This window comes from Benincasa hispida, chromosome 6, assembly GCF_027475165.1.
Source record: "Benincasa hispida cultivar pf3 chromosome 6, pf3_genome.v1.1, whole genome shotgun sequence".
NCBI classification, from domain to species: Eukaryota; Viridiplantae; Streptophyta; class Magnoliopsida; order Cucurbitales; family Cucurbitaceae; genus Benincasa; species Benincasa hispida.
Genome location: NC_143483.1, coordinates 56,436,346 through 56,508,434, shown reverse-complemented (window position 1 = coordinate 56,508,434; position 72,089 = coordinate 56,436,346). Strand labels below are relative to the sequence as shown.

Sequence of the window (72,089 nt, the reverse complement as noted above, 5' to 3'; positions counted from 1 at the left end):
AATGCTACATGTTCCTATCTCTAGGGTGCATGCGTTGGTTACAAAAAGCAGTGAAGCACAAGTATTTTTATGTCTAAAGCTACTGTGCATTTTGACTTGATATGTTTCTAGCTATCTTAATCACTCGAATGGTTTTAGCTGAGATAACTTCAACCAGATGATCAAAATGATTAAAGCTTTAGAATTTTAGCATGCACAAAGTCACAAACGCATTTAACACAATAGATTGTAAGTAGAGGAAAAAGTATGGATAAAATGCACGATTTTATAAAGAACAAAATTTTCTTTACAATAGCAACACTTAATCACGTGACATAATGAATGGAAATAAAGTAAAAAGAAAAGAGTCAAACCGTAGAGTTCAATCTCTTGTCCTCTTTGGCTTGATCTTAATGTGTGTACAACCAACTTGAACAAGAAATAAAGAAAAGTTCTCTCTCGAGCTTGGTCCTCTTTAATTCTCCTTGATCAATAATGGCAATGGTTCTTTCCTCCTATGTTCTTCTTGCAGCAGCAAAACAATTATAATCTAAGCTCTAAGATGCTCTATCTATGTGTTGTTGCTTTCTTCTATTGCAATTCCTCTATTTATAGGCGTTCTCCCTCAATAACTTGTGATATGACAGCATTAGTTTCCAAGCCCTGGTCAGCCGCCTGCCATTTCAGTTGCTTTTCAGACACTAACATTCAGATATCCATACTTTTAAGTGGTGATTTGACAGGAACAGCACAAACTAATGTATCTTCTATGCATTGGAATCCTTCAGACGCATGCCTTTGCATTAGTTGAGCCTGTGACACTTAGTGAATTTTATTGAAATCCTGTGATGAAATGCATTAGTGACGCAATTTTATAAAAAAGAATGTTTTTATAAAGGCTAGTAATGTTTGAAGAATTCCATGTGTTTTCCTTTAAGATAAATGAGTTTTTATCATTAAGAATCCTGATTGTTCCAACTTTCGAGAGATAATAACTTGTATTTCTACAAGTTATCACACCCTCAAATTTTGAACAATGTTCATCCTCGAGTATTCAAAAAAAAAATTCTTTATCTTCTCCATTATCTTAATACACTGACTTCACCTCTCATCATGCTAACTTGTAAGTATTAGGGTTGGCATTTGAAAAAAATATAGGTTTGTTCCTTCTAAAAAGAAGAATGCATCTTATCTTGAGTGCAACAAGCCTTTTTTCAGTGACTCCTTTTATTTCTCAAAACATTCTCATCTTGTTAAACCAGCAATGTGTTGGATGCTACTTTTATAAAATATCTTTTAAAAAGAATGTGAGCTTTTTTTTTCCCGGACCACCCATGAATTGATTCAGTTGACCTACCTTCGTTTTGGCTTGCCCTCATAGGTGTCATGCAAGCATCCAAAAATTCTTAGATCATTGCCTAAGAGTTGGAAAGCTAAGGTGATGGCAATCCAAGAAGAAAAAGACCTCTCAAAACTTCCACTGGAGGAGCTCGTTGGATCTCTCATGACACATGAAATAATCATAAGGCCAATGTGGAAGAAGATATCAAAAAGAAGAAGAGCCTAACATTAAAGTTCACTCAAGTTCAAGAGGACTCTGAAATTGAAGCTGAACTAAATGATGAGGAGTTTGCTTACTTGACCAAGAAGTTCAAAAAACATTTTAGGAAAAGGAACTTCTCAAAGAAAGTCAACAATCAAGAAGGCAAAGGAGAAAAGAGCAACAGAGATTCTATGAATGCAAAAAGCCCAGACACGTGAAGTGGGACTGTCCTTAAAAAAAAGCCATTTCAAATAAGAGCAGAAAGGCCATGAAAGCTATTTGGGACAAAAGCAATGAAAGCGAATCTGAAAGCGAGGAAGAAGTAGCAAATCTGTGTGTTATGACTTTTGGAGATGATGACGACGACGATGATGAGGTAAGTCTTGAAAACCTTACTTTTGATGAGCTCATTGATGCATATAATGAAGTTAAAATTGAATTTGAAAAACTAGGTTGCAAATATATATATCTTAGGAAGAAAAATGCTAAATTAGCTCTTGAAAATAATAATTTATTAATTGAGCTAGATGATCTAAACGAGAAAAATGAGACATTAGGAAAAGATCTAGATTTATCTAAATCAAATTTGCATGCTTTAAAAGAAGAGTATAAATTATTAGAAAATAAAAATGAAAATACTTCACTTTTAAAGTTTACAAATGGGAAAAAGAATTTAGATATCATGATGGGTAAGCAATAATGCATATTTGATAAAAGTGGCTTAGGTTATAAACCTCACCAAAAACAAAAGAAATTTACAAACTACTTTGTCAAAGAAGATTCTATTATTTGTCATGCATGTGGAAAACATGGTCATAAAGCTTATGCATGCAATTTAAGAAAAATCAATATTATGAATGAAAAGAGATGGATTCCTAAATTTTTGTTTGCTAACCCCCAAAGACCCAAACAAATTTAGGTACCTAAGGTTACATCTTGAGAATTAATTCTCTCAGGTATGTTCGAGATCCATAAAGAATAAGTGGTACTTGGACAGTGGATGTTCAAAACATATGACTGGGGACCACACAAAATTCACATACCTAGAAAAGAAAGATGGAGGATACGTTACCTTCGGTGACAATAAAAAGGGTAAGATTGCTGACAAAGGTAATATTAGTAACGGTTCGAATTTTCTTATTGAAAATTTTTTGTTGGTTGATGGTTTAAAGCATGATTTATTAAGTATTAGTCAATTATGTGATAAAGGATATAGAGTAATTTTTAGTGATAAAAATTGTACAATAGAAAATGCATGTGATGGAAAAGTTCTGTTTGTAGGAGATAGAGATAAAAATGTTTATACTATTGATCTATTAGATTGTCTTATAGTAGAAAATAAATGTTTATCTGCATTGTATGAAGATTCGTGGTTATGGCATAGAAGGTTAGGTCATGCTAGCATGCATTTAATTTCAAATATTTCTAAGAAATCCCTTATTAGAGGTCTTCTAAAATTAAACTTTGAAAAAAATAAAGTTTGTGATGCTTGTCAAACGGGTAAACAAACTAAGTCTTCTTTCAAACCAAAGAAAATGGTTTCTACTTCTCGACCTTTGCAACTGTTACATATGGACCTTTTTGGACCTACTAGAGTTGCAAGTCTAAGTGGAAAACATTATGCGTTTGTTATAGTTGATGATTTTTCGAGATTTACTTGGGTTTTATTTTTATCTCATAAGGATGAAGCTTTAAAATCTTTTATTAGCTTTTCAAAAAGAATTCAAAATGAAAAAGGTTTTATGATTTCGAAAATTAGAAGTGATCATGGAGGAGAATTTGAAAATGCTTCTTTTGAAAATTTTTGTGAAGAAAATGGAATTTCTCATGATTTTTCCTCTCCAAAAACACCTCAACAAAATGGTGTTGTAGAAAGGAAAAATCGATCTTTACAAGAATTAGCTACCTCCATGCTTAATGAATATGATTTATCAAAATCTTTTTGGGCTGAAGTTGTTAATACTGTATCTTATGTAATGAATCGTGTTTTAATAAGACCTGTTTTAGATAAAACTCCTTATGAGCTTTTTAATAATAAAACTCCAAATATTAGCTATTTTAAAATCTTTGATTGCAAATGTTTTATTTTGAAAGACAAAGGGAAACTTGGAAAGTTTGAGTCAAAAACGAACATTGGCATATTCTTAGGATATTCTACATGTAGTAAAGCATATAGAGTTTTTAATAAAAGAACTCATGCTTGAAGAGTCAATGAATATTGTTTTTGATGAAACACATGTTGCCACTAATAAAGTTTCTGTTAGTGATGAATTAGAAATACCTGTTGAAGATCTTAGTATTAAAGATAGGGAAGCAGTATCAAATGAATCTCAGAAAGAGACAGAAAAATCCCTCCCTCAGGATTGAAGATTCTCCACTCACCATCCTTAGAAGTTAATAATAGGTGATGTATCTCAAGGGATAAGAACTCACTCTTCTTTAAATGCTTTCAATAATGTTGCTTTCGTGTCTCAAATTGAACCAAAGTCTTTTAAAGATGCTGAATCTGATGAGTTCTGGTTAATTGCTATGCAAGAAGAATTAAATCAATTTGAAAGAAATAATGTGTGGGAACTAGTCCCGCGTCCTAGTGATCATCCTGTTATAGGTACTAAATGGATATTTAGAAATAAAATAGATGAATCTGGTAATATTGTTAGAAATAAAGCTAGACTAGTTGCTCAAGGCTATAGTCAAGAAGAAGGAATAGATTATGAGGAAACATTTACTCCTGTTGCTAGATTAGAATCTATTCGCATGCTGCTTGCATTTGCATCTCATAAGAATTTTACTTTATTTCAAATGGATGTAAAAAAGTGCTTTCTTAAATGGTTTCATAATGGAGGAAGTGTATGTTGAACAACCTCCTGGTTTTGAAAGCTTTGATAATCCAAATCATGTTTTTAAATTAAATAAAGCACTTTATGGTCTTAAACAAGCTCCTAGAGCTTGGTATGACCGTTTGAGTAAATTTTTGCTAGAAAATAGTTTTAAAATGGGACTTATTGATACTACTCTTTTTATCAAAATTAAAGATAATGATATTTTATTAGTGCAAATCTATATTGATGATATTATATTTGGTGCTACTAACTCTTCTCTTTGTGAAGAATTTTCTAAGTGTATGCATAGTGAGTTTGAAATGAGCATAATGGGAGAACTTAAATTCTTCCTTGGGCTTCAAATTAAACAACTTGAAGATGGAATCTTCATAAATCAAGAAAAGTACACAAAGGATCTGCTGAAAAGGTTTAAGTTCGATAATGCAAAAGTAGCAAAGACCCCGATGACCACTACAAAGCTTGGTAAGGATGAAAAAGGTAAAAACGTAGATATTAAAGCTTATAGAGGTATAATCGGATCCTTGCTTTACTTAACTGTGAGTAGGCCTGATATTATGTTTAGTGTATGCATGTGTGCTAGATTTCAATCATGTCCTAAAGAATCACGCTTGTATGCTGTAAAAAGAATTTTTTAAATATTTGCTTGGTACCGTTGATTTAGGCTTATGGTATCCTAAAAATGCATCTTTAGATTTGATTGCATATTCTGATGCTGACTTTGCTGGTAGTCTAACTGATAGAAAAAGTACTAGTGGAACATGTTATTTTCTAGGTAGTTCTTTAGTATCTTGGTATAGTAAAAAGAAAAATTCCGTTGCATTATCTACCACTGAGGCTGAATATATTGTTGTTGCTAGTTGTTGTTCTCAAGTTTTATGGATGAAACAAACGTTGCGTGATTTTGGTTTAAATTTTGAACAAGTATCAATCTTTTGTGATAATACTAGTTCAATTAATTTAACTAAAAATCTCATTCAACATTCTAGATCAAAGCATATAGATATTAGACATCATTTTTTTCGAGAGCATATACAAAATAAGAATATTGTCATTAATTATGTTAATACTGAGAACCAGGTAGCAGATATTCTTACAAAGGTATTAAATAAAGAAGCCTTTTATAAAAATAGATTTGCACTTGGTATTATTAGAATTTCCTAATTATGTTTGATGGGGGAGCATTATTCATATTTCTATGAATTTATGTGTTATAATTTATTGAGGGGGAGCATTATTTGTATGATTAAGGGGGAGAAAAATCACTTGTATATCTTTTTGTTGATAACAAAAGGGAGAGAAGTATTTTTGGAATTATGGTGGTTTGTCATCATCAAAAAGGGGGAGATTGTTAGCTTTAGGGCTTCAATCAAACCAAGTATTTTGATGATAACAAACTCAGATTTTTTGTACTAACATTTTCAGTATTTCAGAGTCACTATCTTGTAGAGCTCGAAAAGACGATTCCAACGCAATTTGAATCGCTCAAATCGGAGTTCAAACGAGAAAGTTATAAGCAAACGAAGATTGGAGAGGAAATCCAACGTGGCAGTGACACATGGCACCTTTCTGACGTGGTATCCAACGTGGCGGCTGATGTGGCACACAAACGGTCAATATTGACGTCGTGGCAGTTGACGTGGCAGTTAACGTGATGCTCCAACCGGTCACTTTTTGCTGACGTGACACATGATGTGACAGTAACGTAGTGACCGTGGACGAATGAGATAATGATAAGTGACGATCACCCAGCTTCACGTATGGGCACACGCATGCGCCGCACGTGTCTGCGGTTTCTTCATAGAATGCGGTACGTGATGCTCAATCTTCTCCTCTGTGCGTGTGATGCTCATATCATCCGGCTATTTTTTATTTTCATTTTTATTTTCTTATTTTCCTTTAATTTCCTGATCCAATTTTCTCTAAATTCTCACCAAATTTCAGCCTTTTCAAATTTGATTTCCTTCCTAAATTTTCATCCTTGAAATCCATTTTATTCTCCAAATCTCAATAATTCCAATCTTTCAAAATTCCTTTTCAAATCCTTTACTCCAAATCTCAATAATTCCAATCTTTCAAAATTCATTTTCAAATCCTTTCCTTTTCTATTTCTATTCAATCTCCACCCTTCATTTGCAATCATATCCAATGACCAAAATTTATCCTCCTCGCCTATAAATTTTACTTGATTTTACTCTTCATTGACACACCAAAAGCTATCAAGTTTTAAGCTCTCAATTCTTTCTACTCTCAAATTCTTGTCCTCCTTGCTCCTAAATTGGCCTAGAGTTATTTTTGTGAGTTTTTTTTCTGAGTACTCAACTTGTGTATTTAGCCTTCAAGAGGTAATATTGTGAGGTTTTCTTTTAATTTTTGGGAATTTTATTAAGGTGTGGGTACATCTTGGGTTGTGAGAAAAAGAAATTGGTTTGATCCTGAACCAGTAAAAAGGATATTGGGTTTCTCTTTAGCCTAGGAAAAATAGGGTCGTGTGTCGGTTTGGTCCTCACCTGCAAGAGGATCACTTAGTGAAATACCCAAGAAGGAGTCTTGGAGAGTGGAGTAGGCAATTTGCTGAACCACTATAATTCCTGGTGTTTTCTCTTCCTCTCTCTCTTTTATTTCTTGTTTTCAAATTTTTTGCTTCTTGTCTTAGTTATTTTTTAATCTTTCCAAATTGCATGATTTAATTTTTAGTGTGTTATTTAAATTTATCCTTTATTAAATTGTCTTTAAATTTGAAGTTATCATAGCTTACATGATTTAAGTTTTGTCTTGCATAAATTTTCTTTAATTAAATTAGTGAGTTAACTTTATTGAGCATTGTTTGAAGATAAAATTATTTTTTTAAAAAAAAATTGTTAGTCAACCCTATTCACCCCCTCTAGTGTTGCCTTTAGATCCTACAAACTTGAGGTTTTATTTTATGAAATGCTGACGTAGGAGTTTTCTTATTACGTCCAAAAATTATATTTTTTTATATTTTATTATTTTTTTTTTTTATGGAAACGCATCAACTCGGACCACCCTCACCCCCAAATTTTGGATATCAGCAAGATCCTCATTGCTGAAAGAGAATTATAAAAAAATGCTTTGAGATTTTCAAAAGGAGGTTTGAGTTTAGGCTTGCATGCATATGAGATAAAACATATGCTTGATTTTTTGGATAAGTTCAAACTTGATTTTTCTTAACGCCTAACTATACACTTAGAAGTTTTACATTAGTAATATCATCAAGGTATTAAGTTAGAGCACAAGATAAGAAAACAATCAAAGAATCAAGAAATGTATACACAGAACAAACGCAAGAAAAATGAAATATTTTATTTAATACTTAAAGAATGCATTGGGATTACTCATACAAAACTAATTTCTACAAAAGATTAATTAAAATTCACAAAACACAAACAACACCCCCAAATTCCTTATTGTGCTGGCACATCATCCCTTTGTTCAGGTGCAGGGTCTTCATCCATGAAGCGTAAGGGGTTAACTAGGTGGGCAAACAAAGGGTGTAAGGCAAACATCCCCATCAGGACTTGGTTAATGTACTACATTGTAAAATTGAACTGGTTCTACATTCTCTACGTTTGCTGCCGCATATAATCCCTTAGTACCACATTATGGCACTGCAAGGTTGCCATCTGCATGTGAAGTGCTTCCATGGACGTGGCCAATGGTCTGATTTATTCTCGAATGAACTCTTTCAACTCATCCACGTTGGTATGTGCTGGAGGTGGGGCTTGGGTTTCATGCGTCTCCCCAACTAGGTCTTCTAAATGTTGTGTGTTACTTGTTTCTAACCCAGTTGGTTCATAAACGGTGGATGGAGGGATGAAGGAGGGCAAAGTAGGGAATTGTAAAGGAGAAAGGCAAGGGCTAAAGGTCTCGCCAGCTTAGTCTTCATTTGTGTAGCTTGATGCATCAAATCAAGTGGTTCATCGACTGATGAGGGTAAAGTTAGGGCAGGGAGAGGCAAGTTTAAATCGAGGCACACTTCTTCATGCTCCAATGCTAGCTCCGCTTCAGATTCTTCATTTATGGAAGCATTATCGTTGTGTTCCACTTCTCGGACGCATCTTTTCTTTGTCAAGTATTTAGAGGGTCAAGGTTTGCTACCGTGGTTCTAGGAGGTAAGGTAGCTTGGTTAGGTGAACCACAGAGCAAACGCCTGATTAACTTGATATCTATATGACCATCGACCTCTTCATAGTCATCCTCCAGAGGGATATTCGCACGTTCACACAGCGTGCCAATAAGCCAAGGGAAGTATAGTTGGCCGCATGGTTTCCCCTTGACAACCTTGATCTGGTCTACTATAATTTTTTCAATTACAAGGGGGATGCGCTGCATAATATAATAAATGGCCAAGACGCATTTCTTGGAAACCGTTTCATCATGGGTTGTTGGCATGATACAATTCTTGATCAAATAGAGCCACAAGTTCGCGTATGGTGTGAGATTTCTAGAAGCCAAGATCATAACACCCGTTATTGACATTTTCCATTGGCTTCCAGGTTTGGCCACTATTCTTAACACATCCTTTAAATGATATGATGTTGGTTGTTCTAGGATGCGGTTGTCTTCTACGTTCGGGTTATCATTTGTGTTGAGCACTTGATTAATCCTTTTAGAAGAGAAGCGTACCAAAGTTTTGTCTACAAGGTCTGTGTTCTTCTTCTCATCAAACTCACTCCCATAGAAGCGACGAACAAGAATAGGCCAAATACTTGTAGGGCCAACACATAGCTGACACTAGCCCATTGTGTCTACTGTATCCATTATTTATGCAGGCAATGGGCTGTGTTCGGGAAGAACCCTTTCTCTTTCAATATATCATTAAATTGTCATTTTTTTCCATTAACTTGCCTTGGTGACGCAGCTATCACATTGCTTTTCCTAGCTTCAAACTGCCTCGCCTTACGAGCTAGTCCCTTTATCTCTTCTTCTAATTCCCTTTGTAGAGCTGTTTTTCTTTGCCCTTGATGCGCGAGCCTATATTTCTCGAGCCTACATTCTGTGGTACTTGAGTCGGAGTAATGTTGGTGCATTATACCTATAGGGCTAGGTGCAAAATGCTCTTCACCTCATCATCTTCTTCAACTTCATCCATATTAATCGTCTTTTTCTTTTTTGTGGCCTATCATTCGTATCAAATTGTTGTGGATGCAATGCGTCAGGGCTAACTTCTCTCTCTCTTTCCTCATTTTCTTCTTCTTCCAATTCTTCTTCCAACAAAATTGCATAACGATCAGCCTCATTCATCACCTCGGCCGATGGTTGGGTCTGGACGCATCATTTGATTCATTTCGTCGATCTGCCTAGGGTTTAACTGGCTAATATAGATTTGAATACCCTTTACTCATCTCTACGAGCCAGTTCTGTGGGGTCAGTTGTGTTGTGCTCTAGCGTAAGATTGTCAGAGCTAGGAGGGTTTTTGGTGGGTTCAGGTGGGGTGATAGAGGGGGTGTGCGATGAACCGACTGAAGAGATGATGATGGGTGAAGATGGTTGGGTGGCTTGGCTGGCTTGGCCTCCTTCAAAAGGAAAAATTGTGGCCAAGGATTGAATGAAGAGGGGAACCAGTGGATGCATGGCTGGTGATGAAGCGGTGCGGAGATGCTCCAGGACTTGGTCATATGTCGAGAAAAAAAAGGTGATGTTTGGGATGGTTGGTGGTAGGGTAGGTTTTCTATATAGTCGTGCGACAGAAGATGAGGTAGGTCGTTTAGATGCAACCTGTTGTGTCAACTTGGCTGGTGTAGGTTGGGGTTTTGGAAGGGTTGGAGTGGAGGGTTTTGGTCTGGTTGAGGTTTGAGGTTTTTAAAGGGTTTTGGGAGATGTCAAAGCACTAGTAAGGGTTGTGGCTAAAACAGGTTTTGTGTCCGTTTTAGGTTGAGACGGCCTCCAAGAAGCGGAAGATGAACCACCTTGCTGCTTGGCTAAAGTAGGAGGCTTCGACATGGGGGGATAAGAAGAGGCAAGGGATAATGAAATGGACGAAGAAGAAAACGAGCTTATCAATGAGACTTCGACGAAGCTCATCAATTTATGTTGACTATCCAAGGCGTCCGACATTACTAGTGTGAGGGATGAACGGAGCTTTGAATAGAGTGGTTGCTTCGTTGGACATTTAGGGCTAAGTGATTTCTTTTTTCTTTTACCACAGAGGGCTCGAGGAAGATGGAGAAGAAGATAGGCAAAGGGTTAGGAGCCCTTTTATAGACCAACCTAGGAGAGAGAAAAGAAAGGACAGCTTTGATATGTCAACCGGTTAGGACTTTTGGGTTGCCCATTAATTGCAGATGTGAAAAGACGCGTCTTGGGCTTCCAAACACTCAAGTGGTTGATCCCCCCGAAGAGCGTCTTTCAACATCTAACGCATGGCTATGCGTTGGCCTAATTCTAATGCATCTGCTCTACGAATTCTCAAGTTGGTTCAAACAGACATTAAAAAATAAGCATTTTTTCTTTTCTTTCTTTTTTTTTTTTTAATAAAAAGCAATACAAATAAGAATCAAAAGCAAGGATAAATTCAAGCAGGAATCAAAGCAAACATAAATTCAAACAAGAATGAAAACATAGGGAAAATCAAAAGCATAAAATACAGAAAGCAAAAAAAATAAATAAAATGTTGAAGAGAAAACGTCCCTAGAATATATGTCTGATCAAACGCAAGGAAGTTTCAACGCAAGCTTCAGATAGTTTTGCACAGCTTGAAGGGTGATTTTTTACGTTCTAGATTTCATTTAAGGTAAGGCTTCACCCACTGACTATTTACCTTGAATGCGTTTGTACCAACTTTTTATGATGAATGGCCCTGGCCACCTGGATTTCAATTTTCTTGGAAACAATCGCAAACGTGAGTTAAATAGCAAGACCTTTTGACCAATATAAAATTATTTCTTTCTGATGCATTGATCATGCCAATGCTTGGTCTTTTCTTTGTAGATCTTGACGTTTTCATATGCGTTAAGCCGCCACTCATTGAGTTGCAGCTTATGATGTTCACCAGCGATCTCCAAATTCAGATTTAGCTTTTTCACTGCCCAAAATGCTTTGTGTTCCAATTCCAAGGGTATGTGGCATGCTTTTCCAAATACCAAAGAATAAGGAGACATACCTATTGGCGTCTTGTAGGCAGTTCTGTAAGCCCATAATGCCTCATCCAGCTTTTGTGCCAAATATTTCCTAGATACGTTGACCACTTTTTCCAATATAGATTTGATTTCTCTATTGGATACTTTAGCTTGACCTTTGATTTGGGGATGGTATGCGGTAGCGATTTTGTGCTAACATTATATTTAGCAAGTAATTTAGAAATGATATGGTTAATGAAATGTGTACCTTCATCACTTATTGGTGACTAAAATTAGTTGAACGAATTTATGTGATGCATGTCTTAGGGTATGCGTTTGTTCTCATGTGTTGGAATGAAAAATATGTGTTGATCTCTTATGCAATGACCATGCGTTCCTGCCACAAGTTTTCTTGCACTCGCGCTAAGTATAACATGAGCGCAAGTTTCTCAGGTGATTCAAGGTCAAACTCAGGGACTTGTAGCTAAAGGGTATGCAGTGATGTGTTTACGGTGGATAAATAAAAGAATGATGGGGGGTTATAAGCTATAAACTACTCCTACTCCTAACTAATAGACTAAGCGGTGGGAATGTGACTGAGAGGTAGAGACACGGCAACTGTTGACGCGTAGTAAAATGTATGCAAAATAGATGAAAAGGTGAAGATGTCTTCACTGCAACACTGAGCTTGACCGCAAGGGTAACCCTAGCAAGTGCAAAGCTATGCGATTATCCTACACACAGTCTTGCCTAATTCTAGGATGCATACGATGTATATGCGATAGTGTCGAGAACCCTATTTCTAAGCCTCCATAACCCGCTCATGTGCTCTCACACATAAGCGAGATGACCACATACCATTGTATCCTACTTCTGGACGCATGCAATATCCTATATGTAGGGTGCATACGCTGTGTAATAGTAAATGGAGCTTATTCCTAAGTTACCCATTCTTGATTATGTGATCCAATCCGCTCTCCCGAGACTTAGATTTAGTTTTTAGACTACTCTCCCATGTATGCCTAAATGATGAATGATGCGCTCATAAGACAAGTAATCGCATAAACCTGGCTGACGTAAGATTATTCCTATTCCTAGTGAACACTTGCTTACATTGCTTAATGTGACCAACCACTTATCCTCTCGGGCAGTTAGTTATTGCTAACTTTACTCATAGACAAGCGTTGCTACAGCTTCACACTAAGCAAATAAGGTTTTCTCACAACACTCACTCAACGCACACCTCCCGGTGGTTTGCTACATGCTTCATATTCCTATGCCGCATGATTAAGTATGCGATAGTCTAACAACCTTACTAAATGATGCAATGAAAGTTAAGGATACTAAGTAAATGAAGATGGAGATGGAATTGAAGGAAAAATAGAAATGCATTGATCACAAAATATATTAATTCCTTAAGCCAAAATGCAATACAATATAATACAAAGGAAGAAGAGAAACGGAGGGCTAGCTGGAAGCAATGTCTTGCTTCCAGCAGATGTGTTTCAAGGTTGCCGGTGGTGCCATGGATGGGCGATGGAGTAGACTCTCTCTAGCTCTAACTCTAGCGAAGGTAGGGAGCCTCAGGCGAAAAACCTTGGATAAATTGAAATTCTGCTCAACGGCCTCTATTTATAAAGATTAATCGCCGACAGCATTAATGAACCTGCTCTAATTCTGACATTTGCGGCGCGATGGTCCTTTTCTGAATCTCTATTGCTAACGGCGCGGTTGGTGAAATGTCAACATCATCTTTTGATTCTCCCGAGGTATGCGTTCATGTTTGCATTCCACCAACCTTGCGTTCATCCCTCTACTATGGTTATCATTATGTAGCCACAATCTCCTTGCGATGATCGCATTCGCTGGATGACCACAACTTCTCTGCGATGACCGTATTCGCTTGACGACCGCAACTTCTATTCGTTAGACTCATACAGTTGATGGTCGCAACATCCATGCATTGAACGCATGCGTTCACCTTTGCAATGGAGAGATTCTCTGCATGCGGTCGCCTTTGCGATACCTCGACTTCCGCGTATGTTCTTCCTTCCTGCGTTAGCTACAAAGATAGACAATTGAACGCATAATAACGCATAATAGTGGGTTAGCTGAGATTCTTGATGTCGATCGACGTAAACTCGTTTTCTCATGAATTTCTAACATATTCGTCGCATATTTTACTTAACAACCCTTATAATTCTAAATAAAAAGCCTAAGATGATGAGCATTTCTGCTCGTCATCACTTATCAGCACCCTAAGCGTTCCAAAGCACATGAAAATTTTTCTAGTAAGAAATTTTGAAATGCTTGTCGCATCATTTTTGGTACACGCTACAGCCTCGACCCACTTTGATACATAATCGACTGCTAACAAGATGTACTGATGTCTGAAAGACAAAGGGAAAGGTCTCATCAAATCAATGCCCCATATAGTGAACAACTCAACTTCCAATATGTTGTTCAGAGGCATAGCATCCCTTGAAGAGATATTTCCAATGCGTTGGAAGGGATCACATTTCAACACATACTCCCTTGCGTCTTTAAAGAGGGTGGGCCAAAAATACCCACTTTGAAGAAATTTTGCAACAGTTCTTTGTCCTCCGAAATGACCCCAATAAGAAGAGTCATGACATTCAGCCAGGATGCGTGTGTTTCAACTTTCGGAACACATCGATGCATAATTGAGTTAGGACCTTGCTTGTAGAGAAATAGTTCGTCCCAGAAATAGAACTTGCTATCATGAATAAGCCATTTCTTCTGTTGTGCATTGAAGTGCTCAGGAAACTGTTTTATGGTTAAATAATTAACAATGTCAGCATACCATGCTTCCTTGTCTTCAATTTTAAGTAGGCGTTCATCAAGGAACGCATTTCTTATTTCAACTTGTCTTTCCTGTATTTCCCTGTTTTTTAGCCTTGACAGGTGATCAGCCACCTGATTCTCAGTTCCCTTTCTGTCTTTAATCTCTATATCAAACTCTTGTAAAAGCAGTACCCACCCAATTAGTCTTGGTTTTGTGTCCTTTTTGTCCATCAAAAACTTAATAGCGGAGTGGTTCGTGTAGATTGTTGTTGTCGCACCAATCAAATATGCTCGAAACTTCTCAATACTAAACACTACCGCCAACATCTCCTTTTCAGTAGTGGTATAACGTTCTTGGGACTCGTATGTCTTTGACGTATAAGAGATATGATGTATCAAATTTCCTTTTTTTCTGCCCTAACATGGCTCCAACTACTATATCACTCGCATCGCACATCAAAATGAAAGGTTTCGTCCAGTCCGGGGCTATCAATATCGGAGTTGTTGCTAATGCATACTTCAATGTATAGAATGCACTTGTGCAGTCTTCATTAAATATATAGGGCCTGTTTAATTCTAACAATGCGCTCAGAGTCATGCAATTTGAGAAAATCCTTTCACAAACCTTCTGTAGAAGCCCATATGGCCTAAGAAACTTCGTAGTGCTTTGACATTTGCAGGCAGGGGAAGTTTGACTATGACGTCAATTTTTGCTTCATCAACTTCCAATCCGGCTTTGGACACCTTGTGTCTCAAGACAACGCCTTCAGTCACCATGAAGTGATATTTCTCCAAATTAGTACGAGATTTGTTTCCTCACATCGTGCAAGAACAACCTCTAGGTTGTCTAAGCAGGATCGAAAGAAGTCCCTAAAAATAGAAAAATCATCCATAAAAACTTCAACGATTTGTTCTAGAAAGTTAGAGAAAATCACATCATGCATCTCTGGAAAGTCCCTTGTGCGTCGCATAGCCCAAAGGGCATGCGCCTGAATGCGAATGTTCCAAAGGGGCATATGAACGATGTTTTCTCTTAGACTTCAGGTCAATAAGGATTTGGTTATATTCGAAGTATCCGTCTAAGAAACAGTAAAATTCTTTGCCAACTAGCCAGTCAAGCATCTAATCAATGAAGGGAAGGGAAGAGGGAAGTGGTCTTTTTTTGTCGACACATTGAGCTTCCTATAATCCATGCATATTCTCCACCTTGTGACAGTTCTCGAGGGAATAAGTTCATTGTTGCTATTAACTATCACAGTGGTACCTCCTTTTTTGGGGACACATTAGACTAGGCTCACCCAACAACTATCAGAGATGGGGTAAATTACCCCTGCGTCGAGCCACTTGATAATTTCTTTCTTCACCACTTCTTTCATTATAGGATTTAAGGCTCGATCGATCCAATTTTCCCTTCCTCCAACCTAATCTTGAGCAAGTAGTAGGATGGGCTAATTCCACTAATGTCAGCTAGCGTCCACCCAATTGCACGCGTATGCTTTCGTAACATCTGCAAAAGAGAACACTCATTAAGCTCAAAGAGATTGGCTAAAATAATCACAGGCAAAGTATTATTAGATCCAAGAAAAGCATATTTTAAATGATGACGTAGAGGTTTTAGTTCCAATGTTGGTGGTTCTTCCAAAGATGGCCGCGTCGGTTTTGTTTGCCGCTCATTTAGACTTAGCAGTTCAAATTTTCTTATGGTTTCGCCTAATGCATGGACCTCGCAGATTTGGTCCATTTCTTCTTCTTCAAGTAACTCAACTGGATTTTTAGGTTGACATTGTTCATCATCTGGGAACTTCAATGCGTTCAACACATTAAATTTTACTTCCTGGTTGTCCACATACATAGTAAGCTCCTCCTTGTGCACGTCATCAATACCTTCCCAGTGGCAAGGAATGGGCATCCAAGGATGATTGGAATATCCCAATATGCTTCAGAATCTAAGATAATGAAATCTACTGGGAATATAAACTTGTCAACCTTCACCAAAAATAACTTCAATCTTTCCTTCTAGGTATGTGATTGTCCTGTCATCAAGCTGGAGTGTCACAGAAATGGGTTGTGCTTCACCAATTCCTAGTTTCTTGAAAACTGAAAGGGGTATGAGGTTAATACTGGCTTCTAAGTCACACAATGCATAACCTACGTTTATCCCTTTAATTGAACAAGGGACTATGAAGCTTCCTATATCCTTCTGCTTTTCAGGAATTTTGTTATTGATCAATGCATTGCACTCCTGCGTCAATGCCACAACTTCTAACTCACCAAATTTTCTTATTCTTTATTAGAACATCCTTTAGGAATCTTACATACTTTGGCATTTGCTACAAGGCTTCTATAAGAGGAATGTTAATGTGAAATTGCCTTAGAATTTCAAGGAAACGCTTGAATTACTGCTCGTCATTCTTCTTTTGCAGGCATCTGGGGAATGGTGCACTCAATTGCACCGCAGGCGCCCCTGCGTTAAACGTGCTTGGCTCGAAATGAATTGCAGATCCAGGCGTTCTTTCTTCTCGATCTTCAAATGTCTTTATGTGCATTGTGTGCTCATCTGCTGGAGTATTGTTATTTCTTTCGTTCATTTTCTTCTCCACTAGAATTCTACCAATCTGCAATGTCCACCATATGAAATTGCTCCTCCCCATTATTACTTCCCAACGTTTTCGTGTTTCTAGGTAGCACTCCTTGTGCCCGATTCTTCAGTTCACTAGCAATCTATCCCACTTGCATCTCCAAGTTCCTGATAAATGACGTCTGACTCTTTAACAATGTGTCATTTTGGGCTATGTACTCCTTGAAGAGATTTTCAAATGGAGATGTTGAACTCGACACCTGATCACCTCTATTGAAGGATTGATGCTAATGTTACTATGATGATTGGAATCCAGGCAACGATCCCTGCCTCTACTGTTGGTTTGTCCACGGTTGATGTTGTTTCTGCTAGTGACCTCCCCAAGAAAAATTTGGATGGTTTCTCCATCCAGGGCTGTAAGTGTTCGAGAATTGGTTGTTCTTGATAAAACAGACTAACTGTGGGTTTTGCAGGAAAGTCATTATAGGAGTGAGGTTCTCCACAGCCCATATAGCTAATCATGGGCTGCATAAATACATCCACCTGATTCACCTTTTGAGTGCGAGCTGCATTTTTTGGTGATAGAATTTGCAAAAGGTTTGTCATGGTAGCCACTTATGCAGAAAGTGTCGCTATTATGTTTGAATCAACATTGTTCACATTCTAAGAACGCCTTCTATTGTCTGTTCTGGCATTTTAAGTATCATCCATCCATTCCATGTTGTGTTTGGCGATGCGATCTAATATTTCCTTAGTTTCATTGTAAGACTTATCCACTATGTCGCCAGTAGCGGCTGCGTCCGCTGCCATCTGAGAAGCTCGATTCAACCCCCATAAAAAGTTTCCATTTGAACAGTTAAAGTTAATCTGTGGTTAGGAAAGTTCTTGACTAATCCCTTGAAGTGTTCCCATGCGGTACTCAATGTCTCAAATTTTCCTTGTTGGAAGTTCATAATTTCTCTACGCCTCATTGCGTTAGTAGTAGGAAGGAAATAATTTTGCATGAACTTTTCCACTAATTTCTCCCATGTTGTTATCTCACCAGGTACCAAGGAACTTGCACATTTTTTTGCATCAACGCGGAGAGAGTAGGGGAATAAAGAGAGTCTGATGGCTTCCGGGGTGATTTCAGGAATCATAAATGAGTTGCATGTTTCTAGGAAGCGTTTCATGTGAGCATGTGGATCTTCGTCACAAGCACCGCCAAACTGACCTACTATTTGAAGCATCTGGACCATTACGGACTGCATTTCAAATCTTGTTTTGTCTAGCGTCGGGTATATGATCCCCGACGAAAATTCATATAGCACAGGTGACGCATACTCACGCATTGGACGCGTACTGTTGTTCACCATTAGGATTGGATTTGGGGCAGTGTTGGCTAATTGCTGGGCTAAGTTCTGATTTATCTGTTCATCCACCATTTGTTGTTGTCTTTACTGTTGCTATCTTAGTTATTGCTTTCACCTTTGACGATGATTCGATTGGTTTCTTCGTCTAAAGGTACTTTTAACTTCGGGATTGTATTGGAGCTCATGAGTGTTTTCCCTGCTCATAAAACGTTTATAAACATAGGCTTAGCTTGTAATACTCCCTCAACTGCAAGTTTTTCTACAAAAGACACAAGCAAAATTCTGGTTAGCCTTGTTGCTAAATCCCCGGCAATGGCACCAAAAACTTGTTCATGATTTCGTGATGTGCGCTAGGAGTGTATTATAAATGAGGATGGAAGACAAGATTGAAGTGAATTAAGATGAGTGGTGAATGACTTCTTTAGGAGAGAAGATTGTGTGATACGTACACTCTTTCGCTAATGTGTACAAGTTTTTCCTGAGTTATATCCAAGTATAAATCTAATTTAGATTCCTGGTAAGTCCAGGGTCAAGCACAGGGATTTAGGTTAGACTAACGCAGACCTTGCGTTGTAGCAGATGTAGAAATGTTCTAAATAAATGATGGAAAAGTTATCTACACTATTTTTACTGCATGCGTACAAGAAGAAACAAGGGTTCAAGTGAAATATGGTGTTAATGAAAAAATGGTGCTAAGTGATAAGGGAATGCGTTGATCCAAATAAGATGAACACGTAAGAGTGTGGGTAGGGATGAAGATGAGAGATGCTTGTTTACAATCCAAATGTATGTCACTACGTTGGGTTTCTATTTATCTAATTATTCAACATTTCTCAATGTAAATGCTACATGTTCCTATCTCTAGGGTGCATGTGTTGGTTACAAAAAGCAGTGAAGCACAAGTATTTTTATCTCTAAAGCTATTGTGCATTCTGGCTTGATGCGTTTCAAGCTATCATATTCTCTCGAATGGTTTTAGCTGAGATAACTTCAACCAGATGATCAAAATGATTAAAGCTTTAGAATTTTAGCATGCACAAAGTCACAAACGCATTTAACTCAGTAGATTGTAAGTAGAGAAAAAAGTGATGGATCAAATGCACGATTTTATAAAGAACGAAATTGTCTTACCAATAGCAACACTTAATAGCATGATATGATGAATGCAAACAAAGTAAAAAGAAAAGAGTCAAGACGTAAAGTTCAATCTTTTTTCCTCTTCGGCTTGATCTTAATGTATGTACAACCAACTTGTAAACAAAATGAAGAAAAGTTCTCTTTCGAGCTTGGTCCTCTTCAATTCACCTTAATCAACAATGGCAATAATTCTTTTCCTCTAGTGTTCTTCTTACAGCAGCAAAACAACTATAATCTAAGCTCTAAGATGCTCTATTTATGTTATTGTTTTCTCTAGTTGCAAGTCCTCTATTTATAAGCGTTCTCTCTCAACAACTAGTGATATGACAGCACTAATTTCCATGCCTTGGTCAGCCACCTGCCATTTCAGTTGCTTTTCAAACGCTGACATTTAGATACCCATACTCGCAAGTGGTGATTTGACAAGAACAACACGAACCAATGTATCAACCGCCTGCCATTTCAGTTGCTTTAGTTGAGCCTACTGACACTTAGTGAATTTTATTGAAATCCTACGATGAAATGCATTAGTGATGCAATTTTATCAAAAAGAATGTTTTTGTAAAGGCTAGTAATATTTGGAAAATTCCATGTGTTTTCCTTTAAGATAAATGGGTTTTTATCATTAAGAATCCCGATTGTTCCAACTTTCAAGAGACAATAACTTGTATTTCTATAAGTTATCATAGATTCTTCAACAAATTTTGTTGAAGATTCAGTAGTTTTTTTTTTTGGAAATTTCATTCAACACAATTTTATTGCAAGGCTTGTGCTCCCTTATATGGTCTTCTTCCAGAAAAGTGGTATTTGTCGATACAAACACTTTGTGTTTTTAGAATCAAAGAAGAAACCACCTCTCATCCCTTTAGGGTAGCCTACAAATAGGTATAATCTTGAACGTGGTTCCAATTTCTTAGGATGAGTCTAAAGCACGTGTGCTGGCAACCCCAGATTCTGAAATGACGTAAAGTAGCTTTATGTCCATTTCATAATTCCAAAGGTGTTCTAGTAACACTCTTGGATGGAACAGTTCAGAATAAACGCGGCAGTCTCTACTGCATAACCCAAAAAAAATCAAGTAAGGAAGCGTAACTCATCATAGATCGAACCATGTCTAACAAGGTTCGATTTCTTCTTTCTGATACACTCTTCTGCTGAGGTGTACTAGGTGATGAGAGTTGGGATACTATTCCAAGTTCTATCAAATAGTTCTGGAATGTTGGATCCATAAACTCGCCACCTCGATCAGATCGAAATATTATAATCGTTCTGTTTAATGCATTTTTCAACTTCAGCCTTGAATTCTTTGAACTTTTCAAAAGACTCGGACTTATATTGCATTAAATAAACGTACCCATATCTGGAATACTCAACAGTAAACGTGATGAAATATTCAAAACCTCCTCTAGCTCTAACATTCAGGTTCTTTAGCCATGTGACCTTTTCCAGTAAAAGGTTTTTTAGTCATTTTGCCTTCAAGGCATGACTCACATACAGGTAAAGAATTTTCTTCTAACTTTCTTAGAAGTTCGTTTTTTACCAATCTCTCAATCCTATTGAGATCTATGTATCTTAACCTTAGGTGCCAAATATGGCATTTTCTTTAGGAGAAATTTTAAGTCTTTTATGTTGAGTTACTGCAGTCTTAAACATCTCAATGTTATGGAGTGCCTTAGTTTCTAACGATCTTAGCATATAAAGGTTATTTTCCAGTTTAGCTAAACAAATATTGACACCGGTTTTAGAAATAAACACTTTATTAACTAAAAAATTTGTACAATGAGATTGTTCTAAAAGACACTTTACATAAATTAAATTCCTCTTCAAACCAAGAACTACATATACATTTTCTAATAAAAGAAATTTATTCTGTAAAGTCAAATGGAGACCTCCCACTGCCATAGCCGAAATTACGTGCTCAGTTCCAACCCGCATCATCATCTCATCAGCATTTAGTTTCCGCTAGGAACTAATTCCCTGAAATGAAGAACAAACATGATTAGTGGCATCAGAGTCTATAATCTAGGAAAAATCATCGTTCTCCACTAAGCAAGTTTCCAAAACAAGTAAATCGAATTTACTTTGCTTGGCCTTCTTCTTTTCTACCAAGTATTTGGGGCAGTTCCTTTTCCAATGACCATACTGATTGCAATGGAAACAAATTCCCTTTGCAACCTTCGGTAGTCTTCTACCAATTTGTGCAGCAACTGTAAGGTTAGCTTTCTCCTTCCCACTTTTCTTCTCCTTCCCACCTTTCTTCTTCTTCTTCCATTTTTTGTTACTGGAGGAAAAAGGTACAAACTTAGTTCCAGAGGTCGAACCTCTGTGGAACTTCTTAAAAGATGATACAACATTTGTCTCACCTTTCTTATCCTTATTTTTATACAAGGATTGGAAGGTCTGTAGCTCATTGAGCAAGGTGGTCAGATTGTAGTCAATCCTGTTCATAACAACATTGCTACGAAAGTGAAGGAAACTCTTAGGTAAAGATTCTAATATAAAGCTAACCTAATTGGCTTCATCGATGGAAAAACATTCATCTCTGCCACGTTGAAATGGACCATCATGTTGAGAATATTTTCTCGTACGGATTCCCCTTATGGCATACGAGCATTGGAGATGTGTTTTAGAGTGTCATGTCTGAGCTGTGCGGATGGCTGTCCGAACATTCCCCTCAGGGCTTCCATGATCTAACAGGCTATAAGCATGGGCTCATGCTTGTTGGCCAAGATTTCGATAAAAGTAGCCAAGATATACGCTCGGGCCTTTTCGTTCGCCCTTTTCCAATGCTCGTATGCCTCTCGAACGTTTTGAGGAGCATTTAGAGTAAGAATGGGAGGAAAATTCTCCACTAGGATGAATCGAAGATCATCAATGATCAAAATTGTGTGTATTGTGTTTTATCGAGATGTATAGTTTTCGCCCGTTAATTTGTTAGCGGTGAGCAAGTTTAATGTAGCGATAGCTATAATATAAATTGTTGAAAACGTACAAATTTTTAAATAGATAACTTGCATTAATCACCAAAACAACCAATCAATTTTAGCAAAATTTTAATGTACCATAAGTGACATCTAATTTTGCAATGATGTTTTAGTGAGGTAGGACAAAGTCACCGTAGGGTGATTAAGTGTCCCTTCACTGAAATGAGACATTCTAAACTAATAGACAAAACAACTCCTTATTATTGTCACTATTAGTCACCATTGTTTAAACTAACTAAACGATTCTTGTAAGTGTAATTCCCCATTTTAGGCCCAAAAGTTCCGCCCCAATAAGCCAACCATAGGGAAAAATCGATTGGGACATGAAACTAAAGTAACCCTATCCATTTTTGGAGATTGAATAAAGCGTCATGCAAAACTGTCATCCTTTAGGGGGACACCCACGATGCCACAAGGCAATGTATGAAACTTTAGCTCAACCTAATGAGACAGATTGAGAGATGTGTTGTCACACGTCTTGCTCTCACTTACTATAAACACTCTCTCCATTCACCTTGATATTGATCTACATAAATACCACCCATAAAGGGACACTCATGGTGCCTCAAGCCCGAGTGTAGATCTCACAGTGTGAAATTATAGGGAGAAACGTGTAGAGGATAAATGAAGTATCATATACCCCATTTTCCTCCCATTGAGTGTTTTACGTAGGGTTATTTAACTTAGGAAAAACCCGACTACTAATTTTTAACTAAGTGAATGTTTAACTTACTAAAAAAGAACACTTGTCTTTGATGATTAAACAATTTTGATTGAAGTCTTATTAAACTCTTTAATAAACTTTAATCAAACTTGCATACATATAACAAATTTATCTAATTCACCTTTCCAGGTAGGTTCCCAGGTAGAGGTGCGACGTTTCCATCATCTTAAGTACCCTAGCCTAGATAGAAGTCACCTTAGACAAAAGGTCACTTATAAATACTTTTGTTATACTTTTCATCTTTTATTAAGAATCAATTTAATCCTATTAAACCGATTAAAAGATTAAAGCGATTTCTAATGTTATTAGAAATGTGATCTTAGGTCTGTCTCAATCATGTTTTAAAACATTTTTAAAAAAAAATTGATTATAACCTAAGGTTCACATGCAACTCTTTATTATTGATTTTAATTCTAATTTTATTTAGCAATAACGATTATAAATAATTGAAACAATTAAAAAGCAATCATTGTAAGCTTGATATACTTTAGTTAATCATAACATTTATAAATTAACCTAAGGTAGTGCCATGCTTCATGCAATCTCAATTTCATTACTAATATATATAACAATTATATATTATAAAAGAAATGAAAGACATTAATAACATACTATATAAACATACATTCATACTTTATATTATAACCCTTATACTATACATGATGCATGTAAATGTTTTTAATGTGTACATGTGTAAAATATAACAATTATACTATATTATGCATAAGCATGCTATACAATTAAATTATGCATATGCAAATATTATAACACTTATAATATAAAATGATGCATGAAAATAAATGTATAACCTATGGTGGGATTTAATTCTATATGATATACAATATGATATATATAATAATAAAACATACATCACATGTATATTTAAAATAAAAGTTAATGGACTAGGATAGGATACTAATAAACCAATTAAATAGCTAATTATTACGTTAATAAAAAAAACATTCGGTTCGAAACAAGTGAACCAACCTTGAACCGCTCGAATCAAGCCAAAACCAATCTAACTAGCAACCAAACTGCCCTCGAACCGCTTGAACCGGGTGAACCACAAGTGAACGGGAGAAAATTCTACACCATACAGCATCGTGATGCTATGCCTAGCGTTGCGACGCTATGGAGAGTTCTCTCTGTTCGTCACTTGGAGCGTCGCGATGCAACGGCACAACATCGTGATGCTACTATACATAAATGTTCTCCCTTGAATCGACATCCAAAAACAGCTCCGAATCGCTAGAAAACCACCGGGAAGCATCACGAAAGACTCAAAACTAAAAACTTATAGACTCTATACCAATTATGCCCTAAAAAAATAGGGTCTTACAATCAAATTATAAACATAAAAGCCATGAATCTATGCCTGATTCCGAAGACATCCATTAACAAACCACATTCATAAAAAACCATTCATCACATGAATTTTGGGATCAAGACCAGTGCTCTAATACCAATTGAAGGAACTCTAGTGAAGGGAACCTTGAACGAAAGCGGGATCATCCCAAATCCCATTTGTTTTGAAAACGATTTAACATAAAAACAAGAATGAGATCATGCATTTGACAATAATATACAGCATGCTTTTAACTAAATAGAAAAGAAGAAAAGAGTTTTTAGAAAAACTTTACCTGTGAAGACTATCTTCAAAAGTGAATCCTACGATCTCCAATTGACACAACCATGAATGCATCCTTGGTATTCTCTAGGATGAGAGATCCATAAGTGGTGGACTCTGGCTATTTTGGATTGAGGGAATGGAGAGGATGAAGAATTACAGAGAACATTTCTGTAAAAACCACACACACTTTTTCTATCTTGTAGGGAGAAGAAGAAGATCTATATTGGAATTCAACACTCCTCTACACATAAGTGATGGAGAGAAAAAGGGGGAGGGAGTCCTTAATTAATTTTAATAAATAAATTAAATAATAATTTATTTATTTATTTATTTAATATATATTCATATGATAACTACTTTATCATATGATATATATTAAATTATATGTTATATCAAATATAGTATATAAACTATAGTTTCAATATTGTATCATATACAATATAACCTATAATTTCTTTTCTCTCACTTATGGCAATTAATATAAATCATATTTACATTGAATTTCAATTATATGAATCTAATTCACATAATTTAATATTTGAATCATATTCAAATATTTAATTTCTCTCAAACATACTTTATAATGTATCAAATACATTATAATAATTATGTCATATATAATTAAATAAACTTAATTATATTACATATAATTAATTCCTTCAATCAATTTGAACAATTCAAATTAATCTAAAAACTGATCTTCATTAAATCTCATTGAGCTACCGAGACTTCATGGACCTGTAGCTTGAAGCTCCAACAGTATGTGAATAATTAATTAAACTATTTAATTAAATTATTCACCATCCGTTAACTGTCGGACACTTCACTAAAGATCGACAGCTGTATTTTTCACACTAAAGATATATTTCTCTATTTATTGGATATATTCAATCAATAGTACGATGACCTTTCACAAATTGCTCGTAAGTACAGTTGAGCCAAAATTACCTTTTTACCCCTATAGTTATATCTAACTCCTTAAGTATCACTGATCCTTCTAATGAACAATAAATCATAGTTCAACTATGACTAAATCCCTTTCGGGTCAGGAGAGGGTGTGGCACCACATTGTTCAAGCCTTGGAATCAACCCTTTAGGGAGCAATTAATCTACTTGCTCCAACCTCGAGGAAGGAGTAAATTTCTTCTTGTGTAGTTGTGTTCCCAGCTCCCCAATCAGACGAATCCCCAAAATGGTAGGCTTATTGAGTCAGAGATCTTGTCACTCTCACCCATACAAATTAAAGAACCACCCTCATAGAAAGGAGTTCATAACTCACTTAGGATTCAAGTCATGTTACCTCTGGTCGTCCTAGTGAAATGTAAGTCTCTATTATGAATGACATTATATAATGAGACTAAACACCGTGTGCTTCCGTCTTATACAAACTCCTTTGTATAGAATATCACTGCTCACATGTCTCCATATGAATGATCAGGATCAGATCATTTATAGCACTTTACAATAATTGTAACATCTACAAAGCAGGCCATACTCGTAGTGTCACCAAGATAAGGTATCCGGCCTTATCCATCTACTACAGACCATTTAGGTTATCACTTAAAACATGATCCATCCGTATGTCTCTACATACATGTTTAAGCTACGAGATAATCTTGGAACTTAGTTTATTGGTTTATGATTAATGTAACAAAAAAAGGAATAAAATATCATATATTTTATTAATTAAACAACAAATTTGTATAACATTTATCAACTATATGACTCTACGAGATTTAGGGCATCAACCCCAACAAGCAAAAGCTCCTTGAAGAGTGATCATTGAGGGGTTAATTGGTTTAAACACAAATACCATGGCAATAAGGTCTCTTTCTGGAACAAGAATTGGAATAATGTGGACCCTCTTCAAGAACACATCCATAGACTTTTTGCTCTATCCACTAAACCTGGGCTATCTGTTAACGAAGCATGGAATGTGTGAAGGAATCTGTTAAGGCCCTAAGTGGAAATGTGGAGATCGGTTCCAAATTTTATTTTACATAAACAAAATTTCACAGAAGAAAATATGCATACAAAAAGAAACTTACAGCATTCAATAAAAATAAACCGAAGAGGAAAAAAATGGGTTTAGAAACCCTTACCTTTGAAGATCCGATCTTCTTCGAATTTTCTCTTCTCTAAAATTGATCACCACCAGTTGAAACCTTCTATATTCTCTATTGGGATGAGAATCACAGAGAGAGTTGTGGGTTTCTCTAATTTTTAGAAGAAGGGAAGAGAGAATTGAGAGAAGTAGTGAGAATTTTTCTTGGGGATTTTACAAAGAGATCACATATATTCATCCTTCTGTCTAAACTCTTCTGTGAAGAAGAAGAAGCCCCCAATAACCACCCACACACTACGTAGATAGTTGAGATAAATTAGAGGAGGGAAGTTATTTCCCTCACTTTAATACAAAATAAAATTAAAATAATTAATAAATTTAATTTAATTATATATATATATATATATATATATATATAATAACTAACTTATTATATGTATATAATTATATGTTACATCATATATAACATAACTTATGGTTTAATATTGTATCACATACAATATAACCTATAATTTCAATTATCTCATTAGTGGTATTTAATATAAATCTCATTTATATTAAATTTAATTATATGGATCCAATTCATATAATTAATATTTGAATCATATTCAAATATTTATTTTCTCTCAAATAAACTGTATATTATAATGTATTAATTAAGTAAAATTAATTATATCACATATAGTTAGTTCCCTCAATTAATTTGAACAATTCAAATTAATCCAACATTGATTCTTACTTAATCCCTATTAAGCTACAGAGGGAACCTCATAGACCAGTAACTTGAAGCTCTAATGGTACTTGAATAATTAATTAAAGTATTCAACATCCATTAATTGTTGGACACTCCACTAAAGACCGACAGTTGCACTATTCGAACTACAACAATATTTTTGTGTCCATTTGATATAACCAATCAATAGTGCAATGACCCTTCACAAACTTCTCGTAAGTACAGCTATACCAAAATTATTGTTTTGCTCTATAGTTACATCTACCACTGATCGCTTTAATAAATAATAAGTCGTAGTCCAACTATGACCAAACCTCTCTCGGGCAAAGAGAGGACATGGCGCCATATTGTGCCCTAGAATCATCCTTTAAGGGAGTAATTTATCTATTTACCCTGACGTCGAGGAAGAAGTAAATTCCATCTTGTGTAGTCGTGTTCCCAACTCCTCAATCTTACGAATCCCCAAAATGGTAAGCTTCTTGAGTCGGTGATCTGGCCACTTTCACCCATACAAATCAAAGGACTGCTCTTATAGGTAGGAGTTCACAACTCATTCAGGATTCAGAACATGTCACCTATGGTCATCCTGGTGAAATGTAAGTATCTATTATGAACGGTGTTTTATAATGAGACCAGTCATTTCGTGGTGCAGCCTTATACAAACTCCTTTGTATAGAATACCCCTACCACATGTTTTCACATGAATGATCAGGATCAGATCATTTGTAGCACTTTACAACAATTATAACATCTACAAATTGGGTCGTATTCGTAGTATCACCAGAATAAGGTATCTAGCCTTATCCATCTACTATAGATCATTTAGGTTATCACTTAAACATGATTCACCTATATGTCTCTATATACATGTTTAAGCCACAGATGATAACCTTGGATGTTAGTTTATTGGGTTGTGGGTCTAATGCTACTAAATATCAAATAAAATATCTCATATTTTATTAAATAAATAAAATATTTGTACAATACAATTACAAACTACAGGGCCCGACGAGATTTAGGGCATCAATCGCAACAATCTCCCACTTGACCTAAAGTTAATGGGGTGTACAATATAAAAGTCATAATAATATACAAGTACACAAAGCAATAAACTAGGGCATAACACAAGGCTCCCACTTTCCCTAGTCTAAATATGGTATGTCCCATAGACCCATACTCTGTAGGTGACCCTCAGACACCTTAGCCATGAGGGCCTTTTTAAATGGATCATCAACATTGTGCTTCAAAGCTATCTGTGTGACGATTATGTCCCCTCGATGCACAATCTCTCGGATGAAATGATACTTCTACTCTATGTGCTTCCTGCGCTTGTGACTCCGAGGCTCTCAAGAGTTAGCCACGATATCACTATTATCACAATAAAGGGTGGTGGATTTTAACATGTTTAGAACTACTTCTAAATCTGTCAAGTATTTCCTGAGCCATATAGCTTCCTTAGCAGCTTCACAAGTCGCTACGTACTCAGCCTCCATGGTGCAGTTAGCAATGTACCCCTACTTGATGCTTCTCCAGACTACTACTCCTCCGTTAAGAGTGAACACTGATTCTGATGTGAATTTTCTAGAATCCTTATCAGTCTGAAAATCAAAGTTCATGTATCCTGTAAGGAATAAATCCTTAGAACCATACACGAGCATGTAGTCCCTCGTTCTTCGTAGATACTTGAGGATATTCTTAACGGCGGTCCAGTGATCAAATCCTAGATTAGACTGACTATCCTCACCACATAGCAGATGTCAGGTCTGGTATATAACATCACATACATCAGGCTACCAGTAGCCAATGCATAAGGAATCTGTCTCATTTCCTCAACCTCTTGAGATGTTTCAGGACAATGTTACTTAGACAATATAACTCCATATCTGAAAGGGAGTAAACCCCTCTTGGAATTCTGCATCGAAAATTTGACAAGCATTTTGTCAATGTATGACGTCTAAGATAGAGCTAGCGAGTTGTTCTTTGATCTCTAAATATTTGAATGCCCAGAATAAATTATGCCTCTCCCAAATATTTCATTTGGAATTGGGTCGCTAGCCAATTTTTAATTTCAGTCAGTAGACCTACATCATTCCCAATGAGTAGGATATCGTCTACATACAACACTAGAAAAGCTACTGAACTCTTAATGATTTTCTTATAAACACAAGGCTCATCAATATTTTGATCAAAGCCGTAAGATTTGATACTGATTTGATTGCAGTATCAAATCTTATGTTCCAAGATAAAAAAGGTTGCTTCGATTCATAAATGGATCGATTAAGCTTGCAAACCTTTTACTCTTGACCTTGGGTTATAAATCCCTCAGCCTACTCCATATAAATGGTCTCCTTAAGATTGCCATTCAAAAAGGCTGTCTTGATGTCCATTTGTCAAATCTCATAGTCATAATATGAGGCAATGGACAGGAGGATCAATATAGACTTTAGCATGGCAATAGGTGAGAAAGTCTCCTCATTGTTGACTCCCTTTACTTGGGTATTACCCTTTTCCGTAAGTCTAGTCTTGAAGGTTCGTACCTTCCCATCAACACCCTGTTTTCTCTTGTAGATCCACTTGTAACCTATAGGTTTTATCCCATCAGGTTGATCTACAAGATCCCAAATGGAATTGAAGTACATAGACTCCATTTCGAGATCCATTGCTTTGATCCACCCATCTTTGTCAACATCCTCAATTGCCTTCTTGTAAGACAGTGGATCCTCAACACCTCTATCAGCTACCATAACTAGGTTTTCTGTTAAACTCATATAATGAACAGGCAGGTTCACAACCCTCATACTACATCGAGGTTCCCTCAACACTTGAAGTGGATTTAACCTACTAAATGAACCAATTTTAACGACTTTTGTTGGGTTATTTAACAACTCTTGTTGAAGGTTCAATAGTTTCCTTGGAAAGTTCATTCAACACAATCTTATTGCGGGGTTTATGCTCCCTTATGTGGTCTTCTTCTAAAAATGTAGCATTTTTCAACACGAACATTTTATTTTCTTTAGGACCATAAAAGTAACCACATCTCATTCCTTTAGGGTAGCCTACAAATAGGCACAATTTTGAATGAGATTCCAATTTCTTAGGATTTGTCTCAAGCACGTGTATTGGACAACCCCAGATTCTGAAACGGCGTAAACTACCTTTACGACCATTCCATAATTTCAAAGGTGTTCTTTGTAACACTCTTGAATGGAACAGTTCAAAATATAAGTTGTAGTCTGTATTGCATAACTCCAAAATGGGTCAAGTAAGGAAGCATAACTCATCATAGATCGAACCATGTTGCATACTGAGGTGTACCAAGTTGGGAGAGTTGGGATACAATTCCATGTTCTATCAAATATTTCTGGAATGTCAGATCCAAAAACTCTCCACCTCGATCAGATCAAAATGTCGTAGTTGTTTTATTTAATGCATTTTCAACTTCAGCCTTAAACTTTTTGAACTTTTCAAAAGCTTCAGACTTCTGTTGCATTAAATAAACATATCCATATCCTGAATAATCATCAGTAAAAGTGATGAAATATTCAAACCCTCATTTTACTTTAACATTCATCGGACCACAAAGGTTTGAATGTACAAGTTCTAAGAGTTCTTTGGCCCTATGATATTTTCCAGTAAAAGTTCTTTTAATCATTTTTCCTTTAAGGCATGACTCACATACAAGTAAAGAATTTTCTTCTAACTTGCTTAGAAGTTCATTCTTAACCAATCTCTCAATCCTATTGAGATTGATGTGTCCAAACCTTAGGTGCCAAAGACGGGCATTTTTCTTAGGAGAAATTTTAAGTCTTTTATTTTGAGTTACTGTAGTTTTAAACATTTCAGTCTTTAGGGAGACTTTAGTTACTAACAGTCTTAGCACATAAAGATTATCTTCGAGATTTTCAGAACAAATATATACACCATTTTATTTACTTCATATGAAATAGAGTATTTTTGTTCTAATAAGCAGTTTGCCGAAATAAGGTTCCTTTCCAAGTTTGGAACTACATATACATTATCTATTATAATATATGATTTCTGTAAACAAAGTCAAAGTCCTCCCACTGCCACAGTCGAGATGACGTGCCCGGTTCTGACACGCATCATAATCTCTCTAGCTTCCAGTTGCCGCCAGGAACTAATTCTCTAAAATGAAAAACAAACATGGTTAGTGGCTTCTGAATCTATTATCCAGGTTGAATCATCATTCTCCATTAAACAAGTCTCCAATACAAGTATATTATATTTACCTTGCTTAGTCTTCCTCTTTTCTGCCAAGTATTTAAGACAATTCCTCTTATAATATCCCTCATGGTTGCAATGGAAATAGATTCCCTTTGCAACCTTGGCCTTCTTGCCCTTCTGGGCAGTAGTTGGTGGGTTAGCTTTCTCCTTTCCACATTTCTTTTTCTTTCACTTTTTAGTGCCGGAAGAAGAAGGTGTAGACTTAGTCCTAGAGGTCAAACCTTTGTAGAACTTCTTGGAGGATGAAGTAATATTTGTCTCACCCTTTTGTTCTTTGGATTTCATCAAGGATTGAAAATTCTAATGCTCATTGAGCAAGATGGTCAGGTTGTAATCAATCTTATTCATTACAGCATTGCTACGGAACTATAGAAAACTTTCAGGCAAAGATTCCAAGATGAAGCTAATATGATTGGCCTCATCGATAACAGACTCATTCATCTCCACCATATTGAAGTGGACCATCATGTTGAAAATGTGTTCTCTAACAGATGCCCCATCTTGTATACGGGCATTGAAGATGTGTTTTAGTGCGAACGGTTGTCCAAACATCCCCCGCATGGACTCCATAATCTCATGGACAGTGATCATGGGCTCATGCTTCTTGGCCAAGACTTCAGAAAGACTTGCCAAGATATAAGCTCGGTCCTTTTCATTTTCCCGTACCCAACGCTCATATGCCTCTCGAACGTTTCAAGTGGTGTTTTAAGCTAGTACAGGAGAAGAATCTTCCATAAGGACAAATCTAAGGTCATCGATGGTTAAAATTGTGTTGATTGTGTTTTTCCACGTAGTATAATTTTCGTCGGTAAGTTTGTTGACAGTGAATAAGTTTAGTGTCACGGAAGTCTTAATATAATTTGTTGAAACCATACAATTTATTTATATTAGTACTCTATGCATTAACTCATTTGCAAAAATCAATCAAATTTAGCAAAATAATTTAATGCACTCTAAGTGACATCTATTTTGCAATGATGTTTCAATGAGGCAGGACAAAAGCTACCGTAAGGTGATCAAGTTCCCCTTCATTGAAATGAGACTATCTCAATTAATAGACAAAACAACTCCTTGTTACTGTAACTATCAGTCACCATTGTTCGAACAAAAATTTGTTAAACTCACTTAACATTTTTTTGTAGGTGTAATTCCTCATTTTAGATTCTAGAGTTCTACCCCAATGAGCCAACCGTAGGGAAAAATCGATTGGGCAAAAACTAAAGCCGCCCTATTCATTTCTGGAGTTTGAGTAAAGAATCATGCAAATGCCATCTATAGGGGGGACACAAGCAAAGGTGCCTCAAGATCGAGCATGAAACTTTACTACAAACTAATGAGAGGGACCGTGGAATGTGTTGACACACGTCCCTCTCCCACTTACTATAAATATTCTATCCATTCACCTTAATATTGACCTATATAAACACCATCCATGGGGGGACACAAGCAAAGTTGCCTCGAGACCGAGTATAGATCTCACAGTGTGAACTTTTAGGGAGAAATGTGAAAAGGAAAAATGAAGTATCATATACCACATTATCCTCCCACTAAGCATTTTACCTAGGGTTCTTTAACTTAGGAAAATCTGGCTACTAAGTTTAACTAAGTGATTGTTTAAATTTATCCAAAAGTAACACTTACTTTGGATGGTTAAATAATTTTGATTAATATTTATTAAACACTTTAATAAACCTCAATCAACCATTGCATGCTTGTAGCAAATCTATCTAATTCACCTTTCCAAGTAAGTTTCCAGGTAGAGGTGTTACGTTTCCGTCAACTTAATACCCTAGCCTAGACAGAACTAGCCTTAGACAAAAGGACCCTTATAGATACATTTGTTACAAACTTAATCTTTTACATAAGAACCAATCTAATCCTATTAAACTGATTAAATGATTAAACTTAATTTATAATCTTATTAGAATTGTGATCTTAGGTTTATGTTAATCATATTTTAAAACTATTTTAAAAAATGATTTTAACCTAAGGTTTGCATGCAATTCTGAATTATAGTTTCATTTAATTATAACTTTTATAAAAGAAATGAAGCAAATTAAAATCATTCATTGCATGTTATAACATACTTAGTAAAATTATAATGTTTATAAAATTACCTAAAGTAGAGTCATGCATCATGCAATTCCATTTCATTTCTAAACTTATATGACACTTATAAAATAAAGCAATGGAATGATTAATAACATACAATCATCCATACATACGTACTATATATTATAGCTCTTATAATATAAATGATGCATGGATATGTTATTAACGCATGCATGCATATACTATAACATTTATATTATATGATGCCTGAGCATGCTATAAAAATAAAATCACGCAACTATATATTATAAAATTTATAATATAAATGATGCATGAATTATGCATAACCTATGGTGGGATTTTTACTATATGGCATACATTGTGACATATAATAATAACTAAAAATCATACATCAAATACATAATTAAAAATAATAATTATTGGATCGGGATTGGACACCTAAAAATTAATTAAATTAATATAACACTTATATTAATTTAATTAATTGGAAACATCTAACTATTACAAAAATAATAGTCAATCGGTTCAAAACAAATGGACCATGCCTTGAACCGCTCGAATCGGACCACCCAACACTCGAATCAGACCCGAATCGCTCGAACCAACCTAATTGGATGCAAACCAACTGAGCTACGAACCGAACTGGGCGCAAACTAAAAAAAAATCGTCTCGAAGCATAGCAACACTGTGACTTAGCATTGCAACGATGTGAAAATTTTTCTCCGCTCCCCTTTCACAGTGTGGCAACGCTAGGGCATAACATTGTAATGCTACTGTATAGTAGCCACTATACAGTGGCAAAGTCCTTCATTTTCTCCTTCGATTTTGGCCTCATTTGCTCTAGAATTTCACTGTAACAATCATGAACAACTCAAAGACTTTAAATTACAGACTCTGTCGCATAATTTATACCCAAAACACGAGCCCTTACAAACCAGTCTGTAAAAGTAAAAAGCGATAAATCTAAATCCAATCCCGCAAATATCCAACAATTGAAAACCATTTATCAAATCATTCATCACACGAACATGTACAGGATGTACCCACCAATTATGTAAAATTAATTATGGTAAATCAAAATTGGGGACCAAAAACCACGCTCTGATAGCAATTGAAGGCACCTGTTAAGGCCTTGAACGAAAACGTGGAGATCGGTCCCAAATTTTATTTTACAAAAACAAAATTTCACAGAAGAAAATATGCATACAAAAAACAATTTACAACATGCAATAAAAATAAACAGAAGAGGGAAAATGGTTTAGAAACCTTTACCTTTGAAGATCCAATCTTCTTTGAATTTCATCTTCTCCAAAATTGATCACGAACTCGAAACTTTTGATCCAAATTGGGCACCACCAATTAGAACCTTTTTGTATTCTCTATTGGGATGAGAATCACAAAGAGAGTTGTGAGCTTCTCTCGTTCTTGGAAGAAGGGAAGAGAGAATTGAGAGTAGTGAGAATTTTGGGATTCTACAGAGAGATTACACAAATCCATCCTCCTATCTAAACTCTTCTGTAAAGAAAAATAATCCTCCCATAACCACCCACACACTACGTAGATGGTTGAGAGAAATTAAGGGAGAGAAGTTATTTCTCTCCCTTTAGTTTAAAATAAAATTAAAATAATTAATAAATTAATTTCATATATATATATATGTTATATCATATATAACATATAGGCTATGGTTTAACATTGTATCACATGCAATATAACATATAATTTCAGTTCTATCATCAATGATTATTAATATAAATTTCATTTATATTAAATTTAATTATATGAATCCAATTCATATAAATAATATTTTAATCATATCCAAATATTTATTTCCTCTCAGATAAACTTCATATCATAATGTATCAAATACATTATAATAATTATATCATATATAATTAAGTAAAATCACATATAATTAATTCCCTCAATTAATTTGAACAATTCAAATTAATCCAAAATTGATTCTCATCTAAACCTTATTGAGCTATAGAGAGGACCTCATGAACTTGTAGTTTGAAACTCCAATGATACTTAAATAATTAATTAAACTCTTTTAATTAAATTATTCAACATCCATTGACTGTCGGACACTCCACTAAAGACTGGCAGTTGTACTCTTCGCACTACAGATATATTTCTATGTCCGTTGGATATAACCAATCAACAGTGTGATGACCCTTCACAATTTGCTCGTAAATGTAGTTAGGCCAAAAATATTATTTTGCCCCTATAGTAACATCTAACTCTTTAAGTACCGCTGATCCCTCTAATGAATAATAAGTCATAGTCCAACTATGACCAAACGCTAGGAGAGAATGTGGTGCCACATTGTTCAAGCCTCGAAATCAGCCCTAAAGGGAGCAATTTATCTACGTACCCTAACGTCACGGAAGGAGTGAATTCTGTCTTGTGTCCCAGCTCCTTAATCAGACGAATCTCCAAAATGGTAGGCTTATTGAGTCAGCGATCTGGCCACACTCACCCATACAAATTAAACAAATTGCCCTCATAAGTAGGAGTTCACATCTCACTAGGATTCAGGTCATGTCCCCTATAGTCATCCTGGTGAAATGTAAATCTCTATTATGGACGATATTATATAATGAGACTAGTCATTTTGTAGTCCGGTCAGAATATATCCGCTCACATGTCTCCACATATATGATCAAGCTCAGATCATTTGTAGCACTTTACAATAATTGTAACATCTACAAAGGGGGTCGTACTCATAATATCACTAAAATAAGGTATTTAACCTTATCCATCTACTACAAACCATTTATGTTATCACTAAACATGATTCACCTATATGTCTCTACATACATGTTTAAGCTACAAATTATTACCTTGAATGTTAGTTTATTGCTTTGTGGGTTTAATTCTACTAAATGTCAAATAAAATATCTCATATTTTATTAAATAAATAAAATGTTTATACAATATAATTACAAACTATAGGACCCTACAAAATTTAGGGCATCAACCCCAATAATATGATCGATGGCTCAGGAAATTCTTCCCCATAGGTCTTTGAATAATAGAGAGCAGGGCCTCTAGAGCTCGGTAAGAATTTCTCTTCCCATACTGAACAACAATAGGGTAGTTGACCTTCCAATATGGACTCTCTCCAAAGGAAATGCAAATTTTTCTCCTCCACTTGACTGCATGAGAGCCTCAACACTATGGATGTTCTCCAACGCCGACTTCCTGGTTATACTTTAAATCCAAATTGGTGTCCATTATGCAGTAAAAACAAGAAGACATTATACATATACTAATTAGTTGCAGCTTCAATAGAAGTCTTTGGGCCCGTCTTCATTCGTTCTTAATACGAATCTTCCTATCAACATTAGCCTCACTGGTTCTCTCTTAGTCAAGCTACTTGCTCTCTCAATCAAAACTCACAAAAAAAATATCATCATCTTCAACTCCACATTTTCCCTCTGTTGAGTTATTTGGAATGAGAGAAATAATTGGATCTTCAATGGAAAAGAAAACAACCAAAATACCTTATGGAAAAATATTTGCTCATTGACAGGTAATTGGAGTTTTAGATCTAAACTCTTCTAGAGTTACAACCCGCTATGATTGCTTTAAATCCGACTGCTTTTGTGTAATTTATCTCCTGTTTTCTTCTTTGGTTGGTGTTTGTTATCTCTCCCCCTCCCTTTTGGCTATTCTATAGCCTCTTCCCCCGACTTTTGTCCTTGCCTCTGTACTTTATGATTTATTTTAATGGAATGAGGGTGGGAGATGATAAAGGTGCTATCATTGTACCAATCTAATTAGGATAATTTGGTGTACCTAGTGACCCGATTTGATAGTACTTTTCTCATAAAATTGATATCTATAAATTCTAATAAAAATTTAAGAAAAATAAAAAATGAGCTCATTTATCAATTAGGGGATCATTTAAACTTAAGGATGACAAAATTCTCCAGGGTCAGGTCCCTGACCCATTTGGGATAGAAAATCCACGATTCGACTAGGTACAAAGGTCAAATCGGGGATTTAAATTGGGTCCCTAATTGGAGATGGGGAGGGAAACCTCACCCCCAAATTTTTTTTATTGTTTTTTATATATATGTGAAATGTAGAAAAAATACGAAAAGATATTAATTATACATATATGGTAGCTTTTAAATATATATAAGATTTAGAAAAACTACTTAAAACAGTAGTTTTATTTTTTAAAAAAAAAATAAACATAAAACAGTAGCTTTAAAATTAACTTTTTTTATAAAATAAATTTATTTTTGTTTCTAAGTTTATAACAAAACGTGTTAAGATATATTTTTTAATATATTTATTTAAATAAATATAATAATAATAGTACTAAGTTTAATTAATTTAATAATAAAAATAAATAAATTATAAAATAAAAAATGGAGATTTTTCTTTGTGGATCCCGACTTCTAAAAAGACGGGGATTAAAAATCCCCACGTGGAGGGGGATGGAAAGTGCATCCCCGACCTTGCCCCGCCCAGTTGCGATATCTATTTAAACTTATCTTATCTTCAAGTATTTTAAGATAGTTACCAAATATTCTTTTCTTTTTAAGGTCCCGTTTAGTAACTATTAAGCCTACAAAACTTATTCCACTTCTAAATTTCTTGTTATGTTATTTACTTTTTATAAATGTTTTTAAAAACCAACCCAAGTGTTGAAAACTAAGAAAAAAGGAGTAATTTTTAAAAATTTATTTTTATTTTTGGAATTTGGCTAAGAATGCAACTCTTTTACTTAAGAAAATGCAAACAATGGAAGAAATTGAGAGGAAATATACTTAATTTTAGAAAATAAAAATTCATAAACTAAATAGTCATCAAACGGGCTTAGCAACCGACTTTAACATATAAATGTGTTGTGGAGATTCAAATTTTAATATAAAAAAGGCTACTAATATCTTAATTAGTTGAAGCTATGCTCAAATTATTGATGGATAATATTCACGATCAAATATATCTTTTCAATTACATATAAAGATAAGTTGAGTTTAACTATAATTGACACACACTTTTTTTCGTTTGCGATCGAAAGTTCAAATTCTATCCTTATATACTTTTTTATTTATTTATTATAATGTGGAGGAAAGATATTGAATTACTGATTTTAAGGTTGATAGTAACATATATGTCAATGCTATCTCACTTATTGTATTAAAGAAAAATGAGCTAACAAGAAATATAGCATATCTTAATTTTCTATTTGGACACATTTTATTTATAAAAATGGCAAAACAAAATTAAAAAAAATGATAAATAAAAATTTTAAAAGTCCAAAATACCCCTAACACGTAGATACAAACCTTATGAAGGAAAAACCACCAAACTTAACAACATACTTTTAAAACCCACGGCCAATTTAACTTCCCAAAAAGCTAACACTATTTTTGAATTTGTCATTCATTTTTGAATTTGTCACTTCGAATGAATAGACAACTTTTCCCCCCTCCTATCGGTGAAGTCTTTCCTCTTCCCCATCTTTTCATCTTCAAGGTTCTCCTCCATTGAAGGTGCAACCAAAAATTAAACAAAAACCCAAAAGAATCTCACAAAAAAACCCACCAATACAAACCTGAACCTTGTTGAAAATTTTGTCTAGGCGTTTCAAACTCACAAAATCCGTTCATATGTAGTGACGGCAACCCCAAGGCAATGACTGATGGTCGCAGCTACTGCTGGTAAAAAAAAATAGAACGGCCACTGGAAGCTAGCGCAGACGACGACGACGAGGTGTTGCGCACGATGATGACTTGGCTTGCAATCGGGTGAGAGACGAGAGGGAGAAAGGCGGCAGACTTCTCCGGTAGGTCTGATGCAATCGGCTAAGCAAGAGGGAGGGACTGAGATCGTGAGAGTGAGTGAGAGGAAGAGAGAGTTCGTGTGGGGGCGGGGGGTGGCTGATAGAGGGATTTAGGGTTTTATTCTTTTATTTATTTATTTATTTATTTATTTATCTTTTCCGTTTCCCCTTCAATTTCCCATCTTCCAACAAAACAAGTTTAAACTCCCAAATATCCCAATTAAATTTAAACAAAATTATTAAATCTTTTATAACTGATAATTCGAATGTCCAAAATTATTTTTTGGCAAAAGAAAAATCTAGAATTTAACCTAAATAATTTGAGATAATTAATTTAAAATTATCAGCAAATTCGGGATGTCACATTCGATTCATTTTAATTATCCTATCAATGAAGCGAACTAAGCAGTATAATTTTATTTACATATCTAGTCATTCCCATATATTGATAAAAAGTTAATTTGAATTTGAGAAATAACCGTTAATCAAAGCTGATAATTAAATTAAACAATCTAATTTGACAAATAACTATATATCATTAGAATTTAGAATGATGGTCAATATTTTATAACACTGCACAACGTCTTTATCTACAATACAATCGACAAATGTACATCATTATTGAATGAATGAGCAAAAACATGAACCATTGGAGGAAAAAACCTCCATTCATAAATTCCATGACAGAAAACAAAAAACAAATAAAGTGTTCTCATTTAATCCTTCACTAATATAGAAACACAAAGAGTATGACAAAACAAACTTTAGAAAGTAATGTTTTATACACAGTTTATATATGATTATGTTGTAACAAAGGGATGTAAAAACGTTAAGTAGTGATAATTACAGTTGTAACTAAAATTGTAAATATATGAGGAACTACATATAAAGTACAATAATTATAGATGGAAAAATTAACGTGTATTGAAAAATAAAATTATAGTGTCACTAAAATTGTAAATGTATGAGAAACAACATATAAAATATAGTAATAATAGATGGAAAAATTAACATGTATTAAAAAAAATAACAAATTTTATAAGTACTTGTAACAAATAAAACCATTTATAAATGTTCACAATGAAAAATATGAGGTAAAAGTGCAAAAATAAATAAAATCCAAACTCAACCAGGTATTGGATTTTTACACGACCTATTCTTATGACCCCTACTACCCCAACGAGTACAACGTATTGTTTTCCTATTCTCTAAGCAAGATAGAATTCTCTTTTTGCTAGGTCTTCCAATCGGATGTTTGACTGGATGAGAACGAATGAGGTTGTTATTCAAATTACATAGACTTGAAAATTGTGCACATTACTAATAGGCCATGTTTCCTTGCTATATAGTGGTTATTTTCATCTCCCTTACCATTAAACAAAACTCTTAATAGTTGAGTAGCCATAACAAGAAAATACAAGAAAGCTAGGGGTACGTGTTGTATTCTAATATTTTATGTTGAAACAAAAGGATAATAAATATAACGTTCAAAATCATTTAAAACCTGTGAATCTTGGTTGAGATTAGTAGAAAGTATAATATAAATAACAAATATCAGTTAGGATAATTAATATAACATGATCTATTAAATTTTAAAACAAGATTTGAAAATTAGTTGATGTATAAGATTCAAAAATTGAAAACAACTATTAAATCTTATTTGAAAATTCAAAACAACTATTAAATCTCGAGATTTATGGTAAATTATTCAATTGAAATTATGATCTTAGTTGACGTTGAAAATCTGTTGGATATATAGTTGAACAATTAATTACAGTCTTATTAATAAAAATGTCAAATTAATTACCGTACAATTAAAAGGGACGATGAGAACATTTTAAGATTTCATAAAATTATACTCACGTGATATATATGTATTTTTCTATAATTCAAAATGATCCCACTTTCTGCTATTTTTTCAAATGATAGTATAATTATTGTTATATATCCGATTATTCCAAGAAAAATACATATAATTAAGGGCATATGTCTAATCGTGTTCGAATTTTCCAAGACCAAAAGCCAGGCCAATCTTAATGTGGGCTATAGAGCATTGGGCCGATCTACATGGGCTTACTTAGCTTATCATATTTAAAATGAAAAAAGGTATATTTTTATAATAAGGTGAAACCTTATTTAAAAAAAAAAAAACCCTCTAAATTTCAATTAAAAATAATAAATCTTTGATGAAGGTGAAGCATCGAGTGTTTTTGGGGCTACTTTTGGATTTTATTTTAAAACCACTATGTTTGGGAGTAATATAAAAATATTGTGAAAATACTTATATATTAGAAAAAGAAAACAATTGAATGTATAGTTGACTTTTTTTCGTTTTAATTACAAGGTGAAAAATCAAACATTTGACCTCAAAAACAAGAATATAAATTTTTTTTAGTTAAATTATGCTTATATTAACAGATATTAAATTGATTTGTTAATAAATAATTTTGTTAAAACACTGCCGATAGACTTAAACTTTATAAACCTATTTGAAGTGCTAATTACTAAAAGATACAGACACCTAAGACATGAAAATAGTTAACATTAATTCGATTGAACTATACCCATTCATTCATGAAAATCAATACTTTAATTATATAGTTTAGCATAAACCATAAAGTAAGGAATGACATATCAACATCATATTAATCCAACTTAGTTTCTGATATAGGTTGACATTATAAATCAACCGTTCAATGGTGTACCAAAACAAAATCAACCTTCTTTCACACACTTATATTTACTAAATTGTTATTTTCTATAATTAATATTCGTCTTAAAATATGAATAATTAACAATATAATTTATCTTATTTAAACTATCTATTTCTTAGTTCTTTCTATCATCTGTCTGTCATGTCATGTTGAATCAACCAACATCTATATTTATATAATAATTTACATTAACAATGTTAACAATTGAAATTACGGAATATCACAATTCAAATTTTGGAAACATAATTGAAATATTTAAAATTTGATTATTAAATAGATACAAAGTTAAAAGCCTAAAAATTAATTCATAAACAAAAAATATAGTTAGTATGAAGGCTTCAACAAAAAATGTAGCATAGAGATAGAATAATCCAATATTAATTGATATTATTATATTGTTTGGATCAACATCATGATTTGATCTGTATATTTAATAACCACAAATTTTTTATTATTACTTAATTACACATCACATGGCTTTGCATTTAAAATAGTGTCTAATTTTATTATTTAATTTCTCTTCTTATCTTTCTTTTCTTCTTCTTCTTCTTTTTTTTTTTTAATCAAGTGGTCAGCGTAAATTAAAATTAATAAGATATTTGAGAGCATCAAAATATATTTAGTTTTGATTAAGTTACAAATTTAATGAACTTTTGGGATGATTTATAACATGTAGATCTTTCAATAGTAAAAAGTTTATAATATATCTATAAATTTTTTAATTTTTAATTTAATAAATTTCTAAACTTTTAAAGTTTATAATACTTATTTCTCGACTTTAAATGTACTTTTTTAATCTATTTGATAACAATTTTATTATTTTTAAAAATAATTTTTAGTGTACTTCTTATCTCCATATTTTATTATTTTAAAAATTGTTTTTAGTGTACTTCTTATCTCTATTATAAACACACATTTCAATTCTATACCAAAATTATAAAAAATACTTTCTTTCAAATTTTTAAATTTGACTTATTTTTTTAAAATATTTTAAAGATAGGTGATAAAGCAAAAAGAAAAAAAAAACTACAAAATTTACATAATTTTTAAGGTTAGATCTCTTAAAAAAAAAGTTAAAATATCATTTTGCTCGGTATACCTTCAGATTTGTTCTTTCAAATGTCTAATTTAGTTTTTATACTTTTAATAAATCTTAAATTTAGTCTCTATTACTGATTTTTTCAAAATCTTTTTTTATTATTTATTAACATTTTACTAGATATTTTAGAAATGCATTTTCATATTGTAGTTTATTGTATGAAAATTATTATTATTTCATTATTTTTTATAAAATATAATTTTGAGAGACTAAATTAAATATTAAGACAACTATAGGGACTAAAATTGGTACAAAGACTAAATTTGAACAAACTCGAAAGTATATGTACCAAAATGATATTTTAATCATTTTATTTAAAAGAACAAAATAGTTTTTAATAGTAATCATAACTTTCAATTTCATGTGTGTACTTATTAGACTATTCTTTTTTTTTTCTTTTTTAAAATACCAATTTAGTTTTTTAAAAAAAGGTTTAAAATCTTACTTTGATGTCTAACAAATCTATAAATTTTTTAGATGGTCAAATAGATGTATGACTTATGAGGCAAAAAAAAAAAAAAAAAAAAATTATAAATTCAAAAAAGCATATTATACATATCTCGTATTAAAAAAAATTATAAAGTTAAAAGCTAAATAGCTTAAAAAGACTTTTTAAAGTTAGCCTATAGGCTAGACACAACTATAAACCTCTAGAGGCAAAATATGTAATTTAATATGAATTAAAATTTGATATAGTTTTAAAAAGAATTAAATTTATCAAAGTGATTCAACTTGCATGACGATTTTTTTTAGAAGTTTGATATTCGATCTCTTATTTCATGGCGATTGTGCTACAACGAAAAAAAATTTGAGACTATTTTCAAATTAAAAATTAAACTTATTTATTTATAAATATAATAAAATATTATTATTAATTAATGAAAAATAGCTATAAATAGTAATATTTAATTATATTTTAAAATATTTAAATAATTTATCATTTAAAACAATTATCTTAAAATTTAATATAGTTTTAAAAATCCAACATGAATTTTAATGAAAAAGAAAAGCCAACTGCCGAGTATTAAGAAGGAAAGAATTAGACAGGTGTCAGCTGGAGAGCGCACCGTCATATTTCCAAAGTGCTCAACGGGAGATTCTGGATTTCTCTCCCACAAAGAAGAGAGAGAAAAGAAAGCAATTGAATATAAAAGAAGTACAATCCTCCGTCATTACCAAATTTCTCGCTGTAAATCTATTTCCTTCGTCTCTTTGGGTTCATGTTTAAGAGCAGCTGAGTAAAGCAACCCAGAAACCTAAACCAAGTAAACCATATTTTCTCTCTCTCTGAACCTTTTTTCAGTAAAATTGTTTGTTCTGAGCTATTTTTAGTGTAATTTATCATCATTGCTTCATCTGGGTAGGTGAAAAATGGCGGCATCAGTGAAGAAAGACACTGGGAATGAGGAGGTTGTGTCCTTCGAACTCCCTGCTCCTCCTGGTTGGAAGAAAAAGGTTTTGATTCCTTTTGTGGATTTTTGATTTTTGTTTATTGTCTGTTTTTGTTACTCAATTTTGCTCTAAAATGTTGAATTATCAACTGGGGTTCTCTTATTCCCGGATTTTTAGGGCTTCTTTGGTGGTAATTCACTGTTTATTGTAGCTAGGGCTTTTCTGGAAGGTTGAATTATCAAATTTCTTGCTTAATTCCCCTTTTGATTTGGTTTTCCAGTGTTCTTTTGGTGAATTATTGGGAAATTGTTGGTTATTGGTTTCTATTTTACTTCGTTTTGACATGGTATTTTGAATTTTTTTTCTTTTATATCTGGATCCTGGGCTAATTTTGGCTCCCTTTTGCTTCTGGTGCGAGAGAGACTGTGAGCTATGAATTTTTTTTGCATTATCTGGGGAGGATTAGGGCTGCAATTGCTTAATCATTCGAGGGTTGGAATCTTTTATAGTTCATGAGTAATTTCCTTTCTGATAGCATTGGCAATTGATTTTTTTTTTTTTTTAATTTATTTATTGAGAAGTGCATGTTCTGCTTGGATTCCCCCCGCCCCACAAGTGTATATTCGTGTGTGCGTATTTCCTATTCAATCAGTTTAGTACATTTTGGACCAAATACCAGCCACTAATCCATTTGGTCGGAAATTTTCCCCCTAATTTAAATCATATCTTTCAGTGGATTGTTAGTTACCCTCATCTATTTCTGTACCCTTCCATAAAGACACATTTCGTTATATTTAGATTATGTTCTTAGGCAGTTAATCCTGCCAAAAGGGTTTCCTTCATTCGGGTTATAATTTCCAGTTCCTAAGTTAGAATGTAAGCCTATACTCCCCAGCTCTTTTAACGACATGATTCGAGTTATTAGTGGATCCATTATTTTTGGATGCTACATATATAGCCTATTGGGGGTTGCATATTTCCTTGAACGTGCAGATTTGGAGATGGATTTTATTTTCAGAATTGGAACAAATTGGATATCTACAAGGTTATTTTATGGAGGAATCTCGAGTATATTATTGAGATGTTGGATGCCTATAGACTGTTTCTATATAAATATATTATCTCTTCTCTTGCTATTCTCAAACTCGTTTGGCATATTGAAGAGATTGCTTCTTTTTTGGGCAGCTCTAGATGTTGAAGGAGGGGGGTTGTGGATTAAAGATGAGAAAAAGGGAAAGAGTGAGTTTTTAGGAGGATGTTTATCTTGGGGAAGGAAGTCTTGAACTGAAATTGCTACGGCTCTTTAACACTAGTTATGGCAAATTTATCAGGGAGATCTGGAATGTTCAACACTTTGGTTGGATGGGATAAGCCCCTAATACACTTTCATTATTGCTCACTAATTAGTTTTGTTAGTTGGGACATTTGTATTAATGTGTTTAGTATCAGGGGCTGAAATCGATTCCATGGCATTATCAAGCAGTTCAAACTGTATATTTGCAGATGGTCAATATAAAAAGTTTCCTGTCATTTTTGTCAGTATCATCAAAATAACAAATTATCCTGTACGTGATCAAATAGTTTCATACTTCTGGAAAAACTTTTAATACTTATGGAAAGGAGAGGAAGGCATTAGCAAGGTGACAGGAGTGAATTTCAACAATAGGTTGTGGAAGCTGGTTATAGTTGGTCAAGAGAATAAATTAGGAATTGGTTGACAACTAGAGGGAGAAGTTAGCCAAGTTGAGTTCGTTACTACAGGGAGAATTCTGGTAGGAGGCAGGGTCAACTATCTTTGGACTAGCTTTCTCTTTAGTACTCTTACCTTATGTATTCTTCTAGAAAGAATGAATGCCATTATCATGATGGTTCCAGACTAGTTTGACATTGACATCAAATTCAAATATGAAATATTGACTAGATGCAATGGAGAAAATGGTGAACTGAGGGCCAAAATTGCCGGAGTTAAGACATGACGAGGATTTGATGGAAATTTCATGATCTATGGGAAGAAGTGTAGAGATTAGGATGTTCTTATGGGAGCTGTTTTTAAGGGAAAAAAAGAGGAATGTTCCCGCACTGATGGCAAGAGAAACATGCACTGGAAGCGAAGGGGATGATCTTAGGATGAATGATGGAGCAATTGGAACAGTCCAAGAGAGTCAAATGGGATTGATATCAAAAACTTGAATTCAAGAATTGGTGGAATGGATATTTGATGTAGTAGATCATGATGGCTGGTTACTTTGAGTTGAATGATACTTCTGTATCTAATGACTTCATAAAGGAGAATTTGGAACTTGGAGGGGGAAGAGTTGTGTGTGGAAGGTGATGCGGTAGCTCGATATGATGTCAAGAATGCCCATGCAGAATCTGAAATTGGTTTAATCACAAAAGGTTGGTTGTACCTATAAATCTGTTTTGGTCCAACAGAAGGTTGCTCTTGTTGGAGGCTAATCCGAGGGAGACCACCTTTAGTTTTAGATATTGCTGCACAACTGGCTACCGATAAGGCATAGAAACAAGAGCCTTGGTTCAGGGTGTGAACAAATGCATGGTGGTAGTGTCTGCTTTACTAGATATTATAAAATGTGGTAACCCTTGGGTAACTCCTAGGTCCTTTCCATTGGTGGTAGTCTTTGCTCTACAAGATATTATAAAATGTGGTGATTTCCTTTCCTTACCCTTGGATAACTCCTAGGTCCTAATCTACATCTTCAACTTCAAAAGAACCAAATCAAGAAGCTTGTGCACTGCTAGGTATACTACATTCCAATACAAGTTCACTTAAACAGTAGCTAGTCAATCAGTGAGCTTCGGATTAAATTTGTAGTTGCGGAGCTATTCGATGAACTACATGAGACTGTCATCTTCAAGATTGATTTTGAATGAGGGTATCACTATCATCAGTGTTACCTAAGCCCTCTGCACTCATACATGGAGCAGTTCTCATCTTGAAGATTGATTTCAAAGAAGGGTATAACCTGATTCGCATAAGCTTGAGAACGTGCCTTAAACTGCCTCTTGCACTTATCAAGAACACCATAAATTTTAAGGCACTGGTGGAGCCACTTTCGGGCCCGGGGGCATGTGACCCCACCCCACTTCCCTTTATAAAGAAATAGTGGACATTGATTTTGGTCATCTGTTAACTCATTGTTTTGGAAAAAAAAAAAAATACATATGAACCTTTTTATCATGTTGATTCTTAAAAAAAAAAAAAAAAAAAAAAAGAAAAAAAACTTTTCTCATTGAAAATAAGTAAGTTATCTCTAATTTAAGCTGGGTGGGAACCCTATTCCCTTTATTTAATTTCTAGATAATGTTTATTAAGGTTCATATTTTGTTTTGGGTTATATATATATATATATATTATTTTTTAAATTTATGGTGTTTGTTTCCTTGTATAAATACAAGTTAAAATGGATATTTTTATTTTAAATTTAAATTATGTAAAATTTTCTTTAATGGCATAAAAACTATAATTCTGACTGAGAAAAAAACTACTAAATATTTGGAGCTTTAAATTATGATTTTCTTCCTTTGTATCTACATATGGTCATGCTCTTTATTATATGGTCTAATCAAACTTATATAGTCTTATTTTCTAAATAAACTAATGTTGAACACAACAGCTTGATATAGTATCGGTAATCAATATAACTTCGATTTGAATGTTATAAATAAAATTACATTTCATCATTGTATGTCTAAATTTATAATTGTATTAATTTGTGCCCCTATCTGGCATGGTTTTTGGATCATGTTGTTTGGCTTGACCAATGACCAAGCTCTCAAATATCTCACGGACATATTAAGATAGTTCCTTTCCAAATTTACTTGTGTTTATTGACCGCATGCTTGTTTACAATGCTGGCTCAGAGCTATGTGCTCAGCATTTGTTCTGTTTTAGACTTCTCCGTAAATATGATGGTGGCTAGTACCAAGCTCTGCACTTCTTCACACACCCGGATTGATTATATAGGTGATTTGGTGTCTGAGCAAGGTGGCTGTTCAAGACCATAAAATCCAAAATATGTTGAATTGGTTATCTTCCTCTGATGGGGCTTACATGTTTCCACTGAATATCTTTGGTGGATTATTGCTCAACTGCATTTCCCTCATCCATCACTTAAAAATAATAGTTTGAGTCAAACTCCAAGGCTAAGGAGGAAGCCTTTGCTTGTCTCAAAGCTATTCATTATAGAAACTGATGGTCTGGATCAAAAACTTCTGTGCTTACTGCTTATACAAGGCCAATGTCTTATCCTTGGTTGACCCAAGCTTATCAGGAAGGTGTGATTACAAGCCTATATATAAAAGTTAACCGATGGTGATTGTCTTTTCCATTTGAAATGGTTTCGATTCCTATTGGGCTGGTGACTCAGAATGCATACAGATTAATGCATCTTGAAGTTCTTGCTCAAACAACAGTATGAGTGCAAGTTCCCTAAGAGTGTGGGGAAGCCCACTTGTTAGGTAAAGGAATAAGCTGAGAAGTGAGATACATGGCAAGGATTGGAGATTGAGAAATGTAGAGTGAGTTTTTCCTAACAGGAGAATGCCAGGGAGAATCAGTAGCATCTAAAACGGCTGGTCTCTTTGTACTTTTGCCTTATAGTCTTTCAGAAATGATAAAATCTCTTACTGCGGTATACATTTCATCAGATCTTTTTCAGATGGATGTGGATGAATGGTTAGCGATGAAAAAAGGACGGAATTTGGCTCCAAGTAGGCAGCATGATATCAGATGGTCTACCAGAGGAGTCGAGCATTTTTTTGTTAATCCACATGCTGTTTGTGAACAGCATGTCAGACTCATAGCCAGCAGGATGTGTCTTTTAAGGTTTTGAAATTTAGAATTCTCAAATTCTTGAGATTTTTCTTCTGGCATCTTGATTTTGGGAAGGTTAGTTCTTTTTATCTTATACAGAAACGCAAGGTTATAGATCTGCATCCTCATTGGTGCTGTTTATGTAACAATAACGATGCTGACAACATAAAGAACTCCAATTAATGCAGTCTCTTTTTCCAAAATTCTGTGTCTGGCTTTTCGTTTTCTTCCTTTTCCCATATATGCCTGGTGTTAGCTGGTGTTTTCCACTTGCCGCTGTGCTGGTTTCCTATTGAAGAGAAGATGAAGATTTCATGGTGGAATATTACTTGTTTTTTTACTTTATAGAGCTTATGGCTGAAGAGGAACGGAAGTGTTCTGTATGAGAGAGTGGCAAGACTTTCATGGGTGTGAAAGGGAGAGAATGTACTTTTTTTTCTTTTTTTTTTTGGCTTCTAGATAGTTTTCTTTGGTTATTATTATTCTTTTTGAGTACTGTAATTTATACCAATGTGAGTTCTTTTATCATCTTATTTGGGGAGAGACTTCTTGTTTTGTGGGTTATTTGGATGTACTTTTGTCTAGTTATTGAAAGATTTCTTTCTTGCAAGAGTATCAACGCGTTGAGAGGAACACTCACTTTATTGATTGTCCTTCACTCACCCTTTCAATGGAAAACTTGTAAATCTATATATCAAGAACTAACCTACCTATGAAGTTCGCCTTAACCTATATTTACACAATTATTTAGCTTCTATTATCTTATATTAATAACAAAAAATTGAAAAATTAAAACAAAAAAGAGAGATCTGAGTTACTGGTTTATTGGTTGCAACTGATTGAACGATATGAATGTTTGGCAGTTTTTTCCTAAGCAAGGTAACTCTCCTAAGAAACATGAGGTCATCTTCACAACTCCAACAGGGGAGGAGATCAAAAACAAAAGAAAGTTGGATCAGTACCTGAAGGCACACCCTGGTGGCCCAGCAGCTGCCGAATTTGATTGGGGCACAGGTGAGACGCCGAGGAGGTCAGCAAGGATAAGTGAAAAGGCTAAAGCATCTCCACCAATGGAGAGTGAGCATCCAAAGAGAAAAAGAACTTCGGTGTCCAAGAAAGATCTTAAAGAAACAGAAGCTGAACCAGAAGTTCTGGAGGAGAAGAAAGAATTTGACAACCAAGATGCTGGAAAAGATGGGAGCAGGGATGATACTGAAGTGAAAGATGGTAAGAAGGAAAATCAAGATGAGAAGGAAACAAAAGACGAAGCTGCTGAAGCAGAGCCACCAAAACCTGTCGACCAGTTGAATGCAGATAATGATGCTGAAAAAGAATATAAGATAACTAATGAATCAGATCAAGAAAAATTGGAAACAAACCTCAATGAGAAGGAACCTGAAAGCTCTAAATTAAACCTCAATGAGAATCTGGAAGGAGCAAAGCATGAAGAAAAGATTGAGCAGCCACAAGTTGAGGAGAATGATGGTAATTTCGGTGAAGCTGTCAAACCTGACACTCTTGTATCTGATAAACAAGAAAAAGCACTAGAGAATCAAAACCCCAATCAACAGGATATTGAACTCGAAGGAGAAATCAAGGACAAAGCAGGTGCAACTGAAGAGAAGAGTGAGAAACATACTGAGACAAACAAGACTATAGAAGTAACTGAGAATGGCAACCACAGGAATGGTGGTAATGAGGTAAACCCTTGAAGACGATTTTACGTTTCTGGCTTGGGGCCCCTTCATTTGTCTTTTCGGAAGATTCAGATTGCTGGGGATCTTCCTGGGTAGCTCTGTAATCCGAATGTGGTTAATTGTAGTAATCTAATTATTGACAGAAACATCCATCCATACAATCAATAGATTAGGCTTATTATGTTCCATCACTTGTTGTTCATTTGTACTGAATAAAATTGTAGCACGTAATGACCTTTGTAACAATTAAGTGTAATATGCTTGTACTATTATATTGTCATGTAAACCTTTGTAAGGTAGAGATCTATCCATACTGATTTAGTTGGAATCCTTGTTTGATCCATATGGTTCATTTCTCCTAATATTTTAAGGATCCTTCTGTTTGATCCGTTTGGATCCCTCTCAACTGTTTGGCTCTTTCTGGTGGGTTGTCTTTTTGTATGGCTTCTTGCTTGTCCTTTTTGTGTTTCTTTCATTTGTAAGCAATAGTTTAGTGTAGGAAAAAAATGTTAGGTTTACATGAAAAATTCTAAAATAGGGAGAAATAATCATGATAAGGTGTCTTTTTATTATTTTTTAACACAATGAAAGTTACAACAAAAGTTATATTTATAGGTTCTAACAAGTCCTAAAATTAAAAAAAAGGAAATAAATCTAGGGTAAAATAAAATATTTGATGAAAAAAAAGAGGAAGGGGAAGAGACACAAATAGTTTACGTGAAAAATCCTAGATCAAGGAGAAAAAACTATTGTAGAGACTTTTTTATTATTGAAGTGATACAAAAATATAAGAAGGCTTGCTCAAATAAATAGATAGTCAGGAAGTCCTAGGCCCACAAGAAAATTACAAATAAGTCTCTAGGGCAAATCAACCTTTTTTGATACTTCTCCTCAAGTTGGGGCGTAAATATCAATAAGACCCAACTTGCTGATACAATAACCAAAACTCTGTCTTAACAACTCGTTTGTAAGGACATCTACAATCTGCTGATTAGAAGGAATCTAGAGAATGCATATGCTTCCATTGTCCAGTCTCTCTTTGATGAAATGTTTGTCAGTTTTGACGTGTTTGGTCCTATCATGCTGGATCAGATTGTTTGGAATACTTATTGTTGCTTTATTGTCATAGAATAATTTCATTGGAAGCTCACTGTCTTGACGAAGATCTCTCACTACTTTCTTCAACCAAATTTCTTCACATATCTCCAAATTCATGGCCTTATACTCAGTTTCTGCACTATTTCTGGCAACCACTCCCTGTTTTTTACTTCTCTAAGTTACCAGATTTCCCCAGACAAAAATGCAATACCCAAACATTAACTTTCTATCAACAACAGACCCAGCCCAGTCCGAACCAGTATATGCTTTTGTGCAACGTTTATTGACTTCCTGAACAGTAGGCCCTTACAAGGAGTGCCCTTCAGATATCGTAGAAGGCGTTCGACGGCTGTCATATGTTACTCGTAGGGAGCTTACATGAACTGTTTGACAACACTCATTGCATATGATATATTAGGTCTCGTGTGAGATAAACATATCAACTTCCCGACTAATTGCTGATATCTCTCTTTACTGACAGAAGCGTCATTGTTAATATTGCTCAGTTTGGTATTATACTCTGTAGAGGTGTCTACTGGTTTATGCCTAGTCATTTCTGTTTCTTTGAGAAGATCCAGAGCATACTTTCGTTGTGAGATTGAGATACCCTCATTCGATCGAGCCACTTCCATCCCAAGAAAGTACCGCAATTTTTCCAGATCTTTAATTTCAAATTCTTTGGCCATCTTTGTTTTAAGTCTCATAATTTCAATAGTATCATCACTGCTCAACACAATGTCATCTACATAAACAAAAAGTACTGAGATCTTTCCTGAACCAGACTTCTTTGTAAACAACGTGTGGTCTGAGTGCCCCTGATCATACCCCTGTGCTTTAACAAATGTGGTGAATCTATCAAACCAGGCTATTGGAGACTGTTTCAACCCATACAATGACTTCTTTAATCTACAAACCTGGTGCTTAAACTGGTTCTCAAAGCCGGGTGGAGGGCTCATATAGACTTCTTCTTTAAGTTCTCCATTAAGAAACACATTCTTCACATCCAATTGATATAGAGGCCAATCTTTATTAACAGCAAGATAACAGCACCCGGATCATATTGAGTTTGGCTACCGGGGAGAATGTCTCAGAGTAATCAATACCAAAGGTTTGAGTAAAGCCTTTGGCTACCAGTCTCGCCTTGTATCTGTCAATCGTGCCATCAGATTTGTACTTAACAGTAAATACCCATTTACATTCAACCGTCTTGTGACTCTCAGGAAAAGCAACCTGTTCTCATGTCTCATTTTTCTCTAGAGCTTTCATTTCTTCCATAATTGTAGCCTTCCACTCAAGAGCTTCCATGGTAACATGTATACTACTTGGACCACTACTGTATCTAGGCTGGTAGTGAGAGCCTTGAACTCGGGAGATAAGTTACTATATGTCATGTAACTATGCATAGGGAACTTCGTACATGATCTAGTCTCTTTTCTCAAGGCAATGGGAAGATTGAGAGACGCATCACGACTTTCCTTGTAACACCCCGGATTTTTATTATTGATGTAATTTCAGTAATTTTTATTAATTGAGGGCATTTTTGAAATTTTGGACTTAAGTGTAATTGCGGGAATTTAATTATTGACGTTGAAAATTATTCAATTTGGAAATTAATGGCAGAAATTAATTTCAATTGGGGAAGGAAAGAAATTTAGTAAAATAAAGTAGAATAAAGAAAAGAATAAAATAAAAAGTTTATTTTATTTCCTTTTAAGTTATTATTATTATTATATAAAACAAAAGAAACCCTTCTCCTTCGTGAAAATTTGACTGACCCTCCAGCCGCTGAATCCTCACGTCACTCGTTGTTCGTCGTCGTCTAGACCTGTCCAGAACTGAAGTCGAATGCTAAATCTGAGTCAGTCGCACCTTAGTGCCTGCGTTCTATTCTCCGTCTACGTTCCGAGGCCACTGGTTCCAAGGCCGTGCTGCCAGTTTGGTTCTTCTTTAGCCACTCGTGCGCTGCCAGATCTGTTCACACCAAGCGACACCATCGGATTTGAGCCGCATTGCCGTTCCCTTATATCTGCCAGCTGTTGGTCACCTGTCACTACTCCAGTCGCCGCCGCGCGCTCTGTTGCCCTTTGTCGAGCTCCGCCGCCGTGGCCTCACAGGATCTTGAAAGTAGGTGAGGTTTTGGGTAGATCTTGGAGCTACTGTTGAACTCTCTTGAAAGAGCTTTGAATGCCCATGGAGTTTTGATTTTTTTGTTGTTTTTGTTCTGTTTTTGTTTTTGTTTACTCAGATTAATTGAGCTTTAGATTCAAGTTTTGGAGAAGTTTTGAATTTAGAAGCGAACGACTTGAGTTTGATTCTGACAAGAATTTTGGTGTTAGTACTTTGAGATGATCTTGGCCAAACCAGTATTGGGTAAGTTGTGTTGGTAATCTTGGAATGATTTAGTGTTTAAAAATTGGGCTTAAAGGTTAAGATCAATTTTTATCCATGTTCTAAGATCTCATTCAAAAGTTGTGGAAAGCTAGAAAGGAGTTTGTTCGTTTGAATTAATTTTTGAACTTTATTTTAGGTAAGTAATCTTACTACTAGAACTGCTTACAGGCCAGACACTAGATGTATGCTAGCATGATAGATGAATATTATGATAGAATGATAGCATGATAGACGGATAGTATAGTATAACCGATCTATGTTCTTGTATGAGGATTTGAAAGATTTATTTGTGCACGTAGATACTTGAATGCTAGCATGAGATGATATTTGATTCCATGAGGTTGTATTTGATTTGAGAATATTAAGGTATATATATATGTTATAGAACCATGATGTTGAGGTGTGTATGTATGTTATAGAACCATGTTGTGATACTTGTGATGTTGACATTGTGATAGTGTCCTCACTGATTAGTAAGATGCCTACTAGATGTTGTGTTTCCTTCAAGATTCACTAGAGGTGGTGTTATCATTTGGGATTCACCAGAGGTTGTGTTTCCTTCGGGATTCACTAGAGATTGTGATTCCTTCGTGATTCACCAGAGGTTGTGTCTCCTTTGGGATTCATCAGAGATTGTGTTATCCTTTGAGATTCACCAAAGGTTGTGTTTCCTTCGGGATTCACCAGAGATTGTGTTTCCTTCGGGATTCACCAAAGGTTGTGTTTCCTTCGGGATTCACCAGAGGTTGTGGGTCCTACGGGACTTACTAGAGGTAGTGGCTATACTTAACTATAGTAGGATAAAAATCAGTTTTTCATGTATGTATGTGTCCCATGAGGACTAAAGAAGTTTATATGTTTCCACCAGAGCTAGGCATCTAGATGACATAGATGCCTAGCCTAACCCCAGTAGTGGGGTTACTTACTGAGTATTTTATACTCATCCTTTCTCATGTTGTTGTTTCAGGTAAAGGTAGAGATGCACCGACGATTGACAAGCGAAATCCGTGATTAAGCCACTGGGACTAGTTTTTATGCTTCCGCTCATGATATTTAGATTTCTTTTCATGTTTTTCAACTCATTATTAAGATTTGTTTTCAGATATATTATTATCATTTATGATTTATGGGTACCCTATTGTTTGTTTTTAATATTTGAATTTAATGAAGGTTTTTTGAATTTACCTTATTTATTTAGCATTCATTTCATTATAAAAGGGTGTCTTTTAAGTTCTATGCATGCATGTGTTTAGTAATGGCCTAACTTGAGTCCTAGGGGGTCGGGTCGTTACAGTTGGTTTCAGAGCCCATGTTTTGAGTTCTGAAGACTGACTTACTACGTAAGTCTAGGTAGTCTCTGTGGCCCAGTAACGGATTCCTCGTCATCACCAGGTATGTCCTACTAATGAAAGTTTTCAGTACATATATGAGATTAGTGATGTAATGTTTTAGTAGCATGTTTTCTGAGAAAGACCCAGAGGTAAAAAAACTAATTTATGAGTTCATGACAGGAGATGACACATAAACTTAGAGCACGAAAGACTATTAGAGGAGGGGTTCATGACCCCTAAGTGCAACATCCATGAGTTCAAGATCCTCCCCCTCCAAGGGTGCAGGAAGAGGGAGTCGAGGGTAGCCAGACTGTCCCGACAGCTCCGAATCCACCTATGACCCAAGTTAATGAGAATGCAATGAAAGCAAGAATTAGTGAAGCCATTGCATCCTTCCTAATGGAAAGACTGCAGAAGCTGATCCGTAACACGATGGTATGACAGATTGCCCAGAACCAGGATCAAAAGAAATAGGTGCCACTTGAGTAATTGCAGCAGACTTGGTCGCAGAATAGAGACATGCAAGGACTGTCTCTTGAGGCCAAGCATTTGAGGGATTTCGGGAAGTTTGACCCTCGCTCCTTTAATGGATAATTGGGGGATCCCACTAAAGTAGAGATGTGGTTGTCATCAATTGAGATGATTTTTTGTTTTTGAGGTGCCCGAAAGAGTAGAAGCTCCAATGTGCAGTTTTCATGTTGACTGGCAACGCAGAGATTTGGTGGTGTTCAGTAGAGAAAATGATTGATACTGGTGGGGAACTTGCAACTTGGGAGCAGTTCAAGGAGCGCTTTTATGAGAAGTATTTTTCGGCCAACACTCGGTACAACAAGCAGGCAGAGTTCTTGAACTTGAAACAGGGAGTTATGCTGGTAGAGGAATATGATCAGGAATTTGATAAGTTATCCTACTTTGCTCCTAAGCTAGTAGCCACCAAGGCAACAAGGACAGTGTTGGGCTTTATGTCCTAAAACTCGCAGTTTGTAGAATGATAAACATTTTCTATGTCAATATACCTATTATTGATTTAATTGTATGAAAGTCTAAATCCAATAAACTAAGACCCATGACTATTGTATGCGTACTTGAACTTTATGTGGAGACATAAGAGTGGATCACGTTCAAGTAAATAGTCAAAATGATCTATGGTACATGAATAAGGTTGGGTATCTTATTCTGGTAACACCATTGGATGTGGTCTACTCTAGTTACAAAGAGTTGTAAAGTGCTACATACGATGTGATCCTAATTCGTACATGTTATGACATGAGGAGTGGAGGCATCCTATGCAATGAGTTTGCATAAGATATGACCAAGAAATAAGTCACTCTTACTTTATAACACGGTTTATTGTATAAGACTGACTATTTCACCTAGATGACCTAGGTAACTCGATCTTAATCCTGAGCTAACTATAAACTCCTGTTATTTGGGTTTGTCCTTAGATTTTCATAGGTGAGGGTTGGCTTAACAACGCCGACTCAATAAGACTCCCATTTTAGGGTAAGACTAGATAGATAGCTAGAGACATAGGGTGTAAGACGAAGTTCACGGCTACCTGATTTAGGGATAGGAGAAAGGTTGTTCTCTCAAGTATTGAATCCATGTCTTGAACAAGGGGCCCCACCCTCTCACTGGGCTGAGAGAGTTTGGTTTAGTGATTGGATCACAAACTAGTTGTTCATTAGAGGATTAGTAGGGACTTGAGGAATAAGACGTAATCTCGGGGGTAAAACAGATATTTGACACAACCGTTATTACGAACAACCTGTGAAGGGTCGACTTGCTAATTATGGTTAAATCATGTGGACATAATATATCTACAATGAAGGGAGTGCAACTATGGGCTTTAGTGGAGTGACCCATTAGTTAACGAATGAGGATTAATCTGGTCTAATGAGTTTAGCCAATTAATCTCAGATCGTTGGAGCCCATGATCTGTAGATCTGTGAGGTCCCCCTACTAGCTCGTAACAGACTAGTTTTAGAATAGCCTGATAAGTTAATTTGAATCATTCAAATTAGAATTAAGGAATTAGTAATTATATGAGATATAATTACATATTTAATTTGAAATTAAATGGAATAGAAGAATTTATATATTTAAATATGACTTAAATATATAAAGATGAATATGTGTTAAAATTAATTTAATATTTGATATTAAATTAATTATTTTATTAAATAATTAATTTATGAAATTAATTATTTTTTTTTCATTTTTTAAAATCAAAATAGATTTTATAAAATCAAATTTTGATTTTTGAGATAAAATTGAAAAGGAAAAAACAAAACACACGAAATGGAAAAATAAGATTTTCCATTATCTATCTCTTTAGTTGCTTACTCAAAATGCATCTTCTTTGCCTTGTCTTCTCCAAGCATGAGCTGCAACTCATGCAAGTCTCTTCTTTGCATGTTGATATATAATGAAGAGATTGGAGTGAAAATCGGGCATGCAATCTATAGAGAATTTGAGAGAAAATTCGATTTAAAGAAAGAGTTCTTCAACTAGATTTCTATAGTGAGCATTTCTTCTTCATCTCTTGATTCAAGCTTGTTTTGAGTCCCACAACTCAATCTAGAGCACTAAGAGAATAGTGGAGAAGATCTTGAGGTGGTCTGCAACAAGATTTGGAGTAGATAGCAGCTAGAGAATGAGCTTTGAAGAAGTTCTACAAGAGGTATGTCTTGAAACTTACTTGTTTACTGCAAGAGCATGCTTTATATTTTGCCAAAATTAGTGAATTTGAGTGCTTAGATGATCCTTGTGCTTTCGCTGTTGTTGATACAATCCTACAGACAGAGAGGTTCATCCAGGGTCTGAGAAGCGGACTGCGAGGTATGGTACATGCCTTAGACCTTAATACGTATGTTGCGGCACTGCGGGCCGCTGTGAGGATTGATGCTGACTCCCAGGCGGGAGAAGAGTACAGGAAGTCACTCGGGATTGAGACCTCTGTAGGTCAGAAAAGGAAGGCGGAGCCAAGGGCTCCTGAGCATCAGTAAAGGAACCAGAACACCGTTAATGCTCCACGTCAGTGGGGACAACAGGGCTTTGAAGTTGTGACTGTCAAGGAAGGTAAGCCGATCTATACTACTTGTGGTAGGTGTCACTGGGGACGTTGCCTAGCCGGCTCTGGGGTTTTTTTTTCCGATGTGGTCAGAAGGGGCATATGTCAGAGAACTGCCCAAGGAGGAATGTGCCTGAACCTAGGAGCCAGCCCGTAAGCTCGTTTCAGGGAGGCCCGAGTCGTCAGCCGCAGCAGGGCAGAGTGTTTTCGACCACTCGGTGCGAGGCTGAGAAGTCAGGCACAGTTGCGACAGGTACACTTCCCATTTTGAGGCACCATGCTTTAGTTTTGTTTGACTCTGGCTCTATGCACTCATTTATATCCTTCGTATTTGTAAGGCATGGCATGTTAGAGTCAGAACCTTCGCCCTTTGCACTGTCTATTTCCACTCCATCAGGAGAGATCATGTTAGCTACTAAAAAGATAAAGGCATGACAGGTAGAGATAGCAAATCATGCATTAGACGTGACCTTGATAATTCTAGACATGCGTGATTTTGATGTGATACTGAGCATGGATTGGTTAGCTGCTAATCATGCCAGCATAGATTGCTCCTGTAAGGAGGTTATCTTTAACCCTTCTACAGGAGCTAATTTTAATTTTAATGAGGTTGAGACCGTGGTTCTACCCAAAGTGATTTCAGCATTGAAGGCTAGTAGACCGTTTGACCAAGGAGCTTAAGTTCCATACCTTTTTCCAGAGGATCTTCCTAGACTGCCCCCACAGTGAGAGATAGATTTTGCTATTGAGTTGGAGCTCATTTCGAAAGCTCCATACAGGATGGCACCAGTAGAGTTGAGGGAACTTAAGGTCCAATTGCAGAAGTTGTTGGACAAGGGTTTCATATGCCCTAGTGTGTCACTATGGGGTGCACCCATTTTGTTTGTGAAAAAGAAAGATGGATTGTTACGTCTGTGCATTGATTACAGAGAGCTGAACAAGGTGACCGTAAAAAACAAATATCCACTTCTCAGGATTGATGACTTGTTCGACTAGTTGCAGGGAGCTACAGTGTTCTCAAAGATTGATCTCTGGTTAGGATACCATTAATTAAGAATAATGGACAATGACATACCCAAGACATCTTTTTGTTTGAGGTATGGGCATTATGAGTTCATAGTGATGTCGTTCGGTATGACGAATGCCCCAGAGTGTTCATGGATCTGATAAATAGGGTGTTCAAGGAATTCCTCGACACCTTTGTGATTTTTTTTTATTGATGACATCTTGGTTTATTCCAAGACAGAGGTCAAACATGAGGAGCATTTGCAGAAAGTTCTGGAGACGTTGAGGGCCAATAAGCTGTATGCTAAGTTTTCTAAATGCGAGTTTTGGTTGAGGCAGGTGTTCTTTCTAGGGCATGTAGTATCGAAGGAAGGAGTCTCTGTGGATCCTGCAAAGATTGAGGCAGTTACGAGTTGAGCTCGTCCAACCACAATCAGTGAGGTGCACAGTTTCCTGGGGTTAGCAGGCTACTATAGACGATTTGTAAAGGACTTCTCATGCATAGCCACCCCATTGACTCAGTTAACCGGAAGGGAGCCCCTTTCATTTGGAATAAGGCTTGTGAGAGCAGTTTCTAAGATCTCAACCAGAGGTTGGTTTTAGCCCCAGTTCTTATAGTACCAGATGGATTAGGTGGTTTTGTCATTTATAGTGACACATGATGCGTTATTTTATTAAGTGGAATATGGATGATATGCGTTGATGGAATTGCGTTGTGCACTCAAGTTTCCTTAGTGGAATTCAAGTGTAAATTCCCCTGAGTTTCCTGGTAAGTCCAGGGTCGATCACAGGGACTTGTGAAAATAGTTTGCGTTGATAATTTTCTTATGAAAACTTTGCGGCAACTGGTAAAATAAATAAGGTGTTGGTTGTGATTGCGTTGATTGAAAATAAATAAAATGCGGCGGAGTTTGAAAAGAGTTGGTAAACGAAAAATGCGATGAATATGCGGTGAACGGGTTGAGAAAGGTTTCGGCTAACATTCCCTAGAGTGCATTCATACTTGCGATCATGCAACATGCATACAACAGTAAACCACCTCTCGGCGCGAATACCACGGCTTCTAAGACTAGAACGCATGCGATAAGTCTACAGGGTTTACACATAAACCTCTATTCCTATTTATGCGATGACAAGATGGCATCCACACAAATATGCGACCACATAATATCATTCCTATTCCTAGGATGCATGCGATGCAAGTTGACAAACAAAGTTTATCTCTAAGTCCCTATCTCTTGTTTATGCAAGCCTAATCTTGCTCTTTCGAGTCCAGATTCTAACCTAGCTCTCTTGAGACATTAGGTTCTTTCTTTAGACTCTCTCTCGAGTAACTCTAAAGGGTTTGCACAGCATAAAACAAGATAATCACAAGTAGTGAACTTCCTAGGTCATGTTAGCCTAGTTCTTCTCAACTCATTCAACTAGCTTAGCTCTTCATGCGTATTATGAGAGTTAGCAGATGTAGAAATAGAACTTCCATTGAATAAAGATGAAAATGAAGTATAAATATCAATGCAAGTAAAGTAAAGAGCCTGGTAGCAATTTCTTGCTACCAGGCGATTACACTGTTCTACTTGTGCTCTAAAGATATTTCTCGCTCTCGCGAGAGTCGGCCCACTCTCTACCCTTACGCCCAAAGGTTCTCTCTCGAGCCGCCTTGGACAATCTCCGACGTCACCACTTTTCTCTAGCTCCGCCATAAAAATGGAAAAGAAAGCTATGAATAGAGGTGTGAACTTGTAAAGTGATGTGATGTAATCGATTGCTTAACCCCTTCTCTGAAGAATGCACTTGGTATATATAGGGCATCAAAGGTGAAAGACGGCTTCTCTCTCCTGGTTGTACAGATGGGATAGCTTTAATTCCTGACTGAAGCGCCGGATAATTGTCACCAATAAAGCTGGATGTACTTTATGACCGTTATCGGCTGTCAACTTAATTTGGATCCAACTGTCGTCAGCTTTCTGTCCCATCGATCTTAATTGTCCTTTCGTCCGGATGCGTCCACCATGTTACGGTGATTCTTCTTGGGTGAATGTTTGTGAGCACGATCAACGCAAAGTCTTGCGGTGAAGTTGCGCTCGACCAATGTATTCCTATGATCGCATTCTTTGCATTGCGTTAACGTATTATTCTACACAAATATAAAGATCAACTGCTCTAATGCATTGGACGCATGCGACCGCAATATTATAGAATTTATGCTTAATGGATGCAATTTAACATATTCTATCAACGCAATCCAACATTGTTTAAGAACTTAGCACTATGATAACGTGCATTTTTGCCCGTTATCACACCCCCAAATTTAAACATTGCTTGTCCTCAAGCATAAGCTAAAGATCCTTTAGCAAGTCCACCACAAAGTTCCTTTCCTAGATTTCTCAAGGATACTTCATTCAAATCCTATATACTAGAATTTTCTTAAGTCTTATTCAAGTCTACTCTTAAAATATTTCTAAGACCTAGGGACGCAAGTTTAATTTTCAAAAGGATTTTACTAAATTCCGGAACATCGCATGATTTATTTCAAAAAGAAAATTTTCTACCGGGGTGACAAAAGATTTATCCTTGCACAAAAATTTTCTTTATTGCTATTTTTTTCTGACCTTGCGTTGATCCGAGTGCCTTGCCTTCGTTTTGGCTTGCCCCCACGGGTGTCATGCGGACATCCAACTACGAGCAATGCACTCTTTCTCAAACTAAACTCATACCGATTTGGCATTGGAGTTGCGGTCATCGATTTATGCGTTGATCCTGGTAACGTACTTTCGTTTTGGCTTGCCCCCACATGTGTCATGCGGACATTCAACTCCGTGTAAGTGCCTTTCACAACTTAACTCTTATCAACATGAGTTTCCTCTTTACGTTGACAGTGGAGTTGTTATTTTAAAATATATATATATATTTTTATAGACCATAGCAAGGTCGAAAATAAATACCTCACCCCCAAATTTAAAATGTGGTAATGTCCCCATTGGCAAAAGATTAAAATAAGTTATGCGATATTCTAGAATGCGTTGTAAAGAGAGTTTGAAAGAAAGCTATCAAACCCATAACTTCTAGAAATATTTTATGAGGTGACTATCTTAAGATTAAGTTGACTCTAATATATGCGAAAAAAATAGAAGCATATTTTTCATCATTGAAATTATACTTGGCAAAGAAACAGAATGCGGTAGACTACTAAATTTATCTATTTGTTATGATTGCGGTAATAAAAAAGATGCGGTGATAAAACTTTGAAAAGCGAAATGCAATGTGATAGGGCAAAATTTGAAATAAAGATAAGGAAAAGTACACCCCCAAATTTTGCGCTGTTGCCTGCATTGTGTTGACGCATCCATCCTAGCGGCGATCTTTCTTCTTTGGGTTGCAGTGATGGAATAAGATGAATGCTTCTTCACGTAACATTGCCGCAATCCAGCGTCTCGATCGTTGTAAGAAAAAAAAGAGAGGGTCAAATTATTTTAAACAAAAGAAAAATCATTAACGCAATTTTTTTTTTTTTTTTTTTTTGTAGAAATAGAACTGAAAAATGAAAAGATAACTGAAAGATAGTGAAGATTCTGAGTAGTGGAGAAAAGAGTTGAAGACTTGAAGTTTTCCAAAACTTGCGTCCCTGAGAAATTGCAATCATGTAACAACGCAGGGACCACCTACTTCCTTCTTTATTCAAAGTTTCTTAGTTCCATGGACTTGACTTGGCAATGCCAGTCTTCTCCATGGTATACCTTTAGTCGCTGCCCATCGTCATTTGATAATTCCACCGCACCATGCGGAAGTACTTGTCGAATTATGAACGGTTCGGACCAACGTGACTTTAGCTTTCTTGGGAAGAGTCGCAGACGTGAGTTGAAAAGCAAGAATTTTTGCCCGACTTGGAGGTTCTTACCGCATATGTGTTGATCATGCCGGTGCTTGGTGCGCTCTTTATAAATCTTCGCATTTTCATATGTGTTGTTCCTCCATTCTTCTAGCTCAACCAGTTGCATTTTCCACGCGTCCCCTGCCTTCTCCAAATCAAAATTCAGTTTCTTGACCGCCCACAATGCCTTATACTCCAGCTCCGAAGGCAAATGACATGACTTGCCAAATACCAACGCATAGGGGGACATACCTATTGGTGTTTTAAATGCGGTCCGGTATGCCCACAACGCATCGTCAAGCTTTGTTGCCTAGTCCTTCCATGAAGGCTTTACTACTTTCTCAAGTATCAATTTAATTTCTCGATTGGACACTTCAACTTGACCATTCGTTTGCGGATGGTATGCGGTGGCCAATTTGTGGAGGATATTATACTTGCGCAGTAGCTTCTTAATATTGTGATTGACAAAGTGGAATTCTTCATCACTTATGATGGCACGAGGAGTGCCAAAACGAGTGAAAATATATTTCTTCAGGAACTGGAAGACTACCGCCGCATCATTTGCGGCGCATGCTATTGCCTCGACCCACTTGGAGACATAATCTATGGCTAATAATATATAGTGTTTACCATTTGAAGGGGGAATGGTCCCATGAAATCAATTCCCCATGCGTCGAATAATTCCAGCTCCAAGATAGTGTTCATTGGCATATCTTGCATGAAATGTTGCCTGTGCGTTGACACCGATCACATTTCATTGCGTAGTCAACCGCATCCTTGAATAATGAAGGCTAAAAAAATCAACTTTGCAAAACTTTGGTTGCAATGCGTTGTCCTCCGAAGTTCCCACCATATGGTGAGTCGTGGCATTGTGACAATATGCGTTGTTGAGCAACATTTGGTACGCATAACCGAATGATCTGGTCTGCACCTTTCTTATACAAATTCGGCTCATCCCAATAATAATGTCTGCATTCATTCTTGAGCTTTTTCTGTTGATGATAAGTGTAATCTTCAGGGAATTGTTCACAGACCAAATAATTGACGATGTCCGCATACCAGGGCAATTCTTCTATGTGGAACAACTGCTCATTCGGGAACACAGTACTTACTTCAGATTCATTGTAGTCAACCTCAAGATTTTCCAGTCTGGACAAGTGATCCGCAACTTGATTCTCTGCCCCCTTTCGATCAATTATCTCGATATCAAATTCTTGAAGGAGGAGAACCCATCTGATCAATCTCGGCTTTGCATCCCTCTTTGTCATCAAATATTTGATTGCCGAGTGATCAGTATGAATGAGTACCTTGGTTCCCAACAAGTATGCCTGGAATTTTTCCAACGCAAAAATCACAACCAGGAGCTCTTTTTCAGTGGTGGTATAATTAATTTGAGCAGGGTTCAGAGTTTTACTCGCATATGCGATGGGGTGCAAAATTGTTTTCTTCTTTTTCGCTAGTGTGGCTCCCATCACATACTCGCTTGCGTCGCACATGATTTCAAATGGCAGTGTCCAATCCGGTGCAATTAAGACGAGTGCGGTAATCAGCGAATTCTTTAAAATTCGAAATGCGTTGAGGCAATTGTTGTCAAATTCAAACTTTCTGTCTGCCTCTAGTAATGCACTCAATGGTCTTGCTATCTTAGAAAAGTCTTTAACGAATCGTCTGTAGAATCCAGCATGCCCAAAGAAGCTTCACACTGCCTTCACGTTGGTTAGAGGTGGAAGCTTTTCAATTGCGTCAATCTTTTCTTTGTCCACCTCCAACCCTTCTTGAGAGACCTTGTGTCCTAATACTATATCCTCTGTCACCATGAAGTGACATTTTTTCCAATTGAGCAGTAGGTTCGTCTCTTCATATCTTTTCAAAATTTTCTCCAGATTGGCCAGGCAGACTTCGTAAATGTTCCCATAAACGAAGTCATCCATAAAATTTCTACTGAGTCCTCGAGATAATCTGAAAAGATTGCCATCATGCACCTCTGGAACGTGCTTGGCGCATTGCAGAGGTCGAATGGCATGCGGCGAAAAGCGAATGTCCCATATGGGTAGGTAAATGTGGTTTTATCTTGGTCTTCAGAAGCTATCATGATCTGGTTGTACCTGGCATATCCATCCAAGAAACAGTAAAATCATTTCCTGCTAATCTATCCAGCATTTGATCGATGAATGACAGAGGGAAGTGATCTTTCTTTGTGGCCGTATTCAATTTGCGGTAGTCTATACATATGCGCCATCCAGTGATGGTCTTTGCGGTATTAATTCATTGTTCTCATTGGGGACTACCGTCATTTCGCCCTTCTTCGGCACACATTGCACGAGACTTAACCTCGTGCTATCTGTAATGGGATAGATAATGCTCGCATTTAGCCATTTGATAATCTTCTTCTTGACGACTTTTTTCATCGCAGGGTTGTGTCTGCGTTTATTTTCAATAGTTTCTTTGTGGTCGTCCTCAAGACGAATGTGGTGCATGCAGTACGCGGGGCTAATTCCTCTGACGTCAGTGAGCGTCTAGCCAATTGTTCACTCATGTTTCTTGAGAATGCTCATCAACGCATTCTCTTGATCTGCGTTGAGCGCAGAGGAAATTATCACTGACAGCTTCTCATTCTGCCCCAGAAATGCGTACTTTAAATGTGTTGGTAGGGTTTTTAGTTCAAGTGTTGGTGGTTCCACGAGGGAAGGTTGCGTTGTTTTTCTTTCTTCTTTCAGCTCTTCTTCTTACGTTGCGATCATTTCTTCTTCTTTGTTTGTTTTTGCTACAATCACATTGCAAGCAGCTACGGATGCGTTGGCATCCTCTTCTTCACACTCTTCATCCGACTTTTTTTCTTCAATCAAATTCAGGTCCTCATCATCAGAATCTTGCAGGTCTTCTTCGTCTGGGAATTTCATAGCACGAATTATATTAAATTTGAGCTGCTGTCCGTTTATGCTCAAAGTGATTTCTCCCTTGTGCACATCAATCTGAGCATGACCCGTTGATAGGAAAGGTCGCCCCAAAATGATGGGCACATCTTTGTCGGCCTCATAATCTAGGATGATGAAGTCAGTTGGCAGAATAAATCTATCAATCGTGATCAGCACATCCTTCACCTTACCTTCTGGATGAACCAGAGATCTATCAGCCAATTGGAGAGTCACTGATGTGGGCACCAGTTTCCCCAAGTTGATGTTGGCCCCCAAGTCACACAGGGCTTGCCCAATATAGAGTCCTCCTATGGAGCAAGGAATAGTGAAGCTCTCAGGATCTCTTATATTTGGTGGGATAATAAATTTGGAACTTTGTGTTAATGCCACCGTGGCAAATTTTTCAGTGCCTCTTTTCTTGGTTACCATGTCCTTCAGAAGCTTGGCATAGGCAGGCATTTCCTTAATCGCTTCAATGAAAGGAATATTAACATGTAATTGTTTCAGCATCTACATGAAGCGTTGGTACTGTACCTCTTCGTTTTTCTTCTTCTTTAGCCTCTGAGGGAAAAGTGGTAACTGAACTTTCACAGTTTTCGTTTCATTCGACTTTGAGGTTGATGTAACCTTAGGTTCTACTGCTTCATTTTCTTTTTCTTCTTCTTGCGTTGCTGCAATCTCAGGTTCAGCTGCGATGGAGGTTGATCTGTTCTACTCTTTCTTCTCTCCCTCCACAGTCTTTCCACTGCGCAATGTCACAACCTGACATTGCTCCTTACCTAAACCCGCTGGGTTGCATGGAAGCTTGGTTGAACTTGGCAGCATCCCTTGCGGTTTACTTTTGAGCTCATTTTGAATCTGGCCCATTTGTAATTCAAGGTTGCGAATGGACGTAGCCTGACTTTGAAGCACCGTCTCATTTTTCTCTATATATTGCTTCAATAGGCTTTCTAGGGAATAAGATTGCGGTGGTTGTTGTGAGCTATTTGCTTGGTTGCTCTGTTGACCGTTGCTGCGTTGAATGCCCTTCTTTTTGTGCCATAGATTGAAAATTTTGTTGTTGATTCTTCCAAGCAAAGTTTGGGTGGTTTTTCCACCCGGGGTTGTAGGTGATGGAAAAGCGGTTGTTCTTTACAAAATATACAGACTGTGGGTTTTTGGACAATCCTCCATCGCATGCCCATCATCGCAAGTCACACACCTTGCGGTGTTTTTACTTATTGTGTTGATTTGCCCACCTTGCGGTGTTGGGCTGTTGATCATCATTCCTTGAATCAAATTCATCATATTTGATTTTGCAATGAAACAATAGCACCGTTATTTGCATCCAAATCTTTAAGTCTTAATCTCTGGTCGTTCTCCCTCCAGTCTTCATGATTCTTAGAGATGCGATCTAGGATATTCTTTGCCTCATCCTAAGTCTTGTCAAGTAGACCACCAGCTACTGTCGCATTGGCAACGGTCTGCGAAGCAGGATTCAAACCGTGGTAGAAAATTTCCATTTGAAGGCAGTCTGGCAGTCCATTATGCGGACAATCTCGGACCAACCTTTTAAACCTCACCCAGGCATCGCTGAGCGATTCGTCCATATCTTATTCAAAATTAGTAATAAGCTTTCTTTGTCTGGCATTTTCTGTAGGTGGGAAATACTTCTTCATAAACTTCTCCACCACCTACTCCCAAGATGTGATCTCTCCTGGTTCGGGCGAATAAGCCCATTTCCTAGCCTGATCACAAAGAGAAAATGGAAACAACATTAGTCGAACCTCCTCAGCAGAGATGTTCGGGAACACAAAAGTATTGCAGATTTCAATAAAACTTCGGAGATGGGCATGCGGATCCTCGCCACGCCTTCCTCCGAATTGACCTGCAACTTGGATCATCTGTAGCATCACCGGTTTCATTTCAAATCTACTTCCGTCTAAGGTAGGCCTCATGATTCTAGGAGAGAAATCATAGAGGTTTGGCGATGCATAGTCCCTAATGGGCCTATTGCGATCGTTTGCCAATAGAATTGGATTTGCCATGACATTGTTGTTGTTTGGTGCTTCATTCCTAGGCTACTCTGCCATCTCTTCTTTATCGGATTATGGTTTCTGTTGGCGGTCCCTTAGTCTCCTTCGAAATGTTCTCTCAATCTCTGGGTCGTAGTTTGCCAGAGATTAAGAGTTCTGCAAAGAATTCACAAAAATTACCGTTAATAACATTTTGCCGAAGTCCCCGACAACGGCGCCAAAAACTTGATGCGTTATTTTATTAAGTTGAATATGGATGATATGCGTTGATAGAATTGCATTGTGCACTCAAGTTTCCCCAACGGAATTCAAGTGTAAATTCCCCCGAGTTTCCTGCTAAGTTCAGGGTCGATCACAGGGACTTGTGAAAATAGTTTGCGTTGGTAATTTTCTTATGAAAACTTTGCGGTAACGGGTAAAATAAACAAGGTGTTGATTGTGATTGCGTTGATTGAAAATAAATAAAATGTGGCGGAGTTTGAAAAGAGTTGGTAAACGGGAAATGCGATGAATATGCGATGAATGGGTTGAGAAAGGTTTCGGCTAACACTCCCTAGAGTGCATTCATACTTGCGATCATGCAACATGCATACAACAGTAAACCACCTCTCGGCACGAATACCACAGCTTCTAAGACTAGAACGCATGCGATAATTATGCGATAAGTCTACAGGGTTTACACATAAACCTCTATTCCTATTTATGCGATGAAAAGATGACATCCACACAAATATGCGATCACATAATATCATTCCTATTCCTAGGATGTATGCGATGCAAGTTGACAAACAGAGCTTGTCCCTATCTCTTGTTTATGCAAGCCTAATCTTGCTCTTTCGAGTCCAGATTCTAACCTAGCTCTCTCGAGACATTAGGTTCTTTCTTTAGACTCTCTCTCGAGTAACTCTAAAGGGTATTTTTGCACGGCATAAAACAAGACAATCGCAAGCAGTGAACTTCCTAGGTCATGCTAGCATAGTTCTTCTCAACCCATTCAACGAGCTTAGCTCTTTATGCATATTATGAGAGTTAGCAGATGTAGAAATAGAACTTTCATTGAATAAATATGGATGAAGTACAAATATCAATGCAAGTAAAGTAAAAAGCCTGGTAGCAATTTCTTGTTACCAGGCGATTACACTGTTCTACTCGTGCTCTAAAGATATTTCTCGCTCTCGCGAGAGTCGGCCCGCTCTTTGCCCTTACACCTCAAGGTTCTCTCTCAAGCCACCTTGGACGATCTCCGATGTCATCACTCTTCTCTAGCTCCGCCGTAAAAATGGAAAAGAAATCTATGAACAGAGGTGTGAACTTGTAAAGTGATGTGAAGTAATCGACTGCTTAACCCCTTCTCTGAAGAATGCACTTGGTATTTATAGGGCATCAAAGGTGAAAAGCGGCTTCTCTTTCCTGGTTGTACAGATGAGACAGCTTTAATTCCTGATTGATGCGCTGGATAATTGTCACCGATAAAGTTGGATATACTTTGTGATCGTTATTGGCTGTCAACTTAATTTGGATCCAACTGCCGTCAGCTTTCTATCCCATCGATCTTAATTGTCCTTTCGTCCGGATGCGTCCACCATGTTGCGGTGATTCTTCTTGGGTGAATGTTTGCGAGCACCATCAACGCAAAGTCTTGCGGTGAATTTGTGCTCGACCAATGTATTCCTATGATCGCATTCTTTGCATTGCGTTAACGCATTATTCTTCACAAAAATATAAAGATCAACTGCTCTAATGCATTGGACACATGCGACCGCAATATTATAGAATTTATGCTTAATGAACGCAATTTAACATATTCTATCAACGCAATCCAACATTGTTTAAGAACTTAGCACTATGATAACGTGCATTTCTGCCTGTGATTGTATGCGTTCGCGAAGATCGCATGCGCCCATCGCATTAAGGCAACTAATTTACGTATTTTGTGTAGGAAAATGCGTTGGCGCAAGGCAGAATTGCGATCCAAGGAATTCAGCATCTGAGCACATTAGAAGATTGCGACTGCAAAGCTATGTGATCGTATGTGTTCGCGAAGATCTGCTCAAAGAGGTGGCCGCATAAAGATGGCGCATCAAGGTGAAAGCTTAATAAATCACGATGGGACAGAAAGCAGATGACGATCGAATCCGAATTTAGTTGACAAGCCGTTAACGACACACTGTAGCAAGTACATTCAACTTTTCGGTGACAATTAATCGATGCATCAGACAGAGATTTAATGACATCCCATCAGTGCAATCATTTGAAAGAAAAGCTCTTAACCCTGAAGCTCTATAAATACCGAAGGCCACCTTCGTTAAAGGAGTTCAGTAGTTCAGAATTTTAGAGTTCTCTTTAGCCATATACATAGAGATAATAGATAATCGTAAGCTATAATTTTTATACCTAGAAGGCGGAGGCGAGTAAAGAGAGAAGACGTCGGAAGATCGTTCCTGGTTAGCTCGAGAAAGTGTCGGGAAGCGTTGAGAACAGAGAGAGGGCTGACTCTTGCGAAAGCAAGAACATTCATTTAGGCAGAGTAGAGAAAAACACAGTGTAAAAGCCTCAAGAAGCAAGACATTGCTACCAAGCTTCCTATCCTTACTTACCATTGTCATTCTGTATTCTGATTTCATTTATAAAATGGAATTTGCATCTCTACATCTGTTCACTCTCTTTACATTTCGCATGAGTAACTAAACTTCTGAATGGGTTGAGAAGTACTTAGCTAACATGACCTAAGATCTTCATTTTATGCGATCATCTTGTCGTATGTATGCGTCTATCCCCCTTTAGAGATACTTGAGAGAGTAGTCTGAAGAAAGAACCTAGACTTGAGAGAGTTAGGTTAGAATCTAGGCTTGAGAAAGTCAGATTAGAACCGCATAAGCAAGAGATAGAAACTTAGAGACAAGTTCTATTTGTTATCACGCATTGCATGCACCCTATGTCACACCCCGTCCCAGACTACTCTTTAAGCCTAGGAAAGGACATGATTGCAGCAGTTATCAACCCTTTTATTGACACTTACTGCCTAATAACTCTTGCGGAAATAACTCTGATACCAATGAACAAATTCAACAACCAACTAAT

General features: G+C 36.1%; 1 protein-coding gene across 1 annotated transcript; it reads left to right on the top strand.

Moving 5' to 3' along the window:
• Nucleotides 1–44,422: 44,422 nt before the first annotated feature.
• Nucleotides 44,423–51,637, top strand: LOC120079435 (uncharacterized). Its single transcript, XM_039033611.2, has 3 exons — nt 44,423–44,651; nt 44,751–44,841; nt 50,476–51,637. Exons 2-3 carry the CDS (start codon nt 44,758–44,760, stop codon nt 51,322–51,324), a joined length of 933 nt encoding a protein of 310 aa, XP_038889539.1. The 5' UTR covers nt 44,423–44,651; nt 44,751–44,757; the 3' UTR covers nt 51,325–51,637.
• Nucleotides 51,638–72,089: the final 20,452 nt, after the last annotated feature.

Excerpts from the sequence above, each read along its gene's own strand:
- LOC120079435 (XM_039033611.2), top strand. The coding sequence starts at position 44,758 with ATGGCGGCATCAGTGAAGAAAGACACTGGGAATGAGGAGGTTGTGTCC. Across the intron at positions 44,842-50,475 it reads CTCCTGGTTGGAAGAAAAAG|TTTTTTCCTAAGCAAGGTAA; the intron begins GTTTTGATTCCT and ends AATGTTTGGCAG.